This window comes from Nothobranchius furzeri, chromosome 19 (genome assembly GCF_043380555.1).
Source record: "Nothobranchius furzeri strain GRZ-AD chromosome 19, NfurGRZ-RIMD1, whole genome shotgun sequence".
NCBI lineage: Eukaryota > Metazoa > Chordata > Actinopteri > Cyprinodontiformes > Nothobranchiidae > Nothobranchius > Nothobranchius furzeri.
Window position 1 is genome coordinate 1 of NC_091759.1, and position 52,500 is coordinate 52,500.

At 43.7% G+C, this 52,500-nt stretch overlaps 1 protein-coding gene across 1 annotated transcript; it reads right to left on the reverse strand.

The window, feature by feature from the left end:
- Window positions 1-7,524: 7,524 nt before the first annotated feature.
- trib1 (tribbles pseudokinase 1) lies at window positions 7,525-14,415 on the reverse strand. Its single transcript, XM_070547360.1, has 3 exons — window positions 13,522-14,415; window positions 11,888-12,180; window positions 7,525-9,603 (listed from the first exon to the last, which is right to left on the reverse strand). The coding sequence occupies exons 1-3, from the start codon at window positions 13,831-13,833 to the stop codon at window positions 9,132-9,134; spliced, it is 1,077 nt and encodes a 358-aa protein (XP_070403461.1). The 5' UTR covers window positions 13,834-14,415; the 3' UTR covers window positions 7,525-9,131.
- Between the last annotated feature and the right edge of the window lie 38,085 nt (window positions 14,416-52,500).

The window sequence follows — 52,500 nt, forward strand, 5'->3', positions numbered from 1 at the left end:
TAAGAAAAAAAAATCTATAAATAGAAAAAACATTCCTTAGTGATTCAAAGAGCTTACAGATCACATGGCTAGATCAGTTTCATGCAGCACTTAAAGTATATTTGACTCATTTTACTTTACATCTTTTAGCTTTCACCGGCACATCAACATCAGAAGTCACATCCTGAGTGGCGGCCAACTTCAGGACGTGATTCAAGTTCACGTGTGAGCCTTGAGCGCAGCTTTGTTTTAGTTATACTCATTACAGAGGAAACTTGCTCACAAAGATAAGTTTATTTTCACTCTACATTGTAAAGTATGAAAATAAAGTTTACACAACCATCTCGCGGGCCGGATTTAACCCACTTGCGGGCCGGATCCGGCCCGCGGGCCGCATGTTTGACACCCCTGCTCTAGGGTCTCTGTTTGGTTACAGAAAGGACATCCCTCCCCGGTGCTTGGATCAAAGCGGGCTCTGTGTCTGTTCGTAGCTAAAGCTCCATGTATGATCCTCCCCTGGAGGTCCGCCATCCTTTTTTCCACTGGAGACTTACCCCCAAATTCCACTACCTCCGCTCCGCTCCGCCCCCGCCTTCCGCAGCCGCTCGCTTCCGAACTCAATTTTTACTGGTACCCGCTCTACAACGGCTCCGCTCCGGTGCGGAGACCTGAGGGGGGCAAACAAGCATGCGCGGGATTTTCGAGATCTTGCGATACAGTCCGAGCAATAAACGCGGAAGTTAGATCCAAACACCCGTTGTGCGGGAGAAGCATCGGAAATGAGCTGTTTAATCTGCCCATCATTTGTGTTGAGAGATCAGCAGTGTTTGGATCAACAAAGTGTGACTACTTTGATAGTGGCAACTGTATTTATGGCTTATTTTTGTGCATTTAAACTTCAGCCGCCATTGATAGTTGTTAAAAGTTGTTAAACCTGTGCATATGAAACAAAAAACGCCTTTTGTTTAGCGATTTATTGTGAAAAACGGAAGTTGTGCTTGCTCCTTTTCCTGTTGGGCCGTTGTGATTTCTGTCCATTTACTGCGGAGGTGCTCCGGCGTCCGGCAAAAATAGGATCGATTCTATTTTTGCCGGACGCCGGAACAGAGGGCGCCGCACGGCGCCGCACTGCCGGAGCACGGCCGCAGTAGTGGAATTGCTCTGATTGACTAGAACGGGACCGATTTTGCTCCGGCGTTCGTGTCGGAGCGGAGCGCAGCGGAGCGGAGGTAGTGGAATTTGGGGGGTTAGACAAACTCCTCCAGCTGCCCCCAGGGGCACGGTCCGCAGCAAACACCTGAGTCCACCTCGACTCCTTGACCCCTAACAAGTGATAACCTTTAAAGGTTATCAGTTGGTTATTTAAATATTGATAACCTTCACACAAGTTTGAGAGAGAGATTGTCACATTTTTGGAAAAAAGAATTTTACTATTTTTATTTTTTTTACACTCCACTGATTTTGCACAGTTCTATTCCAATTATCTGCAATAACAATGAAAGAGAAACTCAAACTGAAAATGCAGGAAAACACTCCCCTCTAGTGGAAGTTTGTTCACATTTATTATCTTCCTACACAAACAAGACCATTAAAGTTGGACTACATTGTAGTGTAATTTATCCATGATAATCTAGAATTTATAATAATAACTTAATGAAACAGGAATAAGTGTATAGATTACTAAACAGGTAAACAATTATTTTCCTTTTTTATTCAAGAAAATAAAGCTCAATTTTTCAATCCAAATGTTAGATTTTCTGTACAAATAAATACAATAAACAAACAATAGTTGATTTTTACCCTTCGAAAATCCTAAATAGGTCTTATGATTATAACTCATCTTGTCTACTCAGTTTGATGAGCAAATTTATTCTTCTCTCGAATATTTTGGAGAATAATTTAAATATTTCCCTTTGCTTTAACACATCTTCAGCTTTTATCATTATGGATGCATTGAAGCCTTTTTATTTTCAGTTTATTTTATCTGCTCTTTGTTTTATTTTCAATCCCCAGGAGAAAAAAATCTCTTTGAAATCTTAACGTCTGTGACATGAAATAATATTTGAAAGATCCGACACTGGAACAGATTTATAATATATTCACTCCAAATAATTTACTACAACAGACGTATGGAGCACCCTCTGGCTGGGTTTTTATGGCTTAAAAACTGAGAATAATAATGAAGAACATTTAAATTAATGAAGACGTTTATATAAAGTAACATTGAAGGGCGTTCCAGTCGTGAAATCCAACTTTTAACCAATTAGAAAATTATTACATATTAAATTTTTTAGCTGACATTTCAAACAAACCATAAATAATAAAGATTTTCCTGCATTAAAATGTTTTCTCAACTCACTTTATTTAAACTTTCTTTTATTGTTATTTTTTAAGGTTAATTTGGAATCTTAAAGGTGCAGTATGTAAGAATATAGTGAGAACTTTCCAGTGAGAAAATCCCAAAAGAGTCAGTTTCAGTCATTTTGGAAAAAAGGTTATACTGAAACATTTCATATCCAGCTGGCAGCAGAGATTGTCACTTTTTCTTGTTTTAAAACAAAAGGAGGGAAGTTACTACGGTAACTACGGTAACGGTACTACGGTACTCCTGCGAGCTAAAACTGCAGCAATTGAAATTTGGCGATGGCCAGCAAAAACCTCCAGTTGCTCAAAGTGGTTGCAGTAACCACATTTTACCACGGGATGCCATTTTTACTTCATTCCCTACATAGTGCACCTTTAAGGATGAGTGTCACTTTTTATCAGAATGCTTCCTCATTTAAATCCAAATAGTTTTATTCTTATTTTTAATTTTTTTTTAGATATTTGGACCGTTTCCTCTTTTTGGAACACCCGTATAACTAACCCCTCCTTTCCACCGGAGCCGTTAGCAGCAAGTTACTGCAGCAGCACGTCTTGCTCGCGTAAGCTGCTGCTTGGCCCTTCCCACGAGACGCGAAGCAGCAGGGGAGCAGCTGTCACCGACAGAGCACGAAGTCATGCGACATTAGCAAAATCACGCGTGACTTCGTCAGTAAACACAACAACAAGCAGGAGATTGGGTACTTCTCCGCTTCAGTAATCAACCTTTCGTCGTCCATTATGGAAAAACAAAGGAGACCGCTAGCTAGGTGATAATTTATTTTTACAGTAAAGCAACCGGAAGGCAGTACGTTTCTTTATTCTGAAAATCTCTGAAAGCTTTGCTCCGTTTCCGGGTCCCATTTCCTGTCTGTCTTTCCTTCCCCAAAAATGTCGAACTTGACCCGTTTCAGAGGCGTAGCGCGTAGAAAATAGAACCGGTGCGTAAGGGCCACGACATGCTGCTCCTGAGATGCGGCCGACTCGCTCCGGTGGAAAAGGTTCTGTTGACCACAGCGGTTCCTATCAGCAGCTATGACGTGCTGCTGACGGCTCCGTCACGGCTCCGGTGGAAAGGAGGGGTTAGTCTGTAAACACCAGATTTTAATCTGAATTTAAACTCTTGACAGATTATAGTTGTCTGAAAGCAAAATCTTTGGGCCATGTGCTTCCGGACCATGGGTCTACTAGTTCTATGATTCAATAGGTAATTTACTGATCCCTTTTGATACGTGCCATGGGTTGAATATGATGTCCATAGAATTTTAAAGATACATTTTGATGCAAAGAAACTTTTATTTTTGACAGGCGGCGAAAATTAATGTAGGTTTTGTGTGAAAACATGTAGAGGACTACAAATGCTTGTTTCGCCAAATTGACACCATAAACCGTTCACGTGGAAGAAGACAAAAGACGGAGCATTAAACGTGGAGAAAACCGCTATAAATCTGGACAAGTGGTGCGTAGCGGCTTTGCTGAGGGAGAGGAGATTCTGCTGTGACTTCTTATTTGTAACGTTTTCATTACAAATATTTGAAAGCTAATAAATCTCAAATTATGTGACGGGCGCAATCAAAACTCACATAATTACTTTGATTTTAATTGTAGTACAACAGTACTACAGGAGTATCACGCCTCCCTTCGGGTATCTTCCCTGGATCCTCGTCCACCGGAACCGTAAACCTACAAAGCCAAAGGAAACGAGGAAGTGCTAAACACCCGCCACCATTTCTAGGTCCAAACGTTTTTGTTGTCTGTGACTTTAAATGGTGTTGTCCTAAAGGGGAAGTGGTAGCAGTCGGCCGTTTCTCCTTCTCTGATGTTACTGGGCAGAGATCTTCAGTTCTGTTGCTAAATACTCGAGCGTGTAATCTATGGGGTGCCATTTGTAAAGTCAAACAGTCATAATCTAACAGCAATATTTTTGGTTATTTAGCATATCATAAGAGAAAAAATTGGTAGTTCACTTTTTCTATTTGGAGAAAGATAAACTTTATTGTATTTATCCTAGTGAATCTATTGTTAAACGGGTAAACTAGTAGTAGCACATCCAACGTCAAGGAAAGCAAAAAGTTATTATCAGGAGAGGGAGAATGTTTAAGTGGTTAGCAGCAGTGTGCTAGACGATGGCCCCCTCCATGAGGCCACCACAGCTCAGCAGAACATCATTGTAGCTTCTTCTGGAGAGAAAAACACTTAGAGAGAAAATAAAGTTAACAGCTGAAGTAGCAGGAAATAATACAGTTAAAGAGCAGATTGTAGAAGAAAGTAGTCGAGTGTGAAAAGTGGTCAGTGTATCCTCCAGCAGTCTAAGCCTATAGCAGCATAACTACAGAGATAACTCTGGATAATCTAGCCTTTTTAGATGGAGGCATGTTGGAGGCAGGGCAAGGGAGAGCCGTCTTTACCGACTGTACACTCCACCTCCCTCTACTCCCCCACTTGTCCTGATCTAGGCTAACATCAGAATTTAACCATAGGCCCTATCAAATAAAAATGTTTTAAGCCTAGTCTTAAAAGTAGACAAGGTGTCTGCCTCACGGACTAAAGCTGGGAGCTGGTTCCACAGGAGAGGAGCCTGATAACTAAAAGATCTGCCTCCCATCCTAATTTTAGATATTCTGGGAACCACCAGTAGACCTGCAATCTGAGAGCGAAGTGCTCGGTTAGGAACGTATGGAACAATCAGATCACTGATGTATGATGGAGCTTGATTATTAAGAGCTTTACATGCCAGCAAGGCTTATTTACAACCAGTCGTGTTAAAATGGTAAATGGCTTGTATTTGATATAGCACCTTATAGAGTCCTGGAACCCCCCAAGGCACTTTACAACACAGTCATTCACCCATTCATGCTCACATTCACACACTGGTGGGGATGAGCTACAATGTAGCCACAGCTGCCCTGGGGCGCCCTGACAGAGGCGAGGCTGTCAAGGACAGGCGCCACCAGTCCCTCCGACCACCACCAGCAGGCAAGGTGAGTTAAGTGTCTTGCTCAAGGACACAACAACAGTGACAGACTGAGCGGGGCTCGAATCTGCAACTCTCCAATTACAGGGCAAGCGCTTAACTCCTGTGCCACCGTCGCGTTGTGTGTTTCACATCATGTCTAATATTGTTATTATCCTGCTTAACAGGGATCTGTGTCAGGAATTAGTCTATAGGCACCAGTTCAGTGGCCTAGTGGTAGTCCGCCCTGGGACTGGAAATCAGAGTTCAAATTCTGGTCGGGTCATACCACAGGCTCGGCTTTAAGGAGCTGGATTGGGGGGTTAAATAGTTTCTGAGCGCGGGCGTGTCAGCAGCTCACCGCTCCTCACGGGGATGGGTCATTTTTCACCACACCAGTGTTTGTGTGTGTGTGTGTGTGTGTGTGTGTGTGTGTGTGTGTGTGTGTGTGTGTGTGTGTGTGTGTGTGTGTGTGTGTATGTGCGACAACTGTGGGACTAGCCTGCCAGTTTTTGCAGAATGACACAATAAGAGCTAATCTGATGAGAGGAGAGATGACACCACTGCAGATTTATAGGAAAGCTCCTGAAAGCAAAAGCAGGTTAAACCTCAGAAACAAACAAAGGTGTTTGAGTCGTGAAGGTTTATGACATCATCTCAGTTTTTCAGGTTAGATGTTTAAAATCGTTGCTGTAATCCACTTTCAATTGGGATTAACTTAATAAATGCTGCAGGTGAGGTGCTAACTGCTCGCACCTTTCTAACCCTGTGAAGAAAAAGGAAGCACTTGGCGTGTTTCTAGCTGCAGATTTCATGCTCTCCACTGACGGGCAGCAGAGAACACGCGTTGGGTCTCCTTCCTCTCATTCCACGTTGTGATTTAAGATGAAAGGCGAAAAGCACGGCTCTCGTTCCGGGCATCCGGTCCCCTCTCTGAACTGGGCTCTTACCATTCCCCCTGGGACTCGCGTTATGAAACGAGTCAGGTCAGAGGGTCGTTTTCTTTCTAGCTGAGTGGGTTGTTTCCATTGCATCAGCGGAGCGATCATCTGGGTGGACGCGTTCCAGGAAAACATTCAATCCTGGAGCAGGTGCCTTGCTGCCACATCTTCATTTCAGTTCCTCAAGCAGAATAAATAACAGTTTTTTTATCTTCTTCTTGCTACACACGCTAAATCAGGGTTGTTTTGTCTTTTACAATCATCTGAATCCACAACAAAGTCCTGAAGCTGAGTTGGGAAATTGGGATTTTCTTATTTTTTTAACGACGCCCGAACCAAAAGGTCCACCGTGTCACGAGGAAGTGTGTGGTCTGTTGTTTAAAGATCATGTGGTTGGGAAACTTTAATGATCCTTAACCAGAAGGAAGGATAAAGTTTACTCTTGTGGCCGAAAGAGAGAGAGGATGAGTTCACGCAGTGTGTACCTGAGGAGGTTTCGTAACACCTGACCTCATTTATACCACAACAACACCTCTGATCTGTGAAAGATCCACCCTTTCATCTTTATACGTCCAACGTTGCGCATTAACTTCTCGACAAAATCACTCGCTCCTCCAGATATTCATGATCTGACCTAAAACTTTTGCCCCTTTTTCTTTCAGCTGTCGTTCCTCGAGGAGCAGCTTTGATGAGTTGGGCAACGCTGTCCTGGGTTTGGCAGCTCCCCAGCTGCTGAGACACTCCAGCTACAAGGTTGATACCTACTCTGACTCTGCACACACACACATGCAAGCAAGCAAGCAGGTACGCACAAGAACACACCAACACACACACACACACGAGTCTTATGCAAGTCCTGGCCAGCCGTGCCCCGGGTAGTCATAACACGCAGAGGGCGGAGGCATGGCAGGATCTTATAGGTCAAACTCATGATTCACAAGTAAAAGTGGACCAGAGAAAGAAAATCTGATTAGTTTTGTTGTTCTGGGGTTGATTGTTTGACCTCCGGATCCACTGGTTGTTGCTGTTGCGGAAGCTTTCATCCCCCCTGGTGTATTCCAGGGAAAGGCATTGGCCCATTATTGACATTTGTGTGTTTGAGGGCTTGACTGTTACATTACGCAAAGGTCAGAGAAGAGCAAACGATCGGAGACGGAGACGGATCCTTGTAAAAGAACAAAAACCAAACCAGATGAGGGAGAGGAGAGGATGAAGGGAGATTTCCTTCAAGGAAAACCTTCTAGGCACAACGCCAAGACGGTCGGAGGAACACCAGCAAAACAAGCCGAGTGAATACGAAAACCGATCTTTATTCAGCAACAACAAATGTACATATTTACAGCTTCTGTACAATGAATAAAACTCTTGACTGCAACTCCGGAAAGTCTCCAGGTTGCATCACAAATACATGGTTCACAGTGCAATACGAGGACTGTGCACCCGTGTCAGTTTACTCTGCGCGTCACACGAGTGTGACTCACGCTACACGTATGAAGCAGGAACTTCGGTGTCTTCTCTGAGAGGAACAACAAGTCCTCACAAGCCTCTCAGATGAGAGATTATAATTAAATAGTTGTTTTTTTTTGTTTGTTTTTTCTAGAGATGCACCGATAGTGGTTTTGAGGACTGATACCGATTGCTGATTTTTGCACAACTCTGACATTTCGGTTGTGGATTAACTTGAAAACTGTGATTCTGGAAATCTAAAAATCGGATTTTTGTGATTTTAGTTGGCCGATCGTGTTGATTATTGGTAAATTTTGGTCACAGACCAATTTTTTTGTGCAAAAGCTACAAACCGGATTTTATACCGGAATCAAACATGTATCAGAATGAAAAGAAAACTCACGACCTTTCATTCTTTTGTCATAAATGCAACTTTTAGCCTGGCTCTCTGCGGAGTAAAACCGTTTTTGAGACGGGGGTGAAGCTGTCTGCGTTGGTCCTATCAGCCAAGGTCAGAACGAATCTTTAGAGACACGCTTAAGTACGGAGTCATAAACAGAAGACCAACATGGTTCGGTTTATGAAACACACAGGCTCAACAGATCGGCTTTGTTCCAGCTTAACATCAAAATCGGGATTCGGATCTCCAGGAAACTCTTTGGTTTTCCTTCCGTGACTGAAGATTTGACACAATTCCTAAAAAGACTACACAGTCAGGACGAGAACCATTCAGATTCAGGGGTAAATTTAGTCAGATGATAGATGGCGTGTGATTGGACCATGGCTGCTTTTAGCGTCATTAGAAACCATGGTATGTTTGGAGTTCAGCCTTGACTACCTTCAGCTGTCTCAGTCAGCCCAGGACTTGTGTTATCCTCGTGTCACTGTTTGCTGTGTGTCACTTTTTTCCTGCGCCGACAAGATCCTGCCTCTCTCAACCTTCTGCACGGGGTGTGTGAGATTTGTAAACGATCTCCGCTCGCCGCCAGATTGCCAGTAAAGACACCTTCGGTGGTGTCACGCTGAGTGTGACACACGAGTCCTCCGCTAACCATCTTCTCCCCGCTCTGTGTCACGGTCTGCCCGAGCCTGGCGTGTCCTCTAGCTCCCGGCTGAGTCACTCCCGGTCGGAGAGCGAGAGGAGCAACATCCTGTTCTGGTTATTCCGAGACGATAAAGATTCTCCGGTGTCGACGTGGGTTCCTTTATTAGCACCGAGTCGTTTCTAAAACCGCACAAATGTAGAAACACAATGACCGATCATTGTGAGCAATGCCCTTACATCAGGATACAGTACAGCAGGTGATCTGGTAGACTGGTGGTGGGGGGGGGGGGGGGGGGGTGCATGTACACACAACGGTACACAAATGGGTTTTCTAAAAGTAAAAAGTGCCAATGTACAAAACGTCTAGCTTGTTTTGGTCCTTCGGTTGGTTTCACCAACCAGTTCATTAGCAGAACAAATCGTCTTCCTCCTGCACGTCAAACGTTGGAACCAATTGTTCCGACGAGCTCACTTCCTGTTCACCTAGCGCTGCTTCCTGCGAAGGCGGATGGTGGAACCACGGGTGAGCGAGCAGCTCGGTCGCTGTGAGTCTCTCCGAGGGTTCCTTCCTCAGCAGGCTCTGGAGCAGACACTTGGCCTTGGGCGACAAGCCCTCGGGCAAACAGCACTGGCCCCTGCGGATCTTTGAAAACAGCGTTGCTGGGTCCGGGTCATGGAAGGGGTAGCGGCCAACCAGCATGGTGTACAGCATGACCCCCAGGCTCCACACGTCGGCCATCTTGCCTGAGTACGGCGTGGAGCCGCTGAGGATCTCCGGGCTGACGTAGGCGGGGCAGCCGTGGGTGTCCGACATGGAGTCGTCTTCGGGGTTCTCCAGGACGTGGCAGTCCTCCAGGCCTTCCAGCCTCACCTGAGTCCTGTTGACAGTTCAAATAACATCAGAACAGAACTTTTGAGAGCAGACTCTGCAGAAACTAGGCTAATCCGTGCAGACACAATCCCACTCTGGTGGACTCACTCTGACCTGAGAGTGTTGAAGACACTGAAGCACATTTCCACAGACTTCCTGGCTCAGACACGGTCGCGTAAACTCATAAAAATACACACTCCTCCTCCCCCTCCTGCTCCTTCTGCCTTACACACACACACTACGCTATATTTAGCTATGCTAATGATGGGACACACACTTTTGTCCTGCACCAGGGTGGCTGAGAACATGTTTGCAGAGAGATTTACCGATAAATGAAACCTTTTCCTTTTTTAACGGCAAAGCCACTTGGGTCTTCATGGCAGGAGCAGCTGTGCAACGTTTTCTAACTCTAAATGGATTCATGCCAGATGAAGTGCGTGTGATGAGACAGAAACATGGAGCAACAGAGAGAGGGGGGAAGCGTGACAGTCAGGAGGACAAAGGCAGGATGATATTTAAACACTGAGATAGCGGAGGAGATAAGACGAGGAGATGGAGGCAGAAAGGGAAAGAGAGAGAGAGAAAGGGGTGGAGAGAGTGAGTCATCCCTCTGTTGAGAGAACATATCTCCTCTCCTCCTCTCTCCGGCTCTGTCTCGAGCAGAGGCTATCTGCACCTGGGTCCCACACTGGCGGCGCCAGCCGAGCCATAATTACCCTCAAATGGCTGTTGCCACATCAGTGACGCATGGGTAGGCTGGCCCGGCAGCGGGGCTCTGCATGCTCCACGCCACTAGTCACCTTCCCCAAACCAACTCCTCCATCCGCACCGTGTTTGTGTTTGTGAATGAAGACCCCCCCAATTTGTTGTTGACTCCCTGGCTCGAATGCAGCCTCGTCAAACGAGGATGTTGCGTCACTCTTTTTGTCTCTGGAGGCTTCAGAGAAGCCTGAAGTCATGCGGCTTTGTGACTCCCCGTGTTGACATCTGTCAGGAAGTGAATGCAAGCAGGCGTGTCTGTGACTTAATTTTCAGATTTGCATTCAATGGAAGCAGCAACCGAGTTAAAGAGAAAGGCTAGCAGAATGCTAATTGGCAGACACGAAGCTAAATGGGAAAACACGCACTCACACACACACACACGCACGCACACGTGCACACACACACACACACACACACACACACACACACACACACAGAAGGATAAAGAGCAGTGCAGCCCTCCCTCCTCTCCCCTCTGCACATGCACCCTGTGACTCATCGCTCTGCAGCCGTATAGCTATCAGGAGGACACAACTACTTCAACTTCTCTCAGTGGCTGTCTGCTCTCGTTTATCCGCTGTGACCCTGCAGATCTGGGGGTCAAGGCTGGAGAAAAGGAAAAGGGCCTTGAAAAAGCTGAGGCATGCAAAAGCAAAGAGGCAACAAACTGTTTTGAAAGCAGGGATTCATGTGCATCTTCCTGAGCAGAATGCTGCACTTTTATGTGTGTGTGTGTGTGTGTGTGTGTGCCAGTTTAAAAGCTTTGAGCAACTCCTGAATGAAACCCAGTTGGAAACACGAGTTTCTCTGCAGCATAGCTTTGATGTAATTTATTAATAAAAAATGAGTAAGAAATGTTTTCAGATATCAGGCACAGAAGGGTATGATCGTCTCATTCAGCAGCCTCGTCTAGCAGCTCTGCCAAGCTACCACCCACCTGTGTTCGAACACACACACACACACACACACACACACACACACGCACGCACGCACACACACACAGGCGTGCAAAACAAACACAAAGCATGCATGCAAAGAGACATGTCCAGGGTGAGAAAAGGGAGACAGACAAGAGAGGGAGAAAATCTGGAAAGCTGAGCGGTGTGCCTCCACAAGTACAGAACCTCCTACTCTATCTGTTCCCACGTCTGAATCTGCACACATGGTCTGAGCGGATCAGCTGCTGCCATGTTTGTGCCACTATTCTGCAGCCGGAGCATCCAAACAAGGTCATTCTCAGGATTGATCTTAGAACTAGCTCAGAAAAGAAAGAAAAGTTGAAATCAAATCTTAGTGTTTTTTCGTCCATGGAACATCTTTCAGGATGTAGTGACATCTAGTGGTAAATTTGCAGATTGCAGCCAACTTTGTCCCAAAGGTCGAACTTCTTTCGACGTGAAATTCAAGCTGAATTTTTGTGTGTGATCATTTAAAAACCTAAAAGTCATCTTCTGTGCTTTCTGCTGGTTGAATCAACATAAAAGCACAACGGTTCTCGCCTCCATAAAGAAAACATCAGATCGGCTCACCTTTTCTCATCTGCAAAGACAAACTTGCGCAGTTTGAGGTCACCCAGCACGATTCCCTTCTGGTGGCAGTGCGCCACAGCCTGAGCCACCTGGCGGAAGAGCCTGCAGGCGTGTCCCTCATCCAGCCGGCGACAGCTCTTCACCAAGGTGTGCATGTCCCCAAAGTCTTTGTCCAGGAAGATGTAGGCCTTGCGTTCACCAAGGATGATGTCCCGGATGCCAGCCACGTTTCTGTGAGCTGGTAGAAGCCCGTAGGCTCTGATCTTCTCCAGGTAGGCTGCCATGTCAAAGACCTAGCGGAGAGATCAGAGAGGAGGAAGGGGAGGTGTAGGGATGCAGAGTGGAAACATGAAGGAAGGAGGCAATAAGAGTCAGTCTTCCTATCATAGGAGGTAACAAGTGGGCAAATATAAATATATATTACATGTATGATTTTCAACGGCTGCTTTTTGCAAAAGTGTTTTGTTAAATGATTGAATTCATAATCAAAAAGGCCTCCAGGGATTTTGTTTTCATGCAAACCTAAACAGAATCTGGAGTATGGGGCACCAATTAGAAAATGTGACTGTTGGAATTCTGGCTTGTGAAAAGGAATTAACCTAAAAAAAAGTGGGTTTAGGAGTGATATGTGAAACAAAGTTTATAGGATTTACAGAAAGCAACAATTGTTTAAACAAAATTCTGCAGGTGTATATGAATTTGAGCACTGTTGTTGTATTTGATTCTAAATATTTAGATTTTTACATGAATATAAATATTTTGATTAGATTGTTGCTAATTAGATGGAACTTTATGTACTAAATGTAATTGTATTCTAAATGTTTGATTTGATTACTTATTTAGATTGGATTATAAATGTTTTGGTTAGAAACTTCAATGTTTAGAAGTAACTTTTCATATTCATTTTTGATTCTAAATATTTTGAATTCATTGCTTAAATTTTAGATTTTTATAATAAATATTTAGATTTTTGTCTTAAATATTTAGACATAACTTATATTTAGACAGGATTCTAAATATTCAGAATTGATTTCTTAATATTTAGATTTCATTGTAAATATTTAGAATTTAGCCTTAAAAATATAATGTTTCGATTTGATTGTAAATATTTTGCATTAATTGCTTAATATTTAGATTTTTATTCTAAATATTTAGATTTAGATATTCATATTTAATCGTGAATACTTATGACGGTCACCATTACTTGAAGCTAAATCAGGCTGGGATTTTTTTAATGCATTACGTCACCTGATGCCTCATACTGGTGCAGATATGAGTTTTTATCTGGATAGATTCTAATCTTGCATTATTATTATTCTGCTGAACATGTTGCATTTTACTGTCACGGCTTGGCAGTGACGTGTATGCAAATGAGCCGAGTTGAGAGACAGTGTGAATGCTGAGCATGGGAGACTGTTTCCACAACATGCAGAAAGGCGACGGCTGGTCTTGATTGCGTATTTAAAAGACTTCTGGTTATAAGGGGGGAAGCATTAAGAAACATTATTACGCAAAGGGAGCGTGAGGATGACATTTTGCTGAAAAGGTGAGCTAAATACGGATAGCGTGTCAGACGGACTGTTGAGCAACATCATTCATTCAAAGAAATTGCACAATGACCTGATTGCGCATACCTTGCACAGCAGCTCATCGCCAGTATCGGTGTTCATCGCACTGTGCATGCTCTCCCGGTCCGCGAGCGGCAGCAGGAGGAACGGACCTATCCTGGACGGTCCCTGGTGGTGGGGAGCCGGGTTGGCCGCGGGGTTGAGCGGGGACCCGGGTGACGTACCCAGGAGTCCCTGCGCGTCCCCCGCCTCAGCGCTCAGCCGGGCGCACTTGGCCGGCGGCTGGTCGTCCGAGTCCAGCCGCTTGTGCGCGACTCTCCGGGTGCAGGGTGCAGGACTGCTCCACGGCAAGTTCATCCTGAACGACCGGCTCGCCATGAAGATAAAATGATATAGATGTGAATAAAATCAAGCAAAAAGATGCGTCCCTTGGTGGTTAGAACCCACTCCGTCTCATAGCTGGCACAAATCAAACTTTACGCGTTGGCTGATAATCCAGACCGCGTCCTTCTTCTTCCTTTTGAGGTTTGGATCAGAAAAAAAATCCACAATCAAGGAGGGAAAAAAAAGAAAAGAGAGAGAGGGAGAGAAAGAGAAAGCGGGGGAGAGGAGGGGAGACCGCCTCACACTCAGAGAGAGGCTGAGAGTGAGAAGCTCCGGTGATGAGCTCTGAAACACTCCGCCCGACCAGTCCAGCCTCCTGATGACACAAGCGTTGAGCAATCCTGTAGCGGCACCGACTCCAGCTCACTGTGCGCGTGTCTGGTGACGCTAGATTTTACCTTTCAGAGAAATCAGGATGTTGAGAGTCTCAACATTCCTGCACTGAGCTCTGCGATTCCGCTGATACATAAACAAGAACGTGAACGCACCACCGGGAATGAGACCCGCCTCTCACACCTCATCACGTTTCAGACGATCATTAACAAACTCGGAATTTTCTGATCTTCAGCTCATGTTGCCATTTATCACCAGTTAGAGCAGCAAACAGGAGAACTTGTCTTCCTCTTGTGATTAGAATAAAAAGCTCCTGAAGAAGATGAATGTCATCTCACTTTCAACAGGGGTGCCCCTAAGTCAGGTCAGAGGGGGGCACCCCCCCCCCACTGCCCACCCCCAAATTGCCGTTAATTGATTAAAGATTGATTTTTAAATATTTTTTTGTGGAAAATTAAATTAAAAATGAGGAAATGAGCTTCGGTGAGGTGCAGCGTTCACAGTCGCTGGTCATTTCCTTAAGAACACTTGATGAACTGCTTGCTAACACAAATAGCTAAGCAGTCATCTTATCTTAATAATGTTTTAGATAAGTTCCAATCAGGCTTTCGTAAGATGCACTGTTCCACTGAAACAGCTCTGTTAAAGGTATCTAATGATGTACTGACTCTGGCCCATGTACTGTACTGGTTTTATTGGATTTGTCTTCAGCTTTTGACACGGTTGACCATAAAATTCTGTTACATCGACTACACAATGTCCTAGGAATTTCTGGTACGGTTCTGAAGTGGTTTTCTTCCTATTTAAATAACAGAACATTCTCTGTATGTGTAAACAAGATTAGGTCTGAAGTCACATTTTTGCTTCACGGTGTTCCCCAGGGCTCGGTCCTTGGCCCAGTTTTGTTCCTTTTATATATTTGCCCTCTTGGGGAGATTATTAAAAGCTTTACTAAAGTGTCCTACCATTTATATGCAGATGGCATTCAACTGTACTGCTCTTTCAAGGACACAGAGTTTAACAAGTTAGCTGATCTACTTGATTGCATTGAGCATATTAAGGACTAGCCAGTAACTGTCTTCAGTTGAACTCAAGCAAGACCGAAACACTGATCATTGCTCCTGAACAGAAAGTGCTTTTAATCAAACACCTCGGTTCCCTGAGCTCCTCAGTCCAGACCAGTCTCAGAAACCTTGGTGTTCTTCTTGACCAATCCATGTCTTTGAGCTGCCACTCAAAACGTTTAGTAAAAAACTGCTTTTTATCATTTGCGAAACATTTCCAAATTGAGAGCTTTTACTTCAAAATCGGACTTGGAGATGATTATCCATGCTTTTATTTCTTCTCGTTTATATTATTGTAATTCTATCTTTACTTGTTTTAACAAATCAGATGTCAGTCGTCTCCAGTTGGTCCAGAACGCTGCAGAAAGGCTTTTAACAGGAACCAATAGAAGGGCTCACATAACACCGGTTTTATATTCTTTACATTGGCTACCGGTCAAGTTTAGAATTGATTTAAAAATTTATATGCGGATGACATTCAATTTAGTTCTGACTTTTAGAGCTCTTAATGGACAAGCTCCACAATATTTGTCAGACCTTTTAATCCCTCACTCTTCTGGCCGCACTTACGGTCCTCGAGTCAAAACCTACTGAAGGTCCCTAAGACCAGATTTAAAACTAGAGGGGACCTGTCCTTTCAAGCTGTAGCTCCCAGACTTTGGAACGCCCTGCCCTTGTTTCTTCGTGTGGCCGACTCTGTTGACTCTTTTAAAAAGCAGCTGAAGACACTTTTATTTAGACAAGCTTTTATGTAAGCTGGCCTTGTGCTCCTGTCCTGTTTTGCCTTTTTATGTATGTTGTGAAGCACTTTGTGATTTTATCCGTGAAAAGTGCTATATAAATAAAGTTTTACTTACTTACTAAAGTTCTACTTATGGACTCTAGTAGCAGGAGATCACACCACGGGTGTCCCTCCTGCCAGCAAAACAGGAAATTGACGCTACGATTCACACAGGTTCACTAGAACGAGTGTGGATTTCAGCAGCAACCTTCAGAAGATCAGTTTCACCAACATCAGAGCATGGATCCATCCTGCCTTGTATCAGCACTTTAGGGTGGTGGTGTTGTCATGGTGATGGGATGTACTTGTCCTGCTTTGGACCTCTCTGTACCACATGAGCCTGGTTTAAACACCACAGCCTACCTGAGTACTGTTGCTGACCATCTTCATCCCTTCTTGACCACATGGACCCATCTTCTAATGGCTACTTCCAGCAGGAAGGCTGGTTCCCAGAACATGACCATGAGTTCACATAGACTCCAACATCCTCCACAGTCACCGGATCTCAGCCCAGAACCTCTGGAGTTTGGCGGAACGGGAGTTTCTAACCACAGATGGAGCTGATGGTGTCATGTTAGTAAGGACCAGAACCTCTGAGGAAGGTTTCCAACACCTTGCTGGATCAATGACGTGAGGCCAGTTCTGCATGGGAAAGTAGGTCCACAAAAACTGAAGTACAATAAAAGAGAAATCTATAAGAAAAGTCATCGACTGCATTTCTGGTTTGTGATCAAATAGAGAGCACCTGGCAACAGGTGTGAGTTTCTGCTGAACTTTTACCTGAGCTCTAACAGATGAGCGCTGTAGGGACGGTTGAACTATAAGTAATTCTGTAATTCAGGTCCATCGTGGCACCTGAAATGTTCGTCATCAAAAGGTTCTGTTGTGAAGTGCAACATGTTTCTGGGTGTAACATCGGTGTTTCTGTATTTTCCCATGCAGGCCCAGTTTGTTATGTGAACATGACTCACCCTCATAAAGCTGTAGTGGCGCTGGGGTAAAGCATTCCCATAAAATATGCCCGTGCAACCCCGTAAACAACCCGGGTTCAGCCGGGTTCAAAGGACGCACATCTGCACTCTGGAGAGAGAGGTGCTGCTCGATCGGCCTTAAAATGATGCAACATTCATGTAGAGATATCAAAAGAGAGAGAGAGAGTGTGTGTGTGTGTGTCATTTTTTTCTAACTTAACATCTCTGAATCAGTACCTTTTTGTGTCAGGATAAACTGAAACCAATCAGTTTGCACTTTTTATGTTGCATCCACTCAAACACCCTCTCTCTCTCTCTCTCTCTCTCTCTCTCTCTCTCTCTCTCTCTCTCTCTCTCTCTCTCTCTCTCTCTCTCTCTCTCTCTCTCTCTCTCTCTCTCTCTCTCTCTCTCTCTCTCTCTTTCTCTTTCTCTTTCTCTTTCTCTTTCTCTTTACAGCTCCTCCTCCCAGACGGAAGCATGCCTTTCTAAATTATTTCTCCACGCATTAAGAGATCAGAGTTAAGCAGGTCACAGCAGCTGGGCCCAGCTCAAAAAGGTCACACAAACCTGTTACCGCGCGCTGTCCAAACATGGACGGGCTGCAGATTCCACACGGATGATGGCTGTTATTTTTAGGACTCACATTCTTTCTTCGTGCAGTGGTCGTCCCACCGTTTAAAAAATAAATAAAAGGTGACTCACCAGCTGACTGGTGTGTGTGTGTGTGTGTGTGTGTGTGTGTCATGTTGCAGAGCCGGCACAGGAACAGGTTCCATCTCTTGTTTTCTCTTAAGAAATTAACAGGATGAACAGCCATTGCCGGTGAAGGCCTTCAGGTTTATTGTTATCTGACATCAACGTGTGTGTTTGTTGCTATGGGCAACACTTTAGGTTGAGGTTTTTGTTAAGCTACAGGTTGCAGCTCTATATATTCAAGTGTGGTTGTTTATTTTTAGCCGTGTCTGTACAGTCTGTGTGGGAGCGTGGTTGAGTCCACACCAGCCAGCTGGAAGAAACAAAAAAAAGAAGTGTGTTCAGGCCGCATGCGCGCTCGTTATAATTAGCAGAGTCACTCGACACTGGCGGAAGGAGTGACAGGCTTGCAATCGATCCGCTTTGAGCAAAGATCTACTCTGATCTGGCTGACAGCCAAACAGCGGTGTCAGTTAGAATGTGGGATACACAGATACACACACACACACACACACACACACACACACACACACACACACACACACACACACACACACACACACACACACACACACATGAAAAGTACTGCAGAACCGAAAGCTCCGACCTGACTGCATCATTTAGTAATAAAGTTATTACAAACACATTAAAATATCATAAACTACAGATTGCCAACTGGTGGCTCCTGGGACAAGTAAGGCCCTCTGGTTCATTCTTTCTGGCCCACACAGTAAAGCCTGACGGAGACAAATTTTTGCCAAAACAGATTTGAATTTTGTCTTTAAGTCGCACCAACGTCGTGTAAACGCCATAACTACCAACAAATTTCAACTACCAAATCTCCTGTTACAGTTTAATTATGTCTCAGTTTATTTGCAGTTTAGTTACCAACTCTTCCCAAAGTCGTCTCAAATAAACCCAGATTACAAGGTATTGTTTGGCCATTACAAAATATCTCATGCCAAAAAGTTCAAAGTTACAGAGGTGGACCAAGATTTTAATGAGTCAAACTGCACGATGTCTCCCTCTAGAGTCAAGAAGAACACGGCAACGTCACGAGCACGCCAACAAAAAACAAAAACGTCGCTAGAAGCCGACAGATTGCCAACATGGCAATCATGTAAGGAAAAAGCACAAACATCAATTTCATTAGATTCCAAACCTTATTTCAAAAATAAGTACTCCACGTGTTCTGGTGTGTAGCCTCCGTTGTTGCTAATGTGGCTAACGCTACTCGTGCATTGTACTCTCATCACTAGTTTTTCAGGTGTTCTGCGGTGTATTTTCATTGGTTGATTGCAGACCAATCAAGTTGTAGGTTTTCTGATACGGCTTGAGGACTGTCAGCTGAACCATCTATTTTCTGTCGGAAGCTAATGCAGGAAATATGTGTAACGATTATTTTCACGTGCAAGTTAAACTCAGTGACTGTTTTCAAAAATAAGTGAAAAAAAAAAGTTTCGCCATGAACCTGCTCTTTAAATAAATAGTCTTATTTATCCAAATTAATACAAAATGGAGGTTAAGTAAAGAAAGAAAAAGGGGAAAATGGTTTAGTGTTGGAAAAAGAGCACAACCAGTGTCATCTACTTCTGAAAGCACAAATCTGAAAGCTGCTGCTGTTTGGATTGCTGGCTGTAATGCACATAACACACAAGCTTGCAATATAAAGCAGGACAACACCTGTCCCCCTCCTGCTGTGTGACTGCACTAACCTGTCCTGTGTAACCGCATGTGACCCTCATGTCCATGCTGTCTCTGGAGGAGCAGATAGGAGACAAGATCTCCTGTAACTTAAAATGAACCAAAGCTTCCTCCCAGTTTCTCTTTAAGCTGAATTTAACATCAGTTCATCATCATGAAACTAAAGAATAAAGTGGAACAAGAATTTCTATCTTCTATTTCTCTCTCCTTTTAACTTCTCCGTGTCCCTAAATAAAAGAGACAGACGATCACACTGCAGCCGCCATCACTGACCCCGCCCCCTCCCCAAGACCGGATCTCCCGACATCACAACACTCGGTCTGACTGAGCGCCTCCAGGAGAAACAATAATGAAATTATGAAAATAATAACGCATGTTTGGAGGAGCGTCCTCCGATCCTCTCTCTTGTGTGAACAGACAATCTCTTTCTCTCTCTCTCAGTCGCTGATTGAGCGAGTGGAGCGCGCTGCGCGACAACCCGCTCAATTAACATAATTTACGGCCCAAATCCAACAGAAACCATCGGGCTGATTCGATTCGGGTTCGGTCTCAGGTATAACTCCAGCGCTCAGCCCTGCAGTACCACATAAAGGCAGATCAAAGTTTCCTACCCGGTAAATGTGGAGAACACCGCTCTGACAGATGTGGATGCTGCACTGGTGCCGCCGTTAAAATAACAAAACTACATTCCACTATAAGTGATTATGGTCCTCTTCTACGATGCAGAATCGTTTATGCCCGCATCTCGATGCATTCATTATTTGATTATTTTCCTCAGCTCTATCCTACATCTCCCGGTCGGCCGTCGAGGGTGGGGGGTACACGCGGAGTTTGAGGGCCACAAAGAGAGGGCTCGCGGGCCGGACATGGCCCGCGGGCCGCCAATTGCGGACCACTGCTTTAGTACATTTATTCTTAGAAACCTGCTTCAATTCATCCTCGGTGTCTGATTTCTAGAGTCCCAAATTAATGCGTACGCAGTTTAAGTTAAAGATTTACTGTTTTTTCAAGCATTTCATAAATATGAAAATTGTTTGTTTTTTTTAAGTTTGACTTATTAGTACGTTTTTGTTTTTTTTCTTCAGGTTTCAATATCTTTTGTTTTATTTTCAGACAAATAAAGTTTTGGTTTTCAAGTGACTGGAACTGCTGATTTCAAAATTCACAAAAGGTTGGTTGCAAAATGAAGAAATGTGTCTGCATACTTAAAAAAGCAACTAGAAAACAAAAGTAAAACACAAGCGTGATAAAAATGCCAACTGTTGTACCTTTTCATGCCTTGAATGTGGATTTTGTCGGCATTTTCAAGTTCCCAACTGGTGATATTTCACCACATGCCCCAAAATGAAATAAAAAAGTCTGAAGGAAGGAATCCTGGAACCAAACATGTGATGCTCGGGAGCCAGACAGCGGCATCATCGACAGATCAGCATTTATCTGACAAAACAAGTGGTGTATAAATCTCTGCCAGTGTGACACTTAAATATGATTCAGCAAGTCAATTATGGCAATCTAGTAAAGTGCAAAAGTCCATTTTTGGTTTTGTAATGTGGAGTCTGGTAGAAATGTGGGGGACCTCCATTTCTGATGGATGATGAACTCCATGCTTCCATGCATATGAGAGAGAGAGAGAGAGAGAGAGAGAGAGAGAGAGAGAGAGAGAGAGAGAGAGAGAGAGAGAGAGAGAGAGAGAGAGAGAGAGAGAGAGAGAGAGAGAGAGAGAGAGAGAGAGAGAGAGAGAGAGAGAGAGAGAGAGAGAGAGAGAGAGAGAGAGAGAGAGAGAGAGAGAGAGAGAGAGAGAGAGAGAGAGAGAGAGAGAGAGAGAGAGAGAGAGAGAGAGAGAGAGAGAGAGAGAGAGAGAGAGAGAGAGAGAGAGAGAGAGAGAGAGAGAGAGAGAGAGACTTCCCTAAAGGTTTTTCTGAGAAGCTATAGCTAAAATGCAGAACTGTACACAGAAAGTGAATTTTATTTTAAGTGGGGTCTTTTGGGGTCACTTTCTCATAAAACATAACTTTCAGTTGAGTTGTGATGTCATAAGTGTTTAAAATGTAAAAAAGAGTGCAACAATGGTTCAATTTCTTTCATTTTAAACACATTTTTTAATAACAAATTATTACTGGGATTGGTCGGATCATTATAAATGTGGTTCTGTGAAAATATCAATATCTTACATGTAGTAAATAGGTCTTTGAATAGCCTTCGTTTGGAAAAACAGAGATCAGATAAGTTACAAGGTATCCCGTGAGTAGCAGGGTAAAGTGTTTCTGCTGCCTCAAACAATTCTTATATAACCAATTTCTAATTTCCATTGTTACAAAACATTTCACAAAGAAATAAACACAATTTGAAAAAGCCCAACAGCCTTTATTATGTTTAAAAATACATTCCTGAACTTTGCGCATATATACTCTCTGTCGTCCTCTCAAGGCTTGCTGCGTAACGTCACTGTCGTAAAACCACGCATAAGAGGCATGTTTACTGGCTGTTTTCCAACTCGGTTAAGAAAACAAGCTGGAAAATGCCCCGCCCACCTCTTCCCGCTCAGGTTGCTATAGGTTGAGAAGCTTTGATATCCTGGATGGGCTCAAAGTAGAGCCATCACTCTTTCAGCAATGATAGGTGAGAGATGGTTCTATGCTAATTTCCCCATTTGTGACATCACAAAAAATGACTTTTTGGAATGTTTATTTTAGGCATATAATTCCTAAACCAAACATTGATGGTTTTGTACACGTTTGGAGTGTTTATAGAGGCAGCAGAGACCCCCATGGCAGCACAAAAGGACACAAAGGAGACTTTTGCATAATGTGTCCTCTTCTTCCAGAAGTGTTAGGAAGCACACACACACACACACTCCTGTCAGTTTTAGCTTTCGATGAGGTGTGCACCACTTTGTCAATGATTAGTTTCTGGGAGTTCTGTTAAAATCTGTCCAGTGGTTCAATAGATGTTTAGTTTGCAAAAAAACATTCAAGCCAGCTGTCAGAACGGCCAAAATAAGCCAAACAACTCAAAGTGAAACTGTGAAATTAGACATTCCCTGGAATCCCTGGCCAGAAATTCCTTTTAATGGATCACTTCCCTCTACATCCTGAGAATCATCATTTCATACCTCCAGCTTGTCGGCTCCTCACCACCATTTCACTGAAACGGGCAGGCTTACTCTCAGAGCTTTGCTCTATGGTGACTCAAGGGGTTTCCTGTTGCAAACAGGAAGTAGATTGTGTTGCACGTTTGCCTCACACGTCACGCTCATTCTGTCACTGACCAATCGCCATGGTTACACAATCTGCTTTTGGTTTTGCCAAACAAATGCATGATGTCACAGTGGAATGGTGATGAAAAGAAAACCAATGCTCAATCTGCTTTTCTGAGGAAAATGTGGAAATTCCACGATCTTCTCAGGAGAATAAAACAAAGAAAGGATGAGGCTGCATTTGAATTTACTAAAGATGTAGTCAGGGTTTCCTCTGGTTGTTAATTCTGAGAATTCTTTGGTCATTTATTTGTTCATTAAATGCAAAATTGGAAGTTGCAGAAATAAGGAACCATTCCTTTAACTTTCTCCTTTTTTAAGTGTCCTTAGCTCTTTACAGCCCGGACTCTGGATCCTTCAGTGTTCCAGATGATCTAAACATTTTCATCTATAGTTTAATTTAAGTGAAATTTTCTTTTTCCTCATTAAAAAAATAACTGCTATGAAGAACCCACTTTACTTTGATAATTTGATTGATCAGAATAAGGCAATAACTGGCTCTCAGAGACATTATTTTTCTGTGTTTGACTTTAATATTGTGGCATTTCTGTAAATAATATCAAAGACATCAGCTTCAATGGTTCATTCATGGAAAAAAAAACAATAATGCTCATCTTCCTGACGCTCCCTGGTGGTAAGGCGTTTCCTGTTTTCAGTGTTGCACTACGTGTAGCTGTTTGGTGTTTGTGGCTTGCTAAAACTGATTTAATTTCTCTGTACTAAGATATCTCTGAGTTATTGTAGCACATAAGCACGCTAAAACACACATTTTCTGTTGTTCCACCTAGCTTTTAGGGAACCATTTGAGTTCGTACGCAGTTTATTTGGTGTTGAACAGTTTGCTCGTCCAGTTAGCTTAGCCTCAGCACGGCTATGGCTACTTCTGTCTCTGCTTCTCCGTCTCCTATCTCTTGCTCTCTATGTCAGATGTTTAGTTACTCCTCTGCCTCCTTTAGTGATAACGGTACGTGTAATAAATGTAGCATTTTTGTAGCATTGGAGGCGAGGGTGTCGGATTTGGAGGCCCGGCTCCGCACTGTTGAAAAGCCCGTAAACAGCCGTAGCTACTTAGCTAGCGCGGGGCTAGCTAAGGGTGGGATGATGTCACGAGCGGAACAACAACAATGGCGATGGCTCATTTAAAATGGCTTTGGCATCAATTTTGGACTATTTAGGCTTGGGCTTTTCTTTAAATCAGGAGCAGATAGAAGAACGTAAGTCCTTTATTTAGATAAAGGATTTATTTGCCTCTTCTTCTGTGGTGTACAGCGGACTGCCGCATTGCCTGACATTCATAGCGGTTAGAATGCCACATTGTTCATTGTCCAATAGCACGTGGAGGTAGTTTGAAAGTCAACCGTAGATCCTGCCTCACAACTGAGCTCTGTCCATTGGTTGTGACCAGACTGTATAATCACATATGGTTTACCTGGCTCAAAATCGTTTAGCAATAAAAAATAAAACCACAATTTAAATTGGAGAAAGTTGTCTTCATGGAATTATGGCTACGGTAGAAGTTAATCCTTTGATGCATGAATTATGAAATCTTCAACCATGATTTTTTAAACAATTTTTTAAATTCGTCTTTAGGTGTGAATGAAACAAATTTCAACAAATATTTTTTGTAAAATTGTATGATTTACAAATAATTTATTACATGTCCACCTCAGTGGACAGCATGCATTCTGAACATGAAATATGTTGGCTTGGCTTACTGAAGTCCAAACGGGGGGGCTCAAATGCAATAAAGTCTTCAACAGCTGTACTTAATAGCAGAAACAAATAAATAACAATTTTGAGTACCTGTCCACTGTAGTGACCATTATGCATCAAAGGGTTAAGGTTATTCATCAAATACAATGAGAAATGGACCAAATAATCAACTTTTATTTAGTTTGTCTCATTTTATATGCATTCATCTAGTGACCATAAACCATTTAATGGCCATAATAAAAAGACCACAAAATGTATATATTTTTTTTTTTACTAGTTTGGAACAACAACATATTTGGTGTTGAAATGTTCTCATGTTTGTGTAACTTTGGTTCCTTTGCTCTACCAAAGGGTTAACCAGAATCTGGAAGGGTTAAAGGGTGACTAGATGATTCTGAAGATCGTGACATAAACCTCACCCACCCACCCATCCAATGTCACATGCTTTGATTTACACTGTTGTGTTAAAGCCTTCTTTTAAGACTCGAACCTGAGAGCATCCAGCATCAATCTTCTCAGTGTAGCTAGAGTACAGATCTCCTGTCAGAAATCTGGGCCTGCTTCTAACATTCATACACCAACGTGAGAACGAGCAGTTTCAATCACAAAAACTTAGAAAAAATTTCCTGTTTGTCTCACAACCACTAAAACTCCAGCAGCGAGGGAAGCGGTCCTGAATTGATCAAAATGTGTGAACACGGGGGGGAGAGGAGCTTCGCTTTTGGAAAAAGCAATTAGTTGCAGGATAATACCCCATGTAACAGGATTTCAACGTTGGCGCTGCTCTCCTCCAAAAGGAGATTTATTCTCATAATCCTGTGATGAAAGGGATGGCCAATTATTTTCCATCCATTTGAACAGATGCAGGGCAAGGCCAACGGGAGAAGGATGGGGGGGGTGGGGGACATTAAAAGATTTCTGGTACAGTATCGCAATCGTTGCTCAGGCAGCGACAACCTGCCACTCCACAAATTACCTAACGTTAACCCTTTAATGATACCAACTCACCGCAGGAAGATGAAAGCCTGAAAATTAGGCCTCGCGTTTCTTGGCGTTTCATCAGTTTTGAAGGATGTTGAAAATGTGGGTTAACAGTGTTGAAGTTTGTGTTTGAGTTTCAGCGATGGAGTGTCATCATAAAAGGGGGCCTCGTACAATGCTGCTGAAACAGACACAGAGACGTTTCAAAGGGACTGAAATCTTGAGCGTTTGTCCCTGGTGAAGCAGCGTGGTGATTAGGGAGACGGCTACAGACGGGGATGGGGCGACTCTAGAGGAACCGTTTAAAGAAAAACCTCCAGAACCACCTGATCTGGAGCTACTTCAAATATAAAACATGATTCACAAGACACATATTTGATTCCATTACAGAGCCAATGTAGACACACACACTTTAAAAACAACTATTTACTCTCACACCTACTGTAAATATGGAGTCAAACTCTTGGCATTTCCCTGCTGATGTAACGACAACATCGTCAATCAAAATCCAAGATGGCGTCAATGCTGATCCTACAATACTTTTTTTTGTCACCATCAATGGTTTTTAGCTATTTTTATGGCTGCTGCACAATAGAAAAAGACTCAAATAATTAATCTTATGCTTATGTATATTAGAGATGCTGCCCTGATCTCACAAAGTCACAAAATCGACAGAATCGCAAGATCACGCGTGCTTTCGGCAGTTCAGGCGATAACATGCATCAATACAGCAGCATGTCTCCAAAAATGTCAGTGGCTTATTTTCTGTTCTGGACTTTGGCTACGAATATGTCACATGTGAAAACATGCATTTTTTTTCTCGTTAAGAAACTGGAAATCGGCGCGTGTGCTTTGTTTTTAAAGTTCTGGACGCTTCGCACAGCTGTCTGGCCGATTCTGAACTCCTGAGCTTGACACATTTTGCAAGCGTAGCGTGTAATAATTGTATAGAAGCGTAGATGTAGTAGAGTGCTGTGTCCAAAGCACGCCACTTTGCGACCAGGGGAAACAGTGGCTGTGTGCTACGCTTCACAGACGTTGCACTTCCTCTTCCGATGGAAAGGTCAGATTAGGCTCTGCCTCTCAGAGGCCAGGCCACAGGTGTCCAAGCTAGCTGCAAGAGTGGCACCACAAATGTTCTTATTTCAGTTAAGGGATTTCTCACACCTGCTATGTTTATACATAACCAAACCCTGGCCCATTTTCTCTCTTTGTGTGGTTCACTTGTGCAGTAATATCTATCACTAGGGTGTGGGGCAAATAAAAAACACAAGTCTCAGGTTTCAGTTTCAAATAAATTGCTGATTGTTTTGTTTGTGTGAACGTGATCGTACCTCGATCCGACTCAACAACCACAAGCATGCTGCAAGTTTGAGCCATATGCCTTCATGTAGCCAGGTTTGTTGCATTCTGGGATGCAGGAGGGCTCACATAGCTACTGAGTAGCTCTTAGCTAGCTGACATTGGCCCAAGGCTCATGTGGATGATCAACAAGGTCTGTTACCTAACAAGCACACCTAAGTCAATGGTTGAATTCCCTGTTCAGCAGCTCATCAAGCTTAGCAGAAGCTTGGTAATCACCCACTAATTTAAATCAGGTGTGGTGAAGCAAAAAAAATGTCAAAATACACAGAATTGTGGCCGTAAAAAGTATTTGAAAATGGCGCAAAAAAGCTGGACTATAAAATCAGAGGGGATTACAGAATGAGAACCAGGTGAGTCTCAATTGGGGGGCCTCACAAGGCTCTGTCCTTGGCCCCTTTTTGTTTGTGATCTATCTCCTAATGGAGCAATACTTAGGCAACACTAGGTGAAATTCCACTTTTACACCGATGATTGTCAGCTCTACCTGCAGGGTTGTTTGCGACAGTTGTAATTCCACTTTCCACCAGCATGGCGGAGGAGCAGTGAACTGCTCTGTGTTACTCTAAAATGTCTTCAAAATGTGTCTGTTTGCCGTTTAACCTAATTTTATTTGCTACTTGGTTACGTTCATGACAGCTCCGACTTTTCTAAATAATTTTCCTCATCCACAGTTTTAAAAATTCAAGTGAAATTACATCAGTCTTGTGACTTACACAAGGAAATCAAGATGATTTCGACATATTTTGGAAACTCCCTCCTGTATAAGGTTTCAGTTAGTTGCGGCCCAATGAGATACCAGCTTTACTGACATTTTCTTCATATTCCTAAGCTTATTTTTCTGTAATTACCACCTTATAAACTGGGGATGTTTTAGCTAGCGCCACACCGCCACATTTCTTTAGAAAATTTCAGCCTCCAGGCCAAAGTTCCCATTGAGATCATGCAGAACTCTGATGAATGGTGATTCATTGCACCAAAATATAATCGAGCCAGTCAGACCTGCAGGAAACAGGATTTGTCCGTATCGCTGTACATTTCTCCGAGCTGTGAGTCAGTGCGACAGGATCACTGACGATGCGTGACAGAGGAGCAAACAGCCCGAACTGCAGACTGCAGAGTGTGTGTGTGTTCACAGACGGACAGCTGCTGTTACTTCATGCAGCTCAGGCGGTGTTACGGCTGCTGTCGAAGTATTCCCTGCACAGGAAGACGGCGAGCGTGTTGATGGAGTTGGCTTAAAGTTTGCCTGCGTGTCTTTGTGTGTAGAGAGGTGTGGGCGGAGGTAATTAAGGTGTCAGGAAACATGCATTATTTATCGAAACACAACGTAATGATGGAAAGGCAACGTGACCCATCATGCCTGACAACTTTAATAGCCCTGGAGCGTGTCTGTGTGTGGCTTTCTCTATGTGTGTGTGTGTGTGTGTGTGTGTGTTTATTCACAAGTTTGTGTCTAGCTGGAAAAAGTAACTCTCCCTTAGCTTTTTTCTCACACTGTAAAACTAGAATGTTTCACTTATGCACACAAGTATTTTTTTCCATTCAAACCACTCTGCTACACGCTGTACAGGACGTTCAGTGACTGTAGCCGTGACAAGGCCATCACACTTATCAGGACAAAAACGGTTCTATTTGTGGCTCGACGGCGAGCTGAAGTGCTATTTTGTGCTACGGCAGTGTTGAGTCGAGGCTGGGTGTTAGGCAAGTTACCAGGTTGGTGACTCAGTGTTTAGTGTTATGTCATTCCCCCCCCCCAGGGTAAATTCTGCAGGGGTTAGGCTGATCCTATTCTTATAATTACTGGTTGAACAGCAGGGAAACAAAGTGAACGTGCTCTCCAGAGAGTGGCATTGAGAAAGTAGCTTTTTTTTTCAACATAACCATTGAGCTAATTTGAAGTAAAATATGTATTAATTTGCAGAGTGGTTAAGTTTGAACGTTCTGTTTGCATGCAGAAAAAAAATGCTGAGTTTAATGAAATTAGCAGAGATGGACTCGGATGAAGAGAGATTTGAGGTTTGGGACTTGGACTTTGTGAACAAAGTTGACTTCATGCAAACAACGCTGGACTGAGCTTTATTTCCAGCTCAGTATTGGGATTAAATCAGCATCAGTTTATATAAAAAGCATTTTTTTCAATGTAATGAAATTCTGGAAGCAGCTTCCATTTCTTTTCAATCATCCAAAATAAGAAAGTAGCGTAAATAATGATGAAAGCATATTTGTACGTGAAAATTCGCTTTCCTCAAGACATTTCTTTTGGTTCTTTGTTGTTTTCTCATTAGCAACCCCTACTGTTCAAGATGCAAACTGCAATGGGAACAAACGGAAAAAACATTTTTTTTACTAGTTAAAGAGCAAGTCACCCCCAAATAAACTTTTTTTTTGCTGATAAACTAAATAAACGAGTGTCTAATCGTGATGCAGACACGTGTAGTCAATAATTTGGCACTTCAGTGCATTTTAGTTAAAATTTAAATGTTCTGCCTAAAACGGTCAGTGTTGTGCCATTGTCAGGTAAAAACTCTGCACTGTATTTGAATTTACATCGGCCACCACTATTGGCTAAGAGGTATGCTATGATGTAAACTGGTACATTATGATGTCACAATGCTGTCGTGAGCCTGTGTGTGTGTATTTGTTAGCAGCTCCACCCTCTCGGTCTGCCAGGCAACAGCATTTGTTGCATTTTTCAAACATGAAGTGAGAGTGGAGTTGGACTCTGGTAGGGGGTGACTTGCTCTTTAAAGAGATCTGACATAAAATGCTTAAATTGTTCAATTTGTCACAAGAAAATGTTAGGTTTTATTTCTCTGTTTGGTTAAATACTTATATAATAAATTCAGCATAACTTTCTTGCCTCTAATCTCTTTTTGCTTATCAGTTTTCTGTTATTCTCTGATCCTGTGGGCAGCAGGTTTGGCATCTATTAAATTCAAAAGAACTGTGAAAATTTTCAAAGACTTTTTCCACCCCGAGGCATGTTCCACTTTCTGTGTTCTGTGGCTTTGGAGGGCCTCTTTGGCGTATTATTATTCCTCGCTGTGCCTGGCCATATATCTGAGAGCGCAGCTCAAACCTGAATGGAAATTTGCCTGGAAAATAAGGTGTAAGATTTTTAGGGTGGGGAGAGAAGAGAACTGCTCTAAATCTTTCACCTCTGCTGAACTTCTAAAGAATGATGTTATAATGGATTTTCATTTCTAGGAAGTTCAGCTAAATGAAAACCTAAACTAATTACTTGCATACTAATTATTCATTAGCGCTAATTATGCATTGCAATTTAAAATTGTGCAAAACAGGAAAAGAACACAGATCTTCTTGGTGTTCAGTTTTATCACTTAAGCATATTTGCAGTATTTTTTTCTGTCGACAACTATCACTAAAAGTTACTAAACAGTGTTTTTTTTTTTTTTTTGCTTTCAAAAGATATCAGATGTTCCATCTTTTGGGAAAAAAAATAAACAAGTTTATTCAGAATTTTGCCAGGAGCTTTTAGAGATCATTGTCATTTTTTGGTAAGAATAAATTCACACACATTTTAAATGTATACAAAATAAGGACCCACAAAAACTGATAGAAGTGGGCTTTTTCCTCTTTGGTAACTTTTATTAAATCAGAAATAATCTAACATTAAACTTCCTCAAAAAACAGAAGCTTGTTCTAACTAGTTTAGATGAAACGTTCCAGTGGACAAATCCCAGTAGAACCATTGGCCAAAAATATTTAGGACACCATCTGATTATGGGATGTTGAAAATGTTATCTCTTCTTAAAGTTATCAATTCATGGGAACACGAACAGTTAGAGGACACTAAATAATGACAAGTTTAAGTAGCTTTATTGTATTTTTCCTGGTGTTTTATTTTTCTTTACATTTTCTCCTTTAGGGTCAGGACTGCAGGCCGACCAGTTCAGTACCGTTTCATCTTAGCTGTACTGTTGTCATGCATGAACAACACAATGCTTCTCAAGGGTGTCCAGCCCTTATCCTCAAAATCTGCTATCCATCGTTCTAGTTGTTTTCCTGGTCCAGCACACCTAATTCAATGGTTGAATTCCATGTTCAGCAGCTCATCAAGCTTAGCAGAAGCTTGGCAATCACACACTAATTTAAATCAGGTGTGATGAAGCAAAAAAAAAAAAAGTCAAAATACACAGAATTGTGGCCGTCAAAAGCATTTGAAAATGGCGCAAAAACGCTGGACTATAAAATCAGAGGGGATTACAGAATGAGAACCAGGTGAGTCTCAATTGGGGGGTCTCACAAGGCTCTGTCCTTGGCCCCTTTTTGTTTGTGATCTATCTCCTAATGGAGCAATACTTAGGCAACACTAGGTGAAATTCCACTTTTACACCGATGATTGTCAGCTCTACCTGCCACTTTGCCGGGGGGTGGGGGTGGGGGGCTCGCTTTTGCCACTCCTTGATGGCATGAAAGAAATTAAGTTATGGATGAGCTCCAGTTATTTGCATTTAAATGAGAGCAAAACTGAGGTCATCTTGCTGACCCCTGATAGGACTGCTTGTACAGGTTGACCTCTCCACTAGCCCACCGTGTGATGACGGGTGTCACAAATCTAGGGATGATCATGCATTCTCTGTGGTAGCCCCAAGCTTATGGAATGCGTTGCCTTTACTTGTGAGGCAGGCACCATCCCTCCAGTCTTTTAAGTCTCATTTAAAGTCACAATTTTACCAATTGGCCTTTTCCCATTGAGTCACAAGTCAGTCTTGCTTTTATTGTGATTTTATTCTTTTGTTGCCTTGCAATTTTTTAAGTTCCCTTTTATTATCACTTATTTGTAATTGAGTGTTTTTAATACTCTTTTACTATGATTTTGCTTCATTTTTTATTGTGAAAGTGTACAGCACCTTGGACTACTACATAGGCAGGTGCGCATTTAGGGTGGGGGACCGGGGGGGGGGGTCTGTCCCCCCAGAATCAGATCGACCCTGATCCATCCCCCCACTAAGGCCAGAAAGAAAACAAAATCGGAGGTTAAGCACTTGAAGCTCCTTTTTCCAATTACATTGAATGCAGCATGACGTAAACAAACACCAGCTCCAGAGGCACCAAAGTGGTTGCTGCTGGGATGCAAGATGAAGCGAAAAAGGCAAGCAACGATTACTGTGTATTTAAAAAAGACCAACAGTGTAAGTAGGTGGGACCGATCTGTCTGTTTATGCATGTTGGTTATAGTTTCAGTACGTTGTTGTCAGTGTTTGGACTTACTCGTTAAAAGCACCAAAGCCTCATTACTGACTTTAACAAGTCTCATCTACAAATATGATCCCTCATGAAGCTTCTACTTTACATCAGAAGATAGTGGAGATGTGTAACCTTCAGGCTGAGCAATGTTTTGGAGTTTTTAGAGCTTGAAAAACGCCTCCCGCCGAGAGGCTCCCAGTCGGGGGAGAGGAGGAGATGCGCGCAACATGAAGAGCGCAAATATTAGATAAAATGTATTGTAACCTCCCGTCGGACACAGTAACAGTCGGAGATAATCACTTATGCTTTAGTCCTTTTAATGACTCCAAAAGAGTTGCTGTTGGTCGCGACCACGCCGAAACACAGAGCCCAAAACCAAAACCAACGGACAGAGCGTGAGACCAAAAGAACCCAACAACCCCTCCCCCTTCCTAGAACCCCTCCTCCATTCCACTCTATTACGTAAAAGAGAATTCAGCACAGCATAACTATTAGCTGCAAAGAATGTGGCACATGGAACACATACTGCTGACATTCTCACATAGAACACAGCTAAAGTGCAGAACGTTACACTGCCCCCTTCCCACTAAGACCCTCGTCCCAAGGGTCACACAGAAAGTCACTGAGATGCCCGGGGGCCTTCTCAGCCTCTGAGGTCTGTGTAATGTGACCAGGGGCGGCCGTGCCTCTTGTCCTGAGGCAGCCGGTTGCAGCGCAGGGGGTGAGGGTGGGGTGGAAACGGGGGTGGGGGTGGTGGTGGTGGGGGGGGGGGGGGATTGGCCCCTGTGGGGAAAGGTGTGGTTGTTGAATCCCTTTGAGCAGGCATGGGCTGCCTAGGGCTTCTTTGCGGCTGAGCGGTGCCTCTGTATGGCGCCAGTCTGTCCCTATGGAGGACCACTCTCCTGCCCCGGTGGGGAAGCTGGACCCTGTACACAACCTCTCCCAGTTTCTCAAGCACCCCACAAGGACCCACCCAGTGACAGTCCAGTTTGGGACATCGACCCTTTTTCCTCCTGGGGCTATACACCCAAACCCGATCACCAGCCACGAAGTCGAGCCCTTTAACCCGCAGGTCGTAACTCCTCTTCTGTCTCATGCCTGCTTTTTGCAGCTGGTCTCTGGCAAAGACATGAGCTGAGTCCATCCTGTCCTGAAGCCTCCTGGCGTATTCTGGGCCTGGAGGAACAGCGGGGGTGTCAGGGGGTCTCCCAAAAGTCATCTATGGAGGGGTGCGCAGTTCTCGTCCCAGCATGAGCAGTGCAGGTGTGCATTGGGTGGAATCCTGTACAGCAGACCTGTAGGCCAGCAAGATGAGGGGGAGGTGCATGTCCCAGTCCTGTTGGTGCTCTGCCGTGAGAGTGGCTAGTTGTTTAACCATGGTTCGGTTGAAGTGCTCAACCAAGCCATCGCTCTGGGGGTGCAATGGGGTGGTCCGAGTCTTTTGCATGTCCAGGTGTTCTCACATGGCAGAGAAGACAGCTGACTCAAAGTTCCTTCCCTGGTCACTGTGAATGGTCTCCGCTGCACAGAACCTTGAGAACATGCCCTCCACCAGGACATCCGCCACCGTCTCTGCTTCCTGGTCTGCAATGGCATAGGCCTCGGGCCACTTGGTAAAGTAGTCCATGGCAACAGGGGAACGGCCCCACCACGTCCACCGCCACTCTTCCCATTGGGGCTCCCACTGCTACCTGCTGAAGCTTGGCAAGAGACTGCTGAGGTGGACCCTTGTGTGCTGTGCAGAGATCACAGCGACAGCAGAAATCCTCCACATCCCTCCTGACCTGACCCCAGTAAAACCCCTGCCGGATGCGGCGGAGAGTCTTTGCCACCCCAAAGTGACCAGTCCCTGCGGCTCCATGACAGGCCTGGAGGATATAGTCCCTTAGTGCTCGGGGAACCACCACCTGCCACCTTTCCTCTCCCGTGACTGGCTCTGTCCAGGCCTTCCGTAGCACCCCATTCTTTACCCTAAGGGACCCTAAGCAGTCCCTTGGAAGCAGGAGAGCACCCTGACACTTCCTCCCACCGTGGTTTACGGCCTGCCTCCCCCCAATGTAGCACCGATTGCAGATCAGTGTCCTGGTCTTGTTACACTCTCCACTCTGTTTGGTCGACCATTTGAGTCACTCTGCCAACCTGTCTGTTCCCCTCACATGTGGTGCCTCGCTCCTCCTCCCCCCGGATTTCCGCCTCTCTGGCCTCCCTCCTCATGCAGTATCCACACCCCGCGTGCACGCAGGGCCGTCAAGACAAGGCATCAGCATTTCTGTGCTGAGTCCCTGCCCTGTACTCAAATCGTGAAGGAGTACAATGCTAGCTCCTCCAGCCAGCGGGCTCTCTGACCCTCCGGTTCTTTAAAGGACATCAACCGCTGTAAAGCAGAATGATCAGATCAGACGGTAAAAGGGAGACCGCAGAGGTAGTATCTGAAATGGCCTATGGCTTTAACAACTGCGAGGAGCTCCCTGCGGGTCACGCAATAGCGCCGTTCTGCTTTGTTGACTGTCTTGCTGAAGTAGGCCACCACCTTTTCCAAATCCTCCCCTGTCTGACTCAGCACCGCCCCCATCTCCACATCACTGGCATCCATGTCGAGGAAGAACGGCCGATTGGGGTCGGGGGGGGGGGGGGGGGGGGGGGGATTGGAGAGTTTGAGATGAATGCCTGCTCACACTCCGGTGTCCACACAAAGTCACATCCTTCCCCCAGCAAGTGGAACAGGGGTGCAGCTATACATGAGAATCCTCGAAGGAACCGCCTGTAATAGGAGGCCAGCCCACGGAAGCTCTTCAAATCCTTTAGAATGGTGGGTGTCGGCCACTCCCTCACCGACCGTACCTTCTCCTCCAATGTGCCAATGCCCTCGCCCCCGATCCTGTGGCCCAAAAATTCCAGCTCCCTCCTCATGAAACAGCACTTTTCTGGGTGAAGCTACAGTCCTGCTGTTGCTATTCTCTGCAGGACCCTCCTCAGTGAACCCAATGCAGTCTCAAAAGAGCTCCCGTGTGCAAGAATGTCATCCAGCTAGACTAAACATTCCTGACGGGGAATGGCATCCAACACCTTCTCCATCAGGTGCTCATATGTAGCTGGAGCATTGCACAGACCGAAACTAAGGACCCTGAATTGCCACAACCCCCACCCTGTGCAGAAAGCAGTCTTTGGACGGGCCTCCGGGCTGAGTGGAACCTGCCAGTACCCGCTGCGTAGGTCCAATGAGGAGAACCAATATGAGCCTGACACCAAATCCAGGGACTCGTCTATGCGATGTAGCGGGTACGAGTCCTTTTTGGTCACACTGTTCAGAGACCTGTAGTCCACGCAGAACCTCGTTTTTTGACTCCTCTTCTTGCTGACCATCACAATCCCAGAAGCTCATGGGCTTTTGGATGGCTCAATGATCCCCGTACTGAGCATTTCTTCAGTCGCCCTGTCGGCAGCCTCCTGATGTGCTAGGGGTAAGCGGCGATGGTGCTTATTAATCGGCCGCGCGTCCACTGTGTCAATCTCATGTTGGACCAGGTGTGTCAGGCCTGTCTCCTCCTCCGAGAGTGCAATAATGTCTTTCAATTCCCACAAAACTTGCCACAGCTCTTCTTGTTGATTTAGTTGTAAGCCATCAGAGCTACGCCTCCAGATTTCTTTCACCTCTGTCAACCTGTCGACCTCTCCTGACCCAGAGTCCTGAACCAAGGACTGGGACAATGAATTCTCTCCAGTCTCTTCGGGGGCGTGGGGCAGAGGCGCAACCGGGCCCCCCTGTTGGGACACGCTCTCCACTTGATGGGTCTCAGCCGCACTTGACGATGCTGGAACGAAGCTTTGGGACTGTGCAGGTTGGACCATGCCCCCCCCCCCCCCCCCCCCCCCCCCCCCCGGGAACTCCAGTGTATTTTTCCCCAGGTCTTGCACACATCAAGCAGCCCTTAAGAAGTCCAGACCTAAAATGCACTCATCCTGCACAGCTGCAACCCACACCTTAAGATCCACTAACATGCCACCCACCTGGATGGCCATCAGGCCCCGCCCCAGCATGGGAGTTAAATACCCAGTCACTGTTCGAAGTCTGACGGATGTGGCTTACAACTGCGTCCCTGCCTGAACCATGTCGGGCCTGAGGAGTGTGGCAGTGGAGCCTGTATCGATCATTGCACCCCTTTAAATCTGACAGGGATGTGGCAAAAGTCCCCAACATGAGTCCAACCTACGACTCTGGTCCATTCCGTGCCATCGTCCATACTTCCCCAGCTGCGCAGATGCGCTTCACCTCCCGACAAACCACCAGAGCGGGACCAATGAGCGGGGGTCCGCGCTGTCCCTTCTACGCAGACCCCGGTTCGTTTCCCTGCTGGTCAGCACGCTTTGGGTACTGCACACTGATGTGGCCACTCTGGCCACACACCCAGCAGACAGGCTCACTGCGGCGAGGCCGCCCGGTCTGCGGGGGCTGCAATGTCATGGCCCTTATCAACTCTGTCAGTTCACTGACCCACGCTGGCTTCTCCAGTCCTGGGGCATCAGTCCCTGCCATGGCTCCAACCAGCTCCCACTCCAGCACTATTTCCAGAGCATTCTACAGCGTGCGAGGATGAGCCAACTGTGTCTGCACTCGCAGTTCCCTAGGGGATAGGGCCCGGATGAACTGGTCTCTTGCCGGCTCGTTCTGCACTGCTGCGGGCATGTGCGCGTGGGCCCTCCTTGTCAGGGTTTTGATCTCTGCAGCCAAAACACGGAGCGGCTCCCCTGCCAGTCTCTGCCTATTACCCAGCTCTGAGCGCAGCACAGCAGGCTGGTTAAATTGTCCAAAATGCCGCTGCAAATCTGCAACTAGAGCCCTGTAATCAACGCGTTCTTCTGGGCTAAGCAACAGCAGACACCGAGATGCATCATCTGTAAGGCACAAAGCCAGCTGAAGTGCTTTGATGCTGTCAGACCAACCTGCATCCCTCGCCAACAGTTCAAACTGTGCATAAAAAGCTTCCCAGTCCATCTTGCCAGAATACTTCGGTGTTTTCATCTGCAGTTGGTTAAACAGGGGGCCGCCATCTCTGTTGGTGGGTATGTGCACGTCAGCGCCACCTTCCGCCGCCCCTGAACCAAATTTGGCATCCGCAGCTAGCTTCCTAGCCGTCTGTCTCAGACGAGCTACATGTTCCCGGTAACAGGGTAAATCCGCCCCACGTCCTGGTGGTTCTGCATAGTCACCGTAGTCCACCTCCACCTTGATCTTCGGTCGAGCACTGGTGCTATCCCCCTGTGCAGCCGTGCCTTTCACAGAGCTAGCTGAGTTAGCTGGAAGCTGTTAGCTCACCCCGTTGGCCGAAAGATGTCTCCCAGTGTTTCACTTCTGACACCAATGTAACGTCCCGTCGGACACAATAACAGTCGGAGACGCTCACTTATGATTTAGTCCTTTTAATGACTCCAAAAGAGTTGCTGTTGGCCGCGACCACGCCGAAACACAGAGCCCAAAACCAAAACCAATGGACAGAGCGCGAGACCAAAAAAACCCAACAACCCCTCCCCCTTCCTAGAACCCCTCCTCCATTCCTCTCTATTACAGTAAAAGAGAACCCAGCACAACAGAACTATTAGCTGCAAAGAATGTGGCACATGGAACACATACTGCTGACATTCTCACATAGAACACAGCTAAAGTGCAAAACGTTACAGTATAATTGCTGGCAGGTCTGGTCTTTGTTGACTGATCACTTTGTCTGGTCATGACTGACTCCGATTATGAAGTAAAATATTGACTCTGATGAAGAAATTCACTCATCCAGCTGGGAAGATTGACGCTGCTGCAGCATCAGACAGCTGGTGCTGCACGAGAGGTGTATGGAGCTTACACGCTCCAAACGTTGGGTTTGATGTTTGTTTAACCTTCTTTGGGACGTGATGGATGAAGAAATGATGGTAAAAACACCGCTAACGTGATAGACGTAGCGACAATGTGAAAAAAAATGCAGAAAAAAGGGGCAGATGTCGATGCGTTATATATGGAAGTCAAAGTGTGCCACATAATCATAAAAAAGTAAAATATTAAATTTAAAAAGAGCTTTATATATTCATATATCTTTGGTGTGTTCTTGCTGTGTTGTAGGGCTGGGGGTAAACGATTATTTTTAAAACGATTATTCTGACGATTATTTTATCGAATAGTCGACTATTCTAATGACTATTTAGAAAATTAATCTAATGATTATTTTTCTATTGCACAATTAACAAAAACCAGAAAATCTCAAATAAATTCCTCAAAAAAATTGATAAATTCTTACTGTAAGAGAATAAACACTACAGGCCTTCCATTTTGTATAACACTGCGTTTATTGTGTTGGTTTTCTGGTGACGTGTAGAACCTGGGAGTGCAGGCTGCTGCCTGAGAGGTGGTAGAAGATGGAGTGTCTCCATGCTGCTTTGTTTTGGTCACTTATGTGCGTGAGGCGAGTGGTCTTACATTTTAAACTAAACCGAAAACCCACAACACTCTAAATGTAATAAAAGGGAGATCTACACCACAAAAAAGATGAACTCTAAACTAAAACGTAACCGCTTATCCCAACGCAAGAAGCTGTTAGCGAAGATGCTAACAGTAGCTTTACCAACGTTAAGTTCAAGTTACCAAGTTTAAATAAACCAAAAACACCCAGCAGCAAACAGACCAGCACGGAGGAGAGACTGCTACCACCAAAACAGCTCTCCTCATGTCTGAAAGAAGCTCCTTAATGAAGGGAGAAGCGCTCCCGGTGATTTTCTACATCTGCGACAGAGACGGAGCAGCGCACATCTGACCCCGGAAGTTGTTGTCCGTTGCCGGGAGACGAAGGGGCAAAACAGGAAAATAATCTAGTAGTGGACGGACGTTGTTCCGGGTCTTCGGTATTTGGCGGAGATGTTAGTGAAGGCGGAGAAGAGGGCGAACTAGAGGAAAAACAGGCAGATTCCTCCTCTATTTACAAACTCCTGGGGATGCAACAAGTGGGCGCGGTGCGTCGACTTCCGGATCTGACGTCGACAAATTTTTAGAATCGAGCCGTCGACTTCGTCGAGGCTTCGCTACAGCCCTACTGTGTTGAAATTCAAATTCCATCTTTTAGTTATTTTTAAAACACAGAAAGGTTTTATTTACCTGCAACGTTTCGTTTGCGGCTGCAAACTTCATCAGGCTGACACTGATGGTGGCGTCACTTCCTTCTCCGTAATCATGGATAATCGTAATCAGGATCGTAAACACCGAACAACAGAAATACAAAAGATGGATAAAAGAAGCTATCGAGATAAGGAGACGTGGATGTGGGACCATGAACAGGGACGATGGAGTTTACTCGTTGGATCGCGCATGAGACTGCATCGTCGGAGAGGGGAGAGCCGGAAGCAGAGGGCGACAACGTCCTCTGCTGCCCGCGGATAAACGGAGAAGGAAGTGACGCCACCATCAGCGTCAGCCTGACGAAGTTTGCAGCCGCAAACGAAACGTTGCAGGTAAATAAAACCTTTCTGTTACATATGGAAGACAAAGTGTGCCACACAATCATAAAAAAAGTAAAATATAAAATTTTAAAAGAGCTTTATATATTTATATATCTTTGGTGACCATGAACAGGGACTAAAAGATGGAATATTTATATATAAATCACAACTTTCCAAATATAATGAAAATTTCTAAATAACGTAACAACACGAAGGAACATCCGTTGGTCAGGCTGAAAAGTTTGGGAACCACTGCTCTAAGTGATAAGTGAATAGGGTTGGGGTTCCAACTGTTAGTTTTCCCGGAATCGTTCAACGTTTTGTTTTTTTCGATTCCTAGTTTTGATTGCTAGAATGCCGACCGGAAGAGGAATCTGCGGCCGATCTCCGTGAAAAATAAACGTGATCTGCAAATTGTGATCAACACTTTTCAGAGCTGATCGCACCGGCTGTCTGTGTGCAGCACAGTCCCAGCTCCCCCCCACCCAGATATAAACCAACGCGTCTGCCGAACTTTTACTCCGTAATGTAAACTTTAACTCCTGCAGCGTAGAGGAAACTTGTGAAAATACATCAACACGGTGGATTTAATAGAAGCTTTAAAGAACAAACTCTGGACGGTGTGACGGTGAGTTTGTCTCACTGCAGAAATAAAAACACACACGGAGCGTCAGCAGTCAGACGCAGCCGCTCACCAACACTCGTGTGTGTGTGTGTGTGTGTGTGTGTGTGTGTGTGTGTGTGTGTGTGTGTGTGTGTGTGTGTGTGTGTGAGCGTCAGAAGGCTGAACAATAACCTATAGAATAATTAAAGTCATCATGCTAGAGCAGCTTCTGCCACAATAAATAATAATAATAATAATAAATCACACACAACGTTGTGAACATTTTAAATTGCTTTTTTAACTATTTCTGTTGAGAGTTTTAATGTTTAAAATCTGTTAGGTTGTTACTGACAGCAGCTACGTTTAAGTTTCACTTCCTGTTCTGACTGAATGCTGCAGCAGGTAGGAAAACAGCTGGACGTTTCTGGATATGTTGGAGACATTCAGCCTCTCATCCCAGAGGCTTCTTCCAGACTTTGGTTGTGGTCAGAAACAAACACACTGGTTGTGCTGCAAGTCTTTTTCTGTTTTCCTCCAAAACATGTTTGTGTCTAAATGAAGGTGATGTTGTTGTTCATAGAATTAAAATTCATGTTGAAGTTAAGATTATTTCATCAAGTAGGACCTGTGGTTAGCTGGCTCGTGTAAAACATGTCATGTCTTGAAAGAATCAGAATCGGGAATCAATAGGAACCGGAATTGAAACAAGGAATTGGAATCGGAATTGTTCAAAATCAAACGACGGCCAACCCTATAAGTGAATATTGTTTTTAAAATATATTTTATGTGCAGTTTTTTAGGGCTTTTATGTTTTCCGTAAAGATTGGCATGCTGAAAATCATTTAGTTTTGCATAAAGCATGAGATTTTGGTTAGTAATTGAATGGGAGAATAACAAATGACTGACTTGGATAGTGTTGATCAGGCAGAGCTTTGTTGCCAGCATTCCATTGCACAATGGCTTCAAACACGTATATAAAAGTGTTCGTTTTTTCGTAAACCATTGGATGAAATTACACAAACTGACTGAGCTCTAGTTAAGGCTCTTGCAATAGTTTGTGTATGTGTACGTGTGCGCGTGTGTGTGTGTGTATATGTGTTTGGGGGAGGGTACATTGGAACTTTGTCCCCCCCAGTTTGAAAATCCTATCTGCGCCCCTGTACATAGGTAGTGGAAGGTGCTATAGAAATAAATGATGATGATGATGATGAAGCCGAACCTGTAAGTCTGTTGGTCTGATGCTAAACATTACTCGTGCTAATGTACAAATCAGTTATGAGTAAAACAGTTAAGCATATAAACAGCTATAAAACACTGTTTTGGGTTTCTGCCGTGAGAGCAACACCATAGCCCCAGAGTCAGAGAGTCACGGAGAGTCACGGAGGTCAGCGATGAATCTTGATTACATTTAAGTCATTGACAGTTTATATGAACAACAACAGGTCCTTCTCAACAGTGCAGTTGATAGTAGAAGGTGATTCATAGTCCGAAGGTTGGCTTTAGTGTACAAAATGCTTGGCGAGTTGACAAGTGGAGGATCAAGGTCGTTTCCCAGGAGGAACAGAAGAGAACACATACAATAAGTCTGAGGTTATTATGGTTTACTGTAGGTTTCTAAAAGAGGCGGATCCTCCTTGTGACTGCGCATTTATGAGAAACCGGGAAGTACCGGTATCTCTTCTTACAAACACTGAACACAAAGTAGGAAGGTCCATTGTGTGTTTGAGTGTGTGTTTCTCTATTTGTTGGGATAGTTCGTGGCTTTTGTGCAGCTGACTTCCCCCGTGGGTGAACGCAGACAGGGAAACAAAAGACTTCTACCACATGAATACGCAATCATTTGTGTTTCCGTCAACTCAGATGACTTTATGCTGATTTGATTTATAACATGGATTTTATTTCTGGTGGATTTGCTTTAAACATAATTACAGTTTACCTAATCCCAACAACGTGAGCATCAAAACGTCACACACACACACACACACACACACACACACACACACACACACACACACACACACACACACACACAGTAAAGCTTCTTAACAAAAGCCAGATGCTTCTGGAGCAGATGGAACGTTATCCTCTTGACTTATTGCCTGATTGAAAGGTAACTGGAACCGGTCAGAGTGGAGAGAAGGAAGCAAACACCTGAAGAAACACACTTTCCTGGAATGTTTTGTATGCAAATGAAATAAAACAAAAGAATGAGGACAAGGGGACCACCATGATCGCTTGTCATACTTGTACAAGTTTCCCTCATGTAACCATCACCTCATTTTCCCGAGTTTTACACGCATTACAGGGCACATTTGGTTCTGTACAAGCCTGTCAGCATGCATGTACAGTAGGTCAAATACAAATGTGAGAGAAATTATGTTGCAACAAAACCAAAAGCGGCTGCATGTTGGTACGTCACAGCAAAAAGTCCTGGTTTTCTGCAGGTTCTCTAGTGTTTTTCCCACAGTCCAAAGTTCATGCACGCTTGGATATCTGATGACATTGAGGTAACTCTGGAGACCCGGATATCTATCATGTTCCTATAATATGTAACGGAACGGAAGACTGTGTCCCTTCTTTGCTCAAGACTGGTCTGCATGCGATAAAACTCAAGGTCTCATGCATTCCTTCTAACCTGCTTATTTTCAGCTCAACAGAAGAACGAAGAATGAACTCTTTTCTTTTAATTAATCAAAGAACTCTATTTTAATAAAGCTAATCCATCAAAGTGTTAGTCAATAAATAAGATGCGACCGACCTGTGAAATCAAAATATTAATTACCTTATTATGATCCTGTAGAATATAATAAGTAATATGACTTTAAGTGTTCCAACAGGACTCATTTCACGTAGTGTTAAAAAGACATAACACGTTACTTTCACTGATCCAATCAGAATCTTACAGATCTGACGAGGCGTGGTTCTGATGGTGTTTGGTAATTTTTCATTCGACAATAAACCATAACATCTGAAGTATAAAACTTCGCCAAGTCAGCTCTAACGCCAGTTCAAAGCGTTCCAGAGAAAGTGACGGAGTAGCCAATCCTGATCTCAACTCTTTAACCGAAAGAACAACGACAAGCTGAAAAATCCAGACGCTATACCAACCAGCGGCAACAGTTCCTTTCAGAACAAAAGCTCATCCATCCACCGACTCAGGCTTGGGTCTCACCAGACGCCAATAACTTGTCGTGTGCCCGGAAGTAACTCAAGACGGGTTTGATCGGAACCGCGGCTTTTCCTACAGTCTCGGTTCCAGAGAGGGTCCACTGGACCTCGATATTCCTGACCTACAGAGGACTTCCCGAAGGGTAGGTAGACCGGCATGATGGTGTCTCATGTGTTTCTGAACTTCCAAACCAAAGCTTAATGCGAAAACAACATCTTCAGTTCCCGTCAGAACAATCGCCTCTTCGGATTCGCTGGTTCTGATTTAACATCACACGTCATCCATCCACCGTCTCATCCATTTTAGTTACTCTATACATTTAGTGCTTAAAGTCAGTCTAGTTTAATTTGTTAGTAATAAAATTCTTAACTTTTAAACTTGACTCTCTCTATTCTGTTGTCTTTGAGTGAATACGTAACGGTTATCTAATCCCTGCAATTTAAAAAATCCAATCTTCTGGTTTAAATAACCTGGCTGGCTCGCCAATATCTGTAATGAAATGGATTACAGTTTTTCAATGAGCCATAAGGCGTGGGATCATGGACGTCACTAGGATTGAGAGATGGGGGGGCTTAGCCCCAGGAGCTTGACCTTGAACATTTTTTGACACACCAAGCAAAAACGTTGTCAATTAATTCATTATCTGAAGAACATTTAACAAAACCTATTATTTTATCACTTTCTTTTCCTTTCTTACCTTTGTGCATTTTCTCTCTTCTTTTTATAAAAAAATAACACTTAATCAGTTCATTAGTGGGGTCTATGTTGAAGAAAGATTTTATATAAGTCCATTAAAAATTAGATATGTTATATTTCCAAATAAAGCTATTCATTTCAGTCTACTGCACTTAACAGGGGGAAATGTTGCAGTCATTTGTTTAATTTGTTTAATTACAACTTGCTTAATTATAAATGTTACTGAAATATGACAAAGAACAAATGAATAATTGTCAAACTTTTATTCTGCCAAATGAGTGTGCAGTTGACAGTTTTAATATATGAATAACACTGTTATAATATGGAATAAAGGAGTATGTAATTAACAATTACAAGACAAAATAAATGTATATATAAAAATTAGGGCTGGGACTTGATTAAAATTTTTAATCTAATTAATTACAGGCTTTGTAATTAATTAATCTAAATTAATCGCATTTTAATCAATCAGGAAAATGTGCTCTCAAAGCAAAACTTAATTAAAATTATGAGACAGAGAATTAAACATGAGACCTAGTTATTACTGTAAAACTAAAGCTTTTAATAAAAAAATGCATTTTAATTAATCAAATGTCACTGTGTGATATGAAACAAGACCCAAATCAACTAAAATGTATAATTACAAATAGAAAACACATGCAAAGGGTTCCTGAGCCTTTAAAAAGTCTCTCTGTCTAGATGAATGACTGAAATGAATTTGACTTTGCACCAGATTCTAATGTTTCCAGTTTCACTTGTTTGTATAATTGGGAGTTTTTTATTAGCATTTCCACTCATAATGTAGTAAAAACACATAAATATTAATCCTTCAAAATGACAGTAGAACAGGCACAAATATGATCTAGGACTTAAATGCACTAACTTTTAACACCAGAGCAGGCATGGCATATTCTGAGAATGATCAGGAACACTAACTGGTTCCAGTTGGATGACTGGAGGAAGATGGGATGATAAAAGATCATGGCGAGGAAATAATGATCTGACGAACAGGTGAGCGGACCTTCCTTATGTGGGAAGTCCTGATGTCACGTTAAGAAGGGGATGCTGCAGACCCGCAGATTCACACCTGCATCAGCGAATCTGGTGTGATCTCCAGCCTGATCACAACTTCCTCGTTCCTCGCTGCCCCTGATACACTTAAGCATCCGCCCCTTAGCTGATGACAGCTTCAACACACCTCGTTGCTTAATGATAGTAATGCATGTGATGTTTAGACAGTGAATCGTCTCAGAAACATAGAATTCCCCGACAGAATTGTTTAGAAAATCATCAGAAAAGTTTCAGAGTGTTTCTGTTTTAACTTAAACTTCTGTTTTCAACTTTAAGTTGTTTGTGATTGTTTACAGTGTAGTGAGAACACGGAGCGTTCTCCCAGCGACAGCCAGGTGCCTCTCGTTTGTCTGACTACTTTCATAAACTACTGTTAGGGCACAGAATTATTCTGTCTGGTGCTTTCAGCGCTGCACAGATGTTACGTAAATGTTAAAAATATAGCTTACTGCAACTTTTGTAAAGTTTCCGGTGCCACCGGGCAGCCGAAGCAGAGACGATCTCTGAAAAATGTCCGAGACACGGACTCCGTTGTTGTCTGGAAGTTCGTTTTTTTCAAGTTCAGAAAAGAGGTGGAGGGGTTTCCTAAAACCTGCATCAGTACAAGCAAGGCAACTTCTTTCTGTTTTTATTCCGTTTTAGTAGCCATTAGCACTGTGCATTGTTGTGTGCGTCAGTGATATTCGGTCTACGAGGAAGTCGTGCAATGACAAAGGTTCCGCCGTGCTCGAAATGCAAGCGTGAAATTTTTTTAACGTGTCGTTTTTTCTAATTAACCATAATTAACGCGTTAAAGTCCCAGCCCTAAAAAAAGTCAAAATGATAGGGGGACTTGTGATTTTAGGGGGGCTGAAGCCCCCCTAAAACGGACCTAACGACGTCAGCGCGTGAGATTCCATAGGAAACATGGAATCCACCTTACGGATTGGGGGGGGGGGGGGGTATTTAAACCAGAAGATTGGATTTTTTATTGCAGGGATTAGATAACCGTTACGTATTCACTCAGAGACAACAGAAGAGAGAGTCAAGTTTAAAAGTTAAGAATTTTATTACTAACAAATTAAACTATCTTGTGAGGTTTATTATTGATTTATATCCTGTTGTTAATTGTGATGTTATTGGCATGTTGGAAATAAATAAATAATGATGATGATAATGATGATGATGACTACAAATTAGACAGTACGTCGCATATATGACATCACAACAGAATCTCTTCTTCTCTAGCGCAGCTGCTACTTACCACATGGCCAGATTTATGGTGTTTTTTTTCCTCCTGAATGAAGCATTTAAAGTTAGCTAAACTTACAGCCATTTTCCCTGTTTTTCTCCATGTCTGGTTCGATGACATCACCTTTGTGATGCGTATTTGTAGTCCTGGACTTATTTTCACACAACTGTTCGAAAGTAAGTGCGTTCTTGGTGTCAAAATGCGTATTTAAAATTCACAGACATCATATGTAATATCCGTGGCACATAACAAGCGGAATAAGAAAATATTGTTTTTAGCTCCACTGACTTTGTTCTTCCGGGGACCCATGATGTGGAAGTAGATGGGCGTGACTTAGGCTCCCTATACGGAAAAATGCTTAGTTCAGAAAAGCTATCTGTGACAGTCATTTAAACCTCAAATATACTTGATGTTTGCCGACGCATACTCTTGTTTAAAATGGCTGCCTCGCGTAACTTGAAATGATTTGAAGCATTGTTTTGTGCACATCCCCAGAAATTTGAGCGCTGCAATATACGAGTAACCACTCACCATGGCCACTTTATCTCTGGTCAGGCCTTTCATAGTATCTACAATACCGCTGCTGTCTTTTTTTTCTGCCATGATCCCAAACTTAACCAGTTACTGATCCCTCTGTCCAGTCTGAGTACTCTCCGGTGCCCCCTAGTGGAATCCTCCAGTACTACATGCGATGCAGCAGCAAGAATGGGAACGTGAGGTTGAACAGCAAGTATATTCCAGGCCTTAACATTCATGGACTCACCCATATTGGCTCGCGATGGGGAGGACTGTTGTTGATTTAGCGTCCAGAAAAGAACATGTCTCAACTAATGGAAGCTAACGTTAGCATTAGCAACTCCACCACACAGCAGAATTCTTTTAGGCTTGTGTTATTGGTGGAGATAAAACGTCAAAGTTGTAGAACAGAGTCGTAGACTCTGTTCTACAACTAAAGACCAAAGGTAACAGGTCATCTGCTGCTGTGGCCCCCAGACTCTGGACCTCTCTCCCCCTGAGCCTGAGATCAGTGGACTCAGTGGTCTCCTTTAAAAAGCAGCTGAAGACTCACTTGTTCAAGCTGGCTTTTGTATGACCTTCATCACCACTCTCTCTTTATTCTGCTCTCCCCACCTATTCCACCTTCCTCAGGATCCACTGATTTCCCTCTTTCCTATTCGCTCTCTCTCTCTTACCATTTTTTTAAATCACAATTGCCTATTTTTGCTCATTTTAAAAATATTTTTAACCATTTTCTAAATGCTTTTTTATATTTTTACATTTTTTGCTTTTGTGAAGCGCCTCATGATTTTTATCTTGAGAGGCGCTATAGAAATTATACTTTCTTCTTCTTCTTCTCGGGGAAACACTGAAGACTCGGGGAAGACACTGCAGACTCGGGGAACACACTGGAGACTCGGGGAACACACTGGAGACTCGGGGAACACAAACTTGGGAACTCTGGAACTCGGGAACGTAAACTCTGGAACTTGGGAATGTGGATCTCGGGAACATAGACTCGGTAACGTAGAACTTTGGAACTCGGGAACGTAGACTCGGGAACTCTGGAACTCGGGAACGTAGACTCGGGAACTCTGGAACTCGGGAACGTAGACTCGGGCACTCTGGAACTCTGGAACATAGACTCGGGAACTCTGAAACATAGACTCTTTAACTCTGGAACTCAGGAACATAGACTCTGACAAGGCTGCAGCGTGGGACTCCGAAGAGGCTGCAGCGTAGGAGGCCTGCAGGCGTAGACCCTGCGGGTGAAGACCCTGCAGGTGTAGACCCTGCAAGCATAGACCGGGAAGTTGATGAACTAAGGCAGCGACGTGAAGAAACCCGGATCGGCGGCAGGTACTCGACAAATGGTCAGAGCTGGCACACATAACAATCCGCTGGGTCCACAGGCGGAGGCTCGGGTGAAGGGAAGCAGAAGAGGAGCGGGGAAACCAGCCCTACCACCCCGGAGAATGTTGGCATGCGTAGGGGGGTTTACTCTGGGGGGGGGGGGGGGGGTCATGGATGATATTTTAGGTTTTGTGTGAACATAAGTCCAGGGCTACAAATGCGCTTCACGAAAGTGACGTAATCAAACCGGACACGGAGAAAACTGAGGGAAAAGGGCTGTAAGTTCGGCAAACTTCCCACAGGAGGAACGAACAATCATGAATCTGGTCATGTGGTAAGTAGCAGCTACGTTAAGGGGGAGGAGATTATGTGGTGACGTCACATATGCGAAGTGCTGATTTCTAGTTTGTAATCATGCTAATTACGAACATTTGCAAGCTAATAAATCTCAAAGTACATGACTGGTGTCGTCGAAACACCGATCAGTACTTTTCATTTAAATTGCAGTATAACTGAGATCCAGGGCGTGAGGCAAAGCTGATCAGAAAATAGCGTTTTAGCCCCGTTGACTTGCATTCACTTTTACGTTCTTCCTGGGACCCGTAGTGCGGAAGTGACGTAGGCTCCCTATTCTTTCAACTGTTCCGCTTATGACTTGTCATCTAACAAGTACATGGATCCAGTTTTATCGGTGCAGAAACGTAGTGAACATGAATCTCAGCAGCACACATATCAAATTATCCTTCCCCATCTCTTACGGACCAGTTTACTCTCACTTCAAATGAAAGAAGATGAAGATTATTCATAAGTCCAGTTCAAATCCCACGGCTTTAGAGGATGAGTCCAAGGCCAGTTACAAATCAGCTGAGACGCGACTCTCCGTCTCAGCTGAAACTCACACAGAAGCCATCTCCACCAATTGCTTTTTACTTATGTTTTTTAAAATTTTGCTGTCTGTTTTTGTTTGAAAACAAACTGAAAATGACACAATATCAAAATGTAAGAGTCTCACAAGCTGCCAGAATTTCCACAGAAAAAAGAAGTGAGAACATGAAAGCAAACACACACACACACACACACACACACACACTGGAGTTGGATGCGACAGCCTGGGAACAGCTAGCTCACTAATGATGTCTATCCCATGAGGATTTAGTACAGCACAGAGGAATGCAGTCCCTATGCTCCTGTGATTGACCTGCCCTGTCTCACACACACACACACACACACACACACACACACACACACACACACACACACACACACAGCTGCGCTGTCTGAGAGCTACCCTCTCACACATGAACGAGAAGTGATAGAAGGCGTCCAAAAAACGGGGAGCCCGCAGTTGAAGACGGCACGGCGTTAGAAACAAACACAACGAGCTCGCTGGGGAATTTGACACTAATTTGAGATGAGAGTGAGCGCAAGCAGGAAGAAGGGGGAGTAAATAAACAAGGGCATGAAGAGGTCAGAGTAATAAGGAGGGACTGAGATGCGAATGATGAAATAAATCTCAGAAGGTTTTTTTTTTGGTTTTTTTTACGCAGAACGTTTGTTCTTGTGATCAGGGACGTGAGAGCCAGATTGAATAAGCGGAACAGAACAGATCTGGTGTCTGAAACAGGCAGACTTCATCACTGGTGGACTGTCAAAGACGCCTCCTGCTCGATGATAGACAGACAGCGTGACTGTCCGTCTCTGTCAGGACTCTTCGGCACAAGTTTGAGATGAACTTCTGGAGATGAATCAACTTGGAACTGAACACGTAGTCTCAGATTATTGCACCTGACTAGTGGTTATTAATGTAAAAAGGCTGAAATTAATATTATAATCATATCTTGACCAAATAATGTTGCAAAATTCCTAGGGATGCACGATTTATCAGTGTCTAGATTGTTATCGGGTGACGTTTTTCAGCATATCGTCCTTGGTCCAATAAGTGAGACTCCAGATCTCGTCATCTGAAGGAACTTTCTTCTCTGGCTGAAACGGGCGCACCGGAGCTTTTTTTCACCAGAGTATGACTTACAAGGCATTCATTCCTTTAGATCACGGCAATTATACGGTATTAAGAATGAGTGAAAGACCTGAAAATGATGGTACGACCATCGAGCAAGTTGGGATTTCTTCAAAAGACAGAAGACCTTCAGTTAGTTTTCCAAAATGCTGGAAACTGCAGAGTTTGTTAAAAAATGTTTGGAATAGAAGAACTGATGTAACATTTAATAAAAATTTATGGTGATATGAAAGTAATTGGCCCTAGGGGAAATGTCTGGTTATTGTCTGCTGCTACAAGCTTCCTGTGACCTGGTCTGCGTGCCAACTTCCTCCCCACAACCTTCCAGCATGTAGCTGCTGTGTGCATCCATCCTTAGAAATAAACACTGGCCTACCGCTAATCGTCCCCATGCCAGTCATGCGTTACACCGTGTCACAGCCGCTGTGCATGCTGAATGCCTTCCAGGTCTTTGTTTTGGAAAATTTGGCAGCGGTTTCCATGGAGCTCGTGTTTGATCTACTGTAATTAAACAAGCTCCACTGATTGCACAACGCCTCTCAAAGGCTCGTCTCTGTGAGCCTGCAGCACCAGACGTCTCATCAAACAGGACATTAACCTGTGCTTACGCAGTCACCTCCCTACGATGATTTGGTTAAAGATGGAGGAAAGTGGAGCAACAAGTAGAGGAGGCACTGCGTGACGTGGATCATCTGAGGGCCGCTGCTGATGAGGTTGACTGATTGAAATAAATTTGGAGAGATCCTACAAGTGTGAGCTGCTGTAGCTGACTGTGTGAACAGAGTGCATATCTTTTTATTGGATTTCTTTAGTGACAGAGAATTTTCTAATGCATGGTGTACAAGATTGAGCTTCACAAGAAGAAGGTTTTATGGGTGGTGGTTGGGTGAGGATCCAAATGCAGAACACTAGCAGAAGACTGGTGAAATCATGCTTTAAAGTAGGTGGATGGGAGGTAGTCCAAAAGAGAAGAAGCGCAATCGAGAACTAAAACAAGCACACCAAAAAAATCATAAATGATACCAACGAAGCAACAGAACTGAAACTGTGACGACAAAGTATCGGTAAGCGGACAGGACTTGGGTGCTGATGACAAGGATTTCACAAAAAGCAACTAGAAACAAATAGTAGACTAAATATGAAACCAAGGAGAGGAACCCATTAGAGCTGGGGACTCTTGTGCAAACACAAACCAAGAAAATGGTGCACACACACAAACAAATCCAGGTGTATAACACAAGCAAGCGCTGATCCAATCATATTTCCTCCGTAGTTCCAAGGCAACAGATCCTGTTTCCACTGTTGGAACTTCTGGGTTATTTTGCTGGGCATTCACGGCACGTCTCCATTTCACAGGCCGGCTCGAAGGGATACGTTTCTTGGCCATTTCAGGGACCAAACGTGTACCTGAAGTGGGTATGTACTCATAAATGGCCTTTAAAATACTTAAGAACCTCTATCTGCTCATCAGAATCAGAAAAGGTTTATTGCCATTGTCAGTGAACAAGCAGTTCACAAACTAGGAACTTGCTTCGGTACTAATGTGCTACATATAACATGAATAATAAGTTTCAAAAATAGAATAAGTAGAATAAAATATAAAATATAATAAAACTAGCATAAAACATTCAGCAATAAAAAAATAGGCAAGTAATGGTAATATGGCCGATAACGTGACGTTATGTCAAGTACAGCAGACGAACATGGTTGTGTATTTATAAGCTATAAGCTTATAAGTTATTTTGCTTACCACATGCTTATAAGTTTATAAGCATGTGGTCTAAGATTGATGCTAAAACCGTTTCAAAAGAGCGTTGTTCCTGAGCTCACACCATCTTTGAAACTTTTTTCTGTCGCCATTCTGATAGACATCGCCACAGAAAAGTTATGTGACGAAGCTCTTCTGGGGCTGTTGAACTCCGACACTGAAGAAGATGACTTCAGTGGTTTCAGTGCGCTGGAGGACGATGAATAAACTAATCAATAACTTTTCTGTTTTGTTTGATACTGATCAGTTCAGTTATGTTCATTTAAACTACGTTTTCAATTCAGTAGATATCTGCAGCTTTTAGCCCGGTGCGGCTCATATTGAGGTGCGCTCTATAGTCTGGAAATTACGGTAATGAGTCTGTCTCACGTATTAGTTTCACCTTTCAAGTTGAAGTACGGAAATAAATGAACATTTACACCATGTTCTAATTTGTAGAGTTTCACTTGCACATGTAAAACTCTATAAAAATTCTAAATGTAATGAATAAGTAATCAGAATAAAAAAATGTATGTCGCCAAGTTTCAAAACAAAAGATAAATCACAATTTTTCAGGATGTTTTAGAAAAGAAACAAAAGGTGTTACAAATTTCTAAAATAAATGTTGAAGCAACATAAATAAAATTCAAATGTTTTTCTAAAATTTTTGTGCTTCTCTAATTTGATGTAAGGGTGTTGAACGCATATTGTTTAATAAAAATGAATAAAG

Bases quoted from the DNA above. Each gene is read 5' to 3' on its own strand.
- trib1 (XM_070547360.1), bottom strand. From the start codon at position 13,833: ATGGCGAGCCGGTCGTTCAGGATGAACTTGCCGTGGAGCAGTCCTGCA. The intron at 12,181-13,521 runs GTATGCGCAATC...TCTCTCCGCTAG, and splicing joins GCGATGAGCTGCTGTGCAAG to GTCTTTGACATGGCAGCCTA. The intron at 9,604-11,887 runs GTGAGCCGATCT...AACTGTCAACAG, and splicing joins GTCTTTGCAGATGAGAAAAG to GACTCAGGTGAGGCTGGAAG.